Source organism: Carcharodon carcharias, chromosome 3 (genome assembly GCF_017639515.1).
Source record: "Carcharodon carcharias isolate sCarCar2 chromosome 3, sCarCar2.pri, whole genome shotgun sequence".
In the NCBI taxonomy this organism is placed as follows: Eukaryota; Metazoa; Chordata; class Chondrichthyes; order Lamniformes; family Lamnidae; genus Carcharodon; species Carcharodon carcharias.
The window spans coordinates 43358044-43430132 of record NC_054469.1 but is presented as its reverse complement, the minus strand read 5'-3'; the positions used below and the strand labels follow the sequence as shown (position 1 = coordinate 43430132).

Genomic DNA, 72089 nt, shown 5'->3' with positions numbered 1-72089 from the left:
CCGGCCATGTGGAAAATTACCCAGGTATGTCCTGTACGCGAAAAGCAGGACAAATCCAGTCCGGCCAATTCCCACTCCACCAGTCTACGCTCCTTCATCAGTAAAGTAATGGAAGGGCTCATCAATTGTGTTACCAAGTGGCAGCTGCTTAGCAACAAACTGCTCACTGATGCTCAATTCGAGTTCCACCATGGTCACTCAGCTCCTGACCACATTACAATCTTGTTTCAAACATGGACAAAAGAGCTGAAGTTGAGAGATGTGGTGAGATTGACTGCCCTAAATATAAAAGCAGCATTTGACCAAGTATCGGATCAAGGGGCCCTAGCAAAACTGGAGTCAATGAAAATCAGGGGAAAATTCTCTGCTGGTGGAGTCATAACTAGCAGAAAGGAAGATGGTTGTGGTTGTTGGAGGTCAAATATCTCAGTTCCACAACATCATTGCAGGAGTTCCTCAGGGTAGTGTCCTAGGGCCAACCATCTTCAACTGCTTAAACAATGACCTTTCTTCTATCATAAAGTCATTAGTGACGATGTTCACTGATGAAAGCACAAAGTTCATCACCATTCACAACTCCTCAGATACTGAAGCAGTCCATGTCCAAATGCAGCAAGACCTGGGCAGTATCCAGGCTTGGGCTGACAAGTGGCAAGTAACATTCGTGCCACAAAAGTGCCAGGCAATGACCATCTCCAGCTAGAGAGAGTCTAACCATCGCCCCTTGACTTTCAATTGTATTACCATCACTGAATCCCCCACTATCAACATCCTGGGGTTACCATTGTCCAGAAACTGAACTGGACTAGCCATATAAATACTGTGGCTACAAGAGCAGGTCAGAGGATGGGAATCCTGCGATGATTAACTCAGATCAGGGCTCCCCAAAGCCTGCCCATCATTTGCAAATCAGAATCAGGAGTGTGATGGAATACTCTCCACTTTACTGGATGAGTGCAGCTCCAACAACATTCAAGAAGCTTGACACCATCCAGGACAAAGCAGTCTGCTTGATTGGTAGCCAAATCCACAAACACTCACTGCCTGTACCATCATAATGGCAGCAGGGTATACTATCTACAAGTTGCATTGCAGGAACCTGCCTCCTTAAACAGCACCTTCCGAACCCACAAACACTATAATCTAGAAGGACGAGAGCAGCAGAAACATGGGGATACCACCACCACCTGGAAGTTCCTTTCCAAGTCACTCACCATCCTGACTTGGAAATATATCACCATTCCTACACTGTTGCTGAGTCAAAATTAGGAACTCCCTCCATTACAACACTGTGGGTGTACCTACACCACATGGACTGCAGCAGTTCAAGAAGGCAGCTCGCCACCACCTTCTCAAGGGCAATTAGGGGTTGGCAATAAATGCTGGCCCAGCCAGAGACCCCGCATCCCAAGAACGAATAAATAAAAAAATCAAGGTTCAAGTAGGGATCCTCTTTTGCTTTAGCAGCACATATACTGAAATGGAAACAGCACAGAGATGATGATGTGGCCCCAGGCATATGAATGACATACAAATCCCTAAGGCATTCCACATTTTTCAAATGTGGTAGGATCCTGTTTTAAATGGATTAGTAGAGGGTTGTTGCAGATGAGTGGCATTAGCACCTTTCTGGATGGATGGAGATAGGTTAAACTTTGTGAGTTGATAAAGATGTTTTTTGAAACATTTGGACCTAGGAGGATTAGAAAATTGAGGAGGCAGGCAATTAGGCATTTTTGTGCTCTTGAATTGTAGCTCTCCATCTGGTGACACAGAGACCTATCTTCACCCAGGTTTTTAAGTATTGCATAAATCCAATTAAATGTCATTACTGTCAAGGTCAATCTCAAAACATAGGGCGGCATTTTCCCTGCCCGCTGGCATTGGGCATGCTTGGCAGCATGAGCAGACAATGTGGTGAGAAGGCCATAAATTACGACGTCATAAAACCTGTTTGCGATCGTCTGCTCAACCCGTCGACGACAGGCTGCACTCTCTGCCATCGGACGTCAGGAACCTTATTGTAATACATCTCCATAAGGCTAGCCCTCTGGAATCATCCCCCCACCCCTGCTGGATCATCTTCCCAGGCCGGCGTGATTGCACATCGACGTGTTTCACAACAGCATATGTAAGGCATGCACTTGGCGGGCTTCACCTTGAAGAGAACTCGGAGGTGAGTGCACAGTAACATTGCGCATCGCTCGCCCAGGTCACCTTTTGGACTTCAAGGTTGAGGGGCGCTGGGACGGGGCAAGGATTGCCCTGCGGCTGAGGTGACTTGGAGAGTGGGGGCCAGGGCTGCCCTGCAGTTGAAGGAACAGCACAAGCACTTGTGGGGTTGCGGGTGGGGGGAGGGAAGCAGCCATGCATTAGGGAAACCTTTTATAAAGTGACCATTCCTCCTCAGCTGAGGCAGTTCAGGCGCAGCCAAGTTGACATGCGTGGAGTCGGGCCTCGAGTTTATCTGTCCACTCAAGCAACACAGAGGCATGAAAGTGCCACCAAGTGCTCCAGAGCTTTTCACCCCTCGAGACAGACTGCAAACTAATGAGCATTTTAGTGGACTGCAGAACAGTTGGACAACTGTTACAATCTCCTTGCTAAAGCTGGCCATGGAGCAGTCACTGGTGGAGATGCTCACAGACCCTTGCAATGTCAGCATCCCGGTTTGGACCAGTCCCTCCCATGGTTCAAGGTAACAGTGCAGCCTTGCAGTCCAGGTTAGAGCAGAGTTGAGAGCAGAGCATGCAGTCCGATGGGCAAGGCTGCCACTAATCTGTCAGGTGGAGTGGGGCGGAGGTGGATGAGGTTTTGGGCAGCCATGCAGCGCACTAAACTCTGACCATTCAACTAGTAGCCAGCACTCCCTGGGATGCTTTAAGGAGCTTCAGACCTAACCAAGAGAGGTTCTTGGTATACCCAAGCTAACCCATGCACTTCTCTCTTTCATCCTGCAGGAGGAGTACATCAGGAGCATAGAATCTGGTCAACTAGCTGTGTGGCTCGTGGTGCATAGAGAGCAGAGACGATGGAAAAGAGAGCGATGGAGGTGCTTGGCTGCTCAGAAGGAGGAGCAGCACCCTCAGGAAAAAGGGGCAGCTGGAGAGCCACAGTGAGCTGTCACTGGTCGGAGCCTAGCTAGACCCAGGATCTAGCGTCATGCTTTTCATTCCTGCAGATGGCCAACAACCAGTGTTGCTAAGGATTGTGCATGTCAGTCACACCTGCCAGCTACTGCTGGATTTGGCACCATGGAGGCATTGGAGGGCATCCGTTCCCAGTGGTCTTAAAAGTGACCACGGTGCTCAATTTTTATGCCAGTGGCTCCTTTCAGGGATCCACAGGTGATCTCTGTGGGATATCACAAGCTTTCACACACAGATGCATCCATGACATCACAGATGCCATCTCTGCGAGGGCACACAACTTTGTGCATTTCGCCCGGGACCAAGAGAGCCAGAAGGCAAGAGCGATTGGATTTTCCCAGATCTCAGGTTTCCCACAGATGCAGGGTGCGATCGACTACACTCACGTGGCACCCAGATCTCCGCCACAGCCAGGGGTGAACTATGTCAACCGCAAGGACTTCCATTCGCTGAATTTGCAACTGGTGTGCGACCACCATAAACATGTCTTGCAGGTCTGCACACAATTTCCAGAGAGTGTCCACAACTCCTACATTCTCAGCCGGTCTCAGATCTGTGAAGTTATCCAGGGTCCACAGAGGCTGCAGGGATGTCTCCTCAGGGACAAGGGCTACCCGCAGAGGCCATGACTGATGACACCCGTGAGACGGCCTCAGACTACAGCAGAGCGATGGTATAATGAGGCTTATGCTGCAACTCGCAACTTGGTAGAGCATACAATCAGGATGCTGAAAATGATCATGAGATATATGAAAAGATATTAGCGGAATCATCTCAGATTTGCACGAAGTGTTGTAGTGGGTGGGTAAAACGTCTTATTGCCTCAAACCTGCTGCATTAGTTATGTATTCCAGGGAAACACGTCATTTCCACAGCAGGCAGACTCTCATTCATCCACCAAGCCATCACCTCACCGCTTCACCACATCGGATGCCATATTTAAAGTACAGCCGCACTCAGTGCTTCTAGCCCAGGGCTGCTGCACAAAAGACATGGCCCTGAAGGCAATAAAAGCCTGCAGCCCCCAGGTTCAATGATGTGTCCCTAGACCGTCTTTTGAATGCAGTGGAGGCCCACCCTGATGTCCACTATCCCCACTCAGACAGCAGCAGGATGGGCAGCAACATCACCAATTGGGCTTGAGAGGCGGTGGCACCGGTGGTCTGCAGCAACACCCTGCAAAAGAGGACAGCCACCAGTACCACAAGAGGATGAATCACCTCCTCTGTTCTGCCAGGGTAAGTCACTCTTCTCATCACTCTCAACTCACAATCACAAACACCCACAGAGAACTCACCCATTGCCAGTTCAAGGGCCATCAGCAGTCACTCTCTCACATGCACCTTCATTGTCCCCATCCTGTCCATGGGACCACTCACCACCCACACATGCTTCCAGGGAGTGTGAGGCTGGACCATCACCTTGGTCTGAAGGCTGCACAAAGCACAGGGAAGAGATCGTGGACTGAGTCACCTGCCTTTATCTTGTGTAGAAAGGTGATTAACACCCATGCCCAGGCTGTGCAACTACTTCTTAACTTTCACCCGGTGTGAAAGGGGGTCGGGAAGGAGGAGGACCTCCGCGTGAACCTGCTCCTGGGCCTGGCCAAGTTGGCTATTAACAGGTCCAGGCAGCGGTCGATCGACGGGGGAGTCCCTCCCGATTGTTTCTCCCTCTTCCGCGGCTACGTTCGCGGCTGGGTGTCTTTGGAGAAGGAGCACGTGGTGTCTGCCAGCACTCTCGAGGTCTTCCATGCCCGGTGGGCACCGCAGGGACTGGGGTGTTTTGTTGACCCCTTTAATCACATTTTGATTTAAAGTTTGTAAGTTTCCTTTAAACTTTGTTCTTGGTTTTACAGCTGACCTGAATTAGGGGCTGTGCCTGATTTATCCCAATTTTGTTAATTTGGTTTTATTGGTTTTAACTCGAAAGAGTTACATCTTCTTAACTTATGCTTGGCCTGAATAGCCAAGTGGTTATGGTACTGGGTTTGTAACCCCAAGATCAAGAGTTCAAATCTCACAATGGCAAACTATGAAACAATGTAACTTCATCTGAAACAGATGGAAACGGGTTTGTACTCGAAAGCGTTACATCTTCTGGGAGTCCCACCCAATTGTTTGTCCCTCTTCCGTGGCTACGTTCGCTGCCGGATGTCCCTGGAGAAGGAGCACGCGGTGTCTGCTGGCACTCTCGAGGCCTTCCGTGCTCAGTGGGCACCGCGGGGACTGGGGTGTTTTGCCAGCAAACTGGCAGGAACTGGAGACGAAAGTCACCGCTCGCCTGCGGCGCTGGACAGGACTGCTCCGAGTGCTATCTTACCGAGGTCGAGTTCTGGTCATAAACCAGCTGATCGCCGCCATGTTGTGGTATCGGCTGGTCACTTTGAACCCTCCCCCGGACTTTGTCACAAGAATCCAGAGATTGTTAGTCGACTTCTTCTGGGACAAAAGATTGCTCTGGGTCGCTGCCGAGGTTCTGAGTCTCCCGCTTAGGGAGGGTGGTCAGGCGCTAGTGTGCCTACGCACACAGGTGGCGACTTTCCGCCTTCAGACCCTGCAGCGATACCTCTACGTCGAGCCTCCTCCTAGATGGTGTGCCCTGACGACGTATTTCTTCCGTCAGGTGCACGGCCTGAATTATGACGTGCAGCTCCTGTTTATAGAACAGCTGGGCCTCGGTGGCTCCTTGCAGGCGTTGCCCGTCTTTTACCAGGACCTGATCAAAGTCTGGAAAGTGGTCGCTTCGCGACGCAGCTCTCCCCCGTCAGGAGTAGCGGCTATCGTCAGAGAGCCGCTGCTCAGGAATCCGCCCCTCCGTCCTTTTCAGTGGTTGACGGAGAGGAGGGCTGTGGCCGCAGGAGTGACCAAGATCGGGGACGTGCTGGGTGGCGGAGGACTGGGCTGGATGCTCCCGCAGGAGTTGGCGCGACGCGCGTCTGTGAGTGTCCAGGTCGCAGCCGATGCCATCCAAGACCTGAGAATGGTCGTGCTCGGACCCGACGTTATTTTGGGTCTTGAGGTGGTCCAGGTGCGCGGTGGTCTTCCGTCTGAGCGTTCCCCTGTTCGGACGGAATTCCACATTGGCCCCAAGCCCCGAACCCTCCCTCGGGTGCTGGTGCCCCGCAATATGAGCCGCCTCGGGGACATGCCCTCTGTGCCTTTTGGCACGGCAAAGAGGGGCTTTTTGTATGGACTGCTGCTGCACACCTTCCATTTTCTCGCCCTTGTCCGTCGACCGGACACGCCCTGGCGTGCCTTGTTGCCGTCCGGCGGCGGAGGCCCCCGATGGGAGGCCCTCTACGGAGGTGTCCTCCCCCTTTCTATCGGGGACCTGGGTTGGAGGGTGTTGCATGCAGCAGTCCCCTATAATAAGAGGATGCATAGGTTCACGGACTCTCAGGACACATTCCCTTTTTGCGGTCTTGTGGAGTCAGTGGACCATGTGTACATAGGGTGTTGTAGGCTGCACTCCCTTTTTAGTTATTTGAAAAACCTTTTATTGATGTTTTGTTTGCACTTCTGCCCCACGCTCCTGATCTATGGGCACCCGGTGCGGAAGGGGGTCGGGAAGGAGGAGGACCTCCTCGTGAACCTGCTCCTGGGCCTGGCCAAGTTGGCAATTAACAGGTCCAGACAGCGGGCGATCGACGGGGGAGTCCCGCCCGATTGTTTGTCCCTCTTCCGTGGCTACGTTCGCTGCCGGGTGTCCCTGGAGAAGGAGCACGCGGTGTCTGCTGGCACTCTCGAGGCTTTCCGTGCTCGGTGGGCACCGCGGGGACTGGGGTGTTTTGTTGACCCCTTTAATCACATTTTGATTTAAAGTTTGTAAGTTTCCTTTAAACTTTGCTCTTGGTTTTACAGCTGACCTGAATTAGGGGCTGTGCCTGATTTATCCCAATTTTGTTGATTTGGTTTTCATTTAAAAGATTATCAAGAGTTCAAATCTCACAATGGCAAACTATGAAACTATGTAACTTCATCTGAATAGGAACAGATGGAAACGTGTTTGTACTCGAAAGAGTTACAACTACACAAACCCCAGACCTGGAGTACTGTGTTCAGTTTTGGGCACAACACCTGAGGCAGGATATATAGGCTTTGGAGGGAGTGCAGGATAGATTTAATAGAATGATACCTGAACTCCAAGGCTTAAATTGCAAAGGAAGTGTCTAAATTATGGCACGGCAAAGAGGGGCTTTTTGTACGGACTGCTGCTGCACACCTTCCATTTTCTCACCCTTGTCCGTCGACCGGACATGCCCTGGCGTGCCTTGTTGCCGTCCGGTGGCGGAGGCCCCCGATGGGAGGCCGTCAACGGAGGTGTCCTCCCCCTTTCTATTGGGGACCTGGGTTGGAGGGTGTTGCATGCAGCAGTCCCCTATAATAAGAGGATGCATAGGTTCACGGACTCTCAGGACACGTGCCCTTTTTGCGGTCTTGTGGAGTCCGTTGACCATGTATACATAGGGTGTTGTAGGCTGCACTCCCTTTTTAGTTATTTGAAAAACCTTTTATTAATGTTTTGTTTGCACTTCAGCCCCACGCTCCTGATCTATGGGCACCCGGTGCGGAAGGGGGTCGGGAAGGAGGAGGACCTCCTCGTGAACCTGCTCCTGGGCCTGGCCAAGTTGGCCATTAACAGGTCCAGGCAGCGGGTGATCGACGGGGGAGTCCCGCCTGATTGTTTGTCCCTCTTCCATGGCTACGTTCGCTGCCAGATGTCCCTGGAGAAGGAGCACGCGGTGTCTGCTGGCACTCCCGAGGCCTTCCGTGCTCGGTGGGCACCGCGGGGACTGGGGTGTTTTGTTGACGCCTTTAATCACATTTTGATTTAAAGTTTGTAAGTTTCCTTTAAACTTTGCTCTTGGTTTTACAGCTGACCTGAATTAGGGGCTGTGCCTGATTTATCCCAATTTTGTTGATTTGGTTTTCATTTAAAAGATTATCAAGAGTTCAAATCTCACAATGGCAAACTATGAAACAATGTAACTTCATCTGAAACAGATGGAAATGGGTTTGTACTCGAAAGAGTTACTTTAACATCCATCTGGTCCAGGACATCATCCACCATTCCCAGAGGGCTGGTCTGTCGAGCGCCTTCCTGTCTCTTCATCAGGAGAAGGCGTTCGACAGGGTGGATCACGATACTTACTCGGAACTCTGCGAGCGTTCAGGTTCGGGACGCATTTTGTCGCCCGGATCCGACTTCGGTACACCGCCGCAGAGTGTCTAGTGAAGGTTAACGGGTCCCTGATGGCGCCCCTTTGCTTTGGGAGAGGGGTACGTCAGGGCTGCCCCCTGTCTGGCCAGTTGTATTCTATTTGTGTGGAGCCTTCCCTGCGGCTCTTGCGGAGGAGGTTGTCGGGATTGGTTCTGCGCGGGCCGGGCATCGGGGTGGTCCTATCGGCTTACGCTGATGACGTGCTCCTTATGTTTAGTGACCCGGCTGACCTGCGGAGGATGCGCGAGTGCCAGGAGGGCTACTCTGCCGCTTCTTCTGCCAGGATCAACTGGGGTAAATGTTCTGGACTCCTGGTCGGTCGGTGGCAGATGGATCCCCTACCCGAGGAGCTCAGGCCTTTCACCTGGAGCAGGACCAGCCTCCTCTACCTGGGGGTCCATCTCTGCCCTGCTGAGGAATCTTGGCCGGCAAACTGGCAGGAACTGGAGACGAAAGTCACCGCTCACCTGCGGCGCTGGACAGGACTGGTCCGAGTGCTATCTTACCGGGGTCGAGTTCTGGTCATAAACCAGCTGATCGCCACCATGTTGTGGTATCGGCTGGTCACTTTGACCCCTCCCCCGGACTTTGTCACAAGAATCCAGAAATTGTTAGTCGACTTCTTCTGGGACAAAAGATTGCACTGGGTCGCTGCTGAGGTTCTGAGTCTCCCGCTTAGGGAGGGTGGTCAGGCGCTAGTGTGCCTACGCACACAGGTGGCGACTTTCCGCCTTCAGACCCTGCAGCGATACCTCTACGTCGAGCCTCCTCCTAGATGGTGTGCCCTGACGACATATTTTTTCCGTCAGGTGCACGGCCTGAATTATGACGTGCAGCTCCTGTTTATAGAACAGCTGGGCCTCGGTGGCTCCTTGCAGGCGTTGCCCGTCTTTTACCAGGACCTGATCAAAGTCTGGAATATGGTCACCTCGCGACGCAGCTCTCCCCCGTCAGGAGTAGCGGCTATCGTCAGAGAGCCGCTGCTCAGGAATCCGCCCCTCCGTCCTTTTCAGTGGTTGGCGGAGAGGAGGGCTGTGGCCGCAGAGGTGACTAGGATCGGGGACGTGCTGGGTGGCGGAGGACTGGGCTGGATGCTCCCGCAGGAGTTGGCGCGACACGCGTCTGTGAGTGTCCAGGTTGCAGCCGATGCCATCCAAGACCTGAGAACGGTCATGCTCGGACCCGACGTTATTTTGGGTCTTGAGGTGGCCCAGGTGCGCGGTGGTCTTCCGTCTGAGCGTTCCCCTGTTCGGACGGAATTCCACATTGGCCCCAAGCACCGAACCCTCCCTCGGGTGCTGGCGCCCCGCAATATGAGCCGCCTCGGAGACATGACCTCTGTGCCTTTTGGCACGGCAAAGAGGAGCTTTTTGTACGGACTGCTGCTGCACACCTTCCACTTTCTCGCCCTTGTCCGCCGCCCAGACACGCCCTGGCGTGCCTTGTTGCCGTCCGGTGGTGGAGGCCCCCGATGGGAGGCCCTCTATGGAGGTATCCTCCCCTTTTCTATCGGGGACCTGGGTTGGAGGGTGTTGCATGCAGCAGTCCCCTATAATAGGAGAATGCATAGGTTCATGGACTCTCAGGACACATGCCCTTTTTGCGGTCTTGTGGAGTCCGTGGACCATGCATATATAAGGTGTGGTAGGCTGCACTCCCTTTTTAGTTATTTGAAAAATCTTTTATTGATGTTTTGTTTGCACTTCAGCCCCACACTCCTGATCTATGGACACCCGGTGCGGAAGGGGGTCAGGAAGGAGGAGGACCTCCTCATGAACCTGCTCCTGGGCCTGGCCAAGTTGGCCATTAACAGGTCCAGGCAGCGGGCGATCGACTGGGGAGTCCCGCCCGATTGTTTGTCCCTCTTCCGCGGCTATGTTCGCGGGCGGATGTCCCTGGAGAGGGAGCACGCGGTGTCTGCTGGCACTCTCGAGGCCTTCTGTGCCCGGTGGGCACCGCAGGGACTGGGGTGTTTTGTTGACCCCTTTAATCACATTTTGATTTAAAGTTTGTAAGTTTCCTTTAAACTTTGTTCTTGGTTTTACAGCTGACCTGAATTAGGGGCTGTGCCTGATTTATCCCAATTTTGTTAATTTGGTTTTATTGGTTTTAACTCAAAAGAGTTACTTCTTAACTTTCACCCGGTGTGAAAGGGGGTCGGGAAGGAGGAGGACCTCCTCGTGAACCTGCTCCTGGGCCTGGCCAAGTTGGCCATTAACAGGTCCAGGCAGCGGGCAATCGACGGGGGAGTCCTGCCCGATTGTTTGTCCCTCTTCCGCGGCTACGTTCGCGGCTGGGTGTCTTTGGAGAAGGAGCACGCGGTGTCTGCCAGCACTTTCGAGGTCTTCCATGCCCGGTGGGCACCGCGGGGACTGGGGTGTTTTGTTGACCCCTTTAATCACATTTTGATTTAAAGTTTGTAAGTTTCCTTTAAACTTTGTTCTTGGTTTTACAGCTGACCTGAATTAGGGGCTGTGCCTGATTTATCCCAATTTTGTTAATTTGGTTTTATTGGTTTTAACTTAAAAGAGTTACATCTTCTTAACTTATGCTTGGCCTGAATAGCCAAGTGGTTATGGTACTGGGTTTGTAACTCCAAGATCAAGAGTTCAAATCTCACATTAGCAAACTATGAAACAATGTAACTTCATCTGAAACAGATGGAAACGGGTTTGTACTTGAAAGTGTTACATCTTCTTAACTTACACTTGGCCTAAATAGCCAAGTGGTTATGGTACTGGGTTTGTAATCCCAAGATCAAGAGTTCAAATCTCACAATGGCAAACTATGAAACAATTTTATGCTTGGCCTAAATAGCCAAGTGGTTATGGTACTGGGTTTGTAACCCCAAGATCAAGAGTTCAAATCTCACAATGGCAAACTATGAAACAGTGTAACTTCATCTGAAACAGATGGAAATGTGTTTGTACTCGAAAGAGTTACCACCAAATGTATGCTTGGCCTAAATAGCCAAGTGGTTATGGTACTGGGTTTTGTAATCCCAAGATCAAGAGTTCAAATCTCACAATGACAAACTATGAAACAATTTACTTCATCTGAACAAAAAACAGATCGAAATGTGTTTGTACTCAAAAGAGTTACTACCAAATGTATCGCTTTCTATTTATCCCAATTTTGTTGATTTGGTTTTCATTTAAAAGATTATCAAGAGTTCAAATCTCACAATGGCAAATTATGAAACAATGTAACTTCATCTGAAACAGATGGAAACGGGTTTGTACTCGAAAGCGTTACATCTTCTGAGAGTCCCGCCCGATTGTTTATCCCTCTTCCGTGGCTACGTTCGCTGCCAGATGTCCCTGGAGAAGGAGCACGCAGTGTCTGCTGGCAGTCTCAAGGCCTTCCGTGCTCGGTGGACACCGCGGAGACTGGGGTGTTTTGTTGACCCCTTTAATCACATTTTGATTTAAAGTTTGTAAGTTTCCTTTAAACTTTGTTCTTGGTTTTACAGCTGACCTGAATTAGGGGCTGTGCCTGATTTATCCCAATTTTGTTGATTTGGTTTTCATTTAAAAGATTATCAAGAGTTCAAATCTCACAATGGCAAACTATGAAACTATGTATCTTCATCTGAAACAGATGGAAACGGGTTTGTACTCGAAAGAGTTACTTCTTAACTTTCACCCAGTGTGAAAGGGGGTCGGGAAGGAGGAGGACCTCCTCATGAACCTGCTCCTGGGCCTGGCCAAGTTGGCTATTAACAGGTCCAGGCAGCGGACGTTCGACGGGGGAGTCCCTCCCGATTGTTTGTCCCTCTTCCGCGGCTACGTTCGCTGCCGGATGTCCCTGGAGAGGGAGCACGCAGTGTCTGTTGACACGCTCGAGGCCTTCCGTGCTTGGTGGGCACCGCGGGGACTGGGGTATTTTGTTGACCCCTTTAATCACATTTTGATTTAAAGTTAGTAAGCTTCCTTTAAATTTTGTCCTTGGTTTTACAGCTGACCTGAATTAGGGGCTGTGCCTGATTTATCCCAATTTTGTCGATTTGGTTTAATTGGTTTCAATTAAAAGATTATCAAGAGTTCAAATCTCACAATGGCAAACTATGAAACTATGTAACTTCATCTGAAACAGATGGAAACGGGTTTGTTCTCGAAAGGGTTACTTCTTAACTTTCACCCGGTGTGAAAGGTGGTCAGGAATGAGGAGGACCTCCTTGCGAACCTGCTCCTGGGCCTGGCCAAGTTGGCTTTTAACAGGTCCAGACAGCGGGCGATCGACGGGGGAGTCCCGCCCGATTGTTTCTCCCTCTTCTGCGGCTACGTTCGTGGCTGGGTGTCTTTGGAGAGGGAGCACGCGGTGTCTGCCAGCACTCTCGAGGTCTTCCATGCTCGATGGGTACCGCGGGGTCTGGGGTGTTTTGTTGACCCCTTTAATCACATTTTGGTTTAAAGTTTGTAAGTTTCCTTTAAACTTTGTTCTTGGTTTTACAGCTGACCTGAATTAGGGGCTGTGCCTGATTTATCCCAATTTTGTTAATTTAGTTTAATTGTTTTAACTCAAAAGAGTTACTTCTTAACTTACCTAACCTGCCGGGAGGTCTTGGTGCTCCCCAGGCATCCACAGCAGAGTTGAAGGGAGCCTGCTCACGTACTTTGAAAATACAGCCATCCATCTGGCCGATGAGGATCTGGACCGTTCCCTTGCTGGTGAGGTCAGTGGTGACCTTGACGGGTGTCCTCTGGAGGACTGAGACCTGGAGCTTTCAGGATCCTGCTGTGTGAAGAGAGGGTTCAGATGGGCCGGACACTCTCAGGGTCACCTGGGTCGATGGGCCGAGGTGTGCACATGCTGATCCTACTCCCTATGGAAGCCTGAGGGTCCCTGGCTGATTCCTTGAGGAGAAGGGGTAGCTGGAGTGAGATCAGGTTGCCCCACACTTTGCTCGCGTATACACTGTTGGAGGCAAGCTATGGCGTCTGCAATGGATTTTAGCCCACACAGCAGTGCAAGAGTGACATCCTGGACCAGGGTATCCATGGCAGCTGCCATCCTACCTGTGTTGACCTCAGTGCATTGGCATGTTGGCACTATCACCTCAGCCTGAAGGTGGATGGACTCCTCCATTGTGCCTTGCAATCTGAGGAGTGCAGTGGACATCCCTTCCTGATGTTCCCGAGCTTGCCTTTGCAGCTCCAGCAACTGTGACATGACCTAGTCCAGGAGCCCATTGTCTGACTCAGACTCAGCAAATTTCTGGCTTCTAGCAGTCCTCTGAGTGCTGGGGTCCTCCTATGAAGTCCCTGCTGCATCCTGCTATGGATCAAACAGTGCAATGTGTTCAGCAGATTGTGATTCCGAAGCTACTCTAAAGCTAAATCCCACCGAGGTGTATGTCTCTGCGTTGGTGGAGGGTGAGGGTGAACGCTGTGATGGGACTTCAGGGAGGGTTTCAGCAGATTTCTCACCTTAACTTCCCTCAGGGCTTAATTGGAGGCCCTGGGTTGTGGACTTTCTTGGCAGTTTCCCAAATGTGCCTGTGAAAGCAAGGAGAGATAATTAGTGCATGGCAGTGGCCTGTGAAACAGGGCACATCACTCACAGCATGGTTGTCTGATGGATGTTGCACTGCTGGATCCTCACTTGGTAGAGCACCACTGACCTCACCAGCAGGGGGACAGTCCAGATCCTTACTGGCCGGATGGATGGCTGTATTTTCAAAGTACGTGAGGAGATGGATTTCAGGTATTCTTCCAATGGTCTGTGACCTCTCCCTCTTGTTGCATGTCCTGTATGAATAGAGATGGAGAAAGTGTAAGCAGAATACCTGACGGGCCAGATGATAAGTATGCCTGGCATGTGTGGGTGGTGAATGGTCCCGTGGGCAGGATGGGGACAATGAAGGTGCGTGTGAGCCAATGAATGGTAATGTCCCTTGAACTGGTAATGGGTGAGATCTCTGTGGATATTTATGAGTGTAAGTTGGGTGTGATGAAAAGAGTGACTTACCCTGGTGGAACAGAGGAGGTGATTCATCCTCTTGTGGCACTGGTTAGCTGTCCTCCTTTGCAGGGTGTCACTGCTGACCACCGATGCCACCGCCTCTCAAGCCCAATTGGTGATGTTGCTGCCCATCCTGCTGCTGCCTGAGTGGGGATAGTGAACATCAGGGTGGGCCTCCACTGCATTCAAAAGGCACTCTAGGGACACATCATTGAACCTGGGGTTCTGCAGGCTTTATTTGCCTTTTGGGGCCATGTCTTTTGTGCAGCAGCCCTGGGCACAAAGCACTGAGTGCGGCTGTACTTTAAATATGGTGTCCGATGTGGTGAATTGGTGAGGTGATGGCTTGGTGGACGAATGAGAGCCTGCCTGCTATGGAAATGGTGTGTTTTCCAGGAATGCATAATTAAAGCGGTGGGTTTGGGACGATAAAGTGTTTTACCCACCCACTACCGCACTTAGTGCAAATCCAGGACGATTCCGCTAATAGTTTTTCATATACCGCAAGTAAAAGTTGACCCTAGTTTTTCAAGGGTCAAAGTCCAAAAATATCTGAACCAAAGTATAATCTCTACAATCACTTGAAAAGCCTCAATTCATTATTCATTAAAAATAGTTACACTTATTGTATTTCCTCTGGTTCCTCGTTGTCAATTAAGGCAGGAAGAATGTCAATTGATGTTGATTTTTTAAGGAGGAGAAACAGGCAGTTTGGAGAAGAGTAATAATAGGAATAAGAGTCCAACTTCCAGTGGAAACTTTAAGGGTGGAATCGTCCCAGATTTGCACTAAGTGCAAAAATATGTTTTACTTGCTGGCAGCAATGGCAGGTTTTCGCATGAGGATCCACTCAGCATGTGAAGCACGTGTTCCTTCAGGGCCTGGTGGCTGTAGGGCTTCAGCACCTTCTGCTCCTCGGATGTCTGCGATATCTTAAAGGTGAGTCCCGACTTCTGCACATCAAACCTGTCCAGCCGTGCTCTGGGCCGGCGTGTTTTCCCACTGGCGTAAAGGTAAATTGGCCGAGGAGGGTCGAATCCGGTCAGGACTTACTTTGCATCCCATTAGCAGGTTCACGCCAGCGTCCAAAAGAATTTGCAATCCACGGATACCATTGGATGATCCAAGGCTTGCTTGGGGAATGGGGAGAAGTGGACTCAGACAAGGGAAGACGCTGTGGGGCGAGGGCTGTACTGGGGAAGGGGGTACAGTTAGTGGGGACACATGCTGATTTGTGCAAGTGGCCCCAAGATGGTGAGGGCTGAGGCGGCAGTCTCCTGAGGAGATGAGGCCAGTTTGAGATTTGAGGGTTTGTGTGAGATAGTGAGTGCTGATGTCCCTTGACCTGGCAGTGAGTGAGATGCCAGTGAATGTGTGATGGCGTTGTGAGTGTGTGAGTTTAGAGTGATGAGATGCTTGCCTTACCCTGGCGGAACGGATGAGATCATTCACCCATTTTCTACACTGGGCAGCCGACTTCTTGTGTGCAGCATTGGCACTGACCACCTCTGCCACCGCATCCCAAGCTGGAGTGGTGAGACTGATGGGCCTCCTGCGGGGGTTGAGGACATTGCAGTGGGCCTCCACGGTGCCCAGAAGGCATCCCAGGGATGTGTCACTGAATCGGGGAGCTGCGTTCTTTTTGGCTTTTTGGGCCATGTCTTCACTGGAGCAGTCCTGGGCTGCAAGCATTGAGAAATGTGCTTGCAGCTGCAGCTTAAGTGGGGCAACCTGTGTGAGGAAGCGCTGTAGTAACAGTGTGTTGGGTAAATCGGACATTGCCTGCCAGTGAGATAGCATGTTTCCTGTGGCTGCATAATTAACAAGGTGTGAATGGGACAATACGGCGCAAAAATCTGCCATTGCGGCCAGCGGATAAAACAACGTTTTCCCAGCCCGCTACCGCACTTGGTGCAAATCTGGGACAATTCTGCCCATTGGGTTGGGTTGGGTTTGCTTTGGTTTTAACCCAATCTGCTTGGGTTTTAACAACATAGGCAATTAGTTTTTAGTACATATTTAGTGTTATTTCTCACAGTTCATTAGGCTGCTATTGTAAATAAGTGATAATAAAATTAATGCACATCCAGTATTTGTGTTGCTAGAAAAATTATGTTTGCACCATGCTCCATCATGCAGCTATATTTTTATCATAACACCAAAGTAGAAGGACCTGATAAGCAAGGAGGAGAAATTCCTTAATAGTTTTATACAGGTCACAGTCACACCCTAGAGGAAAGCACAAGTTTTTTTATACTTATTCACAAAATGTGAGCATCATTGGCAAGGCTGGCATTTAATATCCATCCCCAATTGCCCTTGAGGAGGTAGTGGTAAGCTGCCTGCTTGAACCACTAGATGTACCCTACAGTGCTGTTGGTTAGTGTTCCAGGATTTCGCAGGAACAGTGATATATTTCCAAGTTAGGATGGTGTATGACTTGGAGGGGGACTTGCAGGTAGTAGTGTTCCCATGTGTCTGCTTCTCATCTTCTTCTAGGTGGTAGAGGTCGTGGGTTTGAGTCATGCGGTTGAAGAAGCCTTGCTGAGCTGCTGCAGTGTATCATGCAGATTGTATACACTGCAGCCATGGAGCACCAGAGATGGATGGTTAAGGTGGTGGGTGGGGTGATGATCAATCAGGCTGCTGGATGGTGGCAAGCTCCATGGGTGTTCTTGGAGGGAAAGTCATTGATGAAGCAACTGAAGATGATTGGGTTTGAGGCACTACCCTGAGGAACTCCTGCAGCGATGTCAGAGGGATAACATTGACCAGTAAAGAAGTTATACTAAAGTTGTGTTGCATCTTTTTTACACCACATGTAGGGCTCTGTGTACAGTTAGTTGCCAAAATATGAAAAGGCTATAGACTATATATTATAGACGCATAGGAATCGGAGAGAGTGATTCACTGATGATTCCAGAGCTGCAAAGTTCTTCCTATCAGGAATATCTCTATTTTAAAATTTTTAAATTATGAAAGGATAGAGTTGTAAATGACATCCTATGTGACTGTGACAAAGGTAAACTTTCCGCCCTTATTCTTCCTGACCTGCTTGCCCATAGGTCCTCCTTCAATACTTCTTCACTGTCATCCAGCTGGGTGGAATTGCACTCATGTGGTTCCATTCTTATCAATCTAATCATAGTCAGAGAATCACTTGCATTGTCTTCCTGCTCCTCCAACATTACCTCTGGTGTCACCCAAGTATCAATCCTTGGTCCCCTCCTACTTCTCACCTACATGCTGTCCCTTGGGGACATCATCCAAAAGCAAGGATTAATTTTCCCATGTACGCTGGTGACATCCAGCTGTACCTCACCACCATCTCTCTACTCCTCCACTGTTGTGAAATTATCAGACTGTTTATCTGACACCCAGAACTGAATGAGCAGAAATTTCCTCCAATTAAATATTGGGAAGACTGAAGCCGTTGTTTCCGGCTCCCACGCCAAACTCCATTCCCTACTATCAATTCCATCCCTCTCCCCGGCAACAGTCGGAGATTAAACCAGTCTGTTTGCAACCTCGGGGTCACATTTGATCCTGAAATGAGTTTCCGACATCAAATTCATGCCATCTCTAAGACCATTGCCAGTTTTGCACCTGTCTCAGTTCATCAGCTGCTGGAACCCTCAACCATGCCTTCGTTACCTCTAGACTTGGCTATTCTAATGCACTCCTGGGTGGCTTCGCACACCCAAAACTCAATTGACCGGGACTTAACTCACAGAAAATCCAGTTTTCCGATCACTCCTGCATTGGCTGACTTATGCTGGCTCCTGTTCAAGCAACTTTTTGATTTTAAAAATTTCACCCCTGTTTTCAAATCCCTCCTTGGCCTCACCCCTCCCTATCTCTGCAATCTCCTCCAACCCACAACCCTCCGAGATATCTTCACTCCTCCAATTCTGACTTCTTGTGCATTTCCAATCTAATTGCTCCACCATTGGTGGCCATGCCTTCAGTTGCCTCGACCCCCAAGCTCTGGAATTCCCTCCCTGCACCTCTCCTCCTCTTTACCTCGCTTGCCTCCTTTTGGGCACTTCTGAAAACCTACCTCTTTCAGCAAGCTTTTGGTCGTCTGACCCAATGGGCAGAATTTTATGGCTGATGTGCGGGTGGCGGAGCCCACACATCAGAGCGTAAAATATCGGGTGCTGATGTCGGGCGAGCGTCTTGATGTCAGTGTGCGGCATCGCCATATTTAGCTGGGCGGGCGCGCACAGCAGCTGGACGCGTGCCCGCCATTAATTAAAGGCCTTGTTAAGGCCCTTAACTCGGCAATCGATGCTGATTTTGAGGAGCCCGTGTGATCTTCAGCTCGGTGCATGGGCACAACGGGCAGGCGGGTAACTGATTTTTTTAACAAACCTCATCCACGGGCGGGATATGTGGGCTCAGAGGAGATGTTCATGTTTTATCTGAAGTATTTAATGCAGAAATTGTTTTAAACTTGCCTGTGTGATTGTTAGCAGTTCACATCGATTTCCAATAGCTTTCTCTGTACTTTGAAGCTTCAGCTCAGCAGTCTGCAGACAGTAATCTTTATCGGGCCTGCAGCTTTCCGGAGGCCTCCATTCGGCCTGATCTTTGCGGTGTCTCCTAATCTTAAGTGTCCACACTTGTGTCAAGCAGGTTACAGACGCTCTGTTCAAACGGGTATTGACCTTCATCCACTTCCGCTGCGACCAGGCAAGTCAGACACAGTGAGCTAGAGGCTTCGTGGCCATTGCTGGCTTCCCCCGTGTCGAGGATGCAATAGACTGTACACATGTGGCCATCAAGGCGCCAGCAGGTGAGCCCGGTGCCATCGTCAACAGGAAGGGCTTCCACTCCATTAACGTACAGATAGTGTGTGACCACAGGATGCAGGTTCTGCAAGTCTGTGCAAGGTACCCAGGCAGCTCCCATAATGCCTACATCCTCAGACATTCCCAGGTGCCGGGGCTCTTCAGTGCTCTGGCTTGGCTGGATGGTTGGCTGCTGGGTGATAAGGGCTATCCCCTCAGAAGGTGGCTCATGACGCCTCTCCGCCATCCAAGAACAGCAGCTGAGGAGCGCTACAATGGGAGCCACGGTACCACAAGGGCGGGGGTGGAGACAGCCATTGGTCTTCTCAAGATGCACTTCCGTTGCCTGGACTGCTCAGGGGGCACACTCCAGTACCCCCCAGATCATGACTCTGTGATAGTGGGAGCATGCTGCGCTCTGCACAATCTTGCGCTGGAAAGGGGGGATGCAGTTGATGATGAAGACCTTGACGTGGCGGATGAGGCTGCAAATGATGAATCCAGCAGTGGCTCAGAGGATGAGGAAGCACAGGGCGATGATGAGGGGCAGCATGCCGACCCACTATTACACCAAGGAGGCAGGGACACCCGGGACACTTTAATCCAAAGAACCTTCAGCTAGCTCCAAACACATGGATCAGCAGGACCAGCATTGCCTGGCGCTTCCACACGTGGCACTTAGGTACTACATCTTCCACTTCAACAGCTGCAACTAAGGGCTTAGTACAGAAACATCAATGTCCACTCAAAACTCATGAAATGTCTGTGAAACATACAAATGCAGCACAAAAGGAACACCCTCAACCATAGTCAGAAAAGTGGACTTTATTGCCACCAAAATAAAGCACTGATGTACATAATGAAATATTCCCTAATCTAGGGCCAACACAAAATCACCAGTGACAAACCCGTGGAGTACCTAACATGTCTTATGCTTACATTTGCGGGTGCTAAGTCTGGGTTCTGCCCCATCGCTCAGAGTTGCTTGTGAGACAGCCTGCTGACTCTGCTGTCCTGTTGGCCTTGATGACCTTGGCGGGCGTCCTCTGGCCCGTGGAGTCTGTGATGGCCCCGCCTGAGAGGGAGTGGCCAGTTCCAGATCTGGCACCTCCCCAGTTGTCACAGCCTCAACGCATGCAACAGTCACTGGCAGAGGGGCGGAGGAGCTGCTGCCCTCAACCGGTGCGCCCTGAGAGGAGCTCGCAGCGATGACAGGCAGCTGCTGCGCCGACATGAGGTCACATTGGACCTCCCTGCTCACCGCAGATGGATGGGCACCGAGCTGGGACACTTGGTGATCAGAACATCTCCCACATTGTGAATGACCACTTGTGGCCATTAGTGCTGTGAGGGTTTGCAGATCAGAGCGTAACCCAATCAGAAGTGTCTCAATCCGCTGGAAGCCCCTCTCCATGAGAGTCGCCAATCTCTCAATGCAGGAAGCCTGAAGCTCTGTCCTGAGGTTCATGCCATCACTGACACTCTACCTGGATTCCTCCACTACAGAGACAAAGTGAAGCACACCCTCATGCAACTCTGCCAGATGCTCTCACGCATCCTGCCGCTTGTCCTGAAGCTGCTGCATGGCTGACATCTCCAGAGGCACATCATCACAGCCTGACTCAGCATGTGCCTGGACCTGCAGTCCTCTGGCTGCTGGTGCCATTGGCACTCTCTGTCCGTGCCATCGCCTCCAGCAATTGTGAACAGCCCTCTCCACTGTGCCCTGGGACACTAGCCGACATCATAATCCCCACCGAAGTGTTTGTCGCTGTGCTGGTGCCTAGCTGGCTGAAAGGATATGATGCAAGTTGCAAGTGTTGGCCCTCAGGTGTGGAGGGGGGGGTTCCAGACTTGTTGGGGGCGGCCATGTGGTGGTGATGTTGAAAATAACAGCAAGGACAGTGCATCAGTTCACGTTCAGTCAGTAACACATTTCATCCCTTTCTCCCCCAGCCTCATAAGTCGCATACCCTTCATGAACCTAAGGAGACGAACATTGGTGGGGTGGTAAATAGTCAAGAGGAGGCTCAAATATTACACATGCATACAGACAGTCTGGTCAGATGGCCTAAGGAATGCCACATGGAATGTTATGTGGATAAGTGTTCGGTTAAGCACTTGGGCAAGACAAGTAAGGTACGGGAATACATGGACCGTGGGAAGTCACAATGATTACAGGGACCTTGCTGGGCAGACCTATTAAGGGAGCCAAACAGGAACATAAGACGTTTAATAAGGTCGAAGCCAGACTTGCCTTTATTAGCCGAGGAATAGAATGTAGGAAAAGGGAGGTCATGTTGCAAGTGCAGAAAACGCTGTCGAGGCCACATCTACACTTCTGCATTCAGTTGTGGACTGCACTTCATGGGAGGGATGGAATAGGAGTGGTGAGAGTGCAGAGGTTCCTGACCTGGATGCATGCTGGCCTGGAGAGTTGGAGTGATGAGGAAACATTGCAAACACTTGCAACATTTGCGTGGACCACAGGAGATTGACAGGTCACATTATTGACCTTCAGACCATTATGAGGGGCATAGAATGGGTGGACAGAAGGCAACATTTCCCCTTGGCGCAGGGATGACTAACGTGTTGGCATTTATTTAAGTTGAGTGCCATGAGGTTGGCAGGTGAGTTGCTGAGGACCTTTTGGACAGAGTAATGTGGGACGCACTGCCTGAAAGGGTGGTGGAGATACAAACCCTCCTAAGACGCAATAAGTCTTTGGCTGTGCAGCAGCGATGCCATGGCATGTTAGGTCATGGGAATAGTGGTCACAAATGGGATAAGGCGACTTTGGAAGATGCTAGAGATGCTCATCCTCAAGGGGCTGAGGAACTTTTGTGTATGACCCACATGTCTGACTGTATCAGTCTGTGAATGAGCAGTGTTGCTGCATTAACAATTGCAGCAACCAGTAGTGCTTTGGATGGTGGGAAGACAGAGTGGATGGGACTGTGAGCCTCAAATACCTGGCCGCTGCACCCCAGCCTCACCGATACCTGCCGACCTGGCCGCCTGTCTCCTCCCCAGCTCCATGGCCTGCTCCTCATAGGTGGTGAGGTGCTGCAGTACGGCATGCCCACCATCAGTCCACAAACACTCCCGGATATTGTGCTCTGTTTTTGCCTGCAGAACAGAGAAGAGGATTTATTGGAGCTGATTGCTCATATACTCTGCACACGCACGCCACACCCCAACCACAGTGGCCCATCCGGCGGTTCCTGTCCACACTACTGGTGATCAGTCCCCAGAAGATAGTATGGCTGGTCCCAATCCCCTCCCCCAACAGTCACCTCAGCATCCATCACTTTGAATAACACACGGGTCTTAGCGCCCATGGCAAGGAGGCGCAACTAGGTGTGGCGCCGATGCCAGCAGATGGTTCTTGGCCACAACAGCTTGAGGTTCCCCTTTCACAATCTCATCAGCATCAATAAGACATCTGTTGGAGTTCTGAGTATATGTCTAGCTGCCTCCCCTGCAGGTTGGCCCCAGACTACTCAAATGCAACAAGTACCAACATATACTGCGGGGAGAACCCATCTTCTTAGAAGGCTGATGTAAGCATTGTCACTATCTGTTTGCCCACCCAGCGTGTGCTAAATGCCCAATGCAGTAATGACACTAATATGTGGGGGTTTGGCGGGGGAGCTCAAATGCTAAGGCTACCTGCTGGGTCAAGTGGCCAAGGCTGACATGGTACTCACCATTCCATAAGACCATAAGACCATAAGACATAGGAGCAGAAATTAGGCCATTCGGCCCATCGAGTCTGCTCCGCTATTCAATTAAGACTGATAAGTTTCTCAACCCCATTCTCCCGCCTTCTCCCCGTAACCTTTGATCCCTTTACCAATCAAGAATCTATCTATCTCAGTCTTAAATACACTCAATGACCTGGCTTCCACTGCCTTCTGTGGCAATGAATTCCATAGATTCACCACTCTCTGGCTAAAGAAGTTTCTCCTCATCTCTGTTCTAAAAGGTCTTCCCTTTACTCTGAGGCTGTGCCCTCGGGTCCTAGTCTCTCCTACTAATGGAAACATCTTCCCCATGTCCACTCTATCCAGGCCTTTCAGTATTCTGGAAGTTTCAATCAGATCACTCCTCATCCTTCTAAGCTCCATCGAGTATAGACCCAGAGTCCTCAAACGTTCCTCATATGTTAAGCCTTTCATTCCTGGGATCGTTCTCGTGAGCCTCCTCTGGACCCTCTCCAAGGCCAGAACATTCTTCCTGAGATACGGGGCCCAAAATTGCTCACAATATTCTAAATGTGGTCTGACCAGAGCCTTATAAAGCCTCAGCAGCAGATCCCTGCTTTTATATTCTAGTCCTCTCGAAATAAATGCCAACATTGCATTTGTCTTCCTAACTACCGACTCAACCTGCAAGTTAACCTTAAGAGAATCCTGGACTAGGACTCCCAAGTCCCTTTGCATTCCAGATTTCTGAATTCTCTCCCCATTTAGAAAATAGTCTATGCCTCTATTCTTCCTACCAAGGTGCATGACCTCACACTTCCCCATGTTGTATTCCATCTGCCACTTCTTTGCCCTTTCTCCTAACCTGTCCAAATCCTTCTGCAGCCTCCCTGCCTCCTCAATACTACCTGTTCCTCCACCTATCTTTGCATCATCTGCAAACTTAGCCAGGATGCCCTCAGTTCCTTCATCTAGATCATTAATGTATAAAGTGAAAAGTTGTGATCCCAACACTGACCCCTGCAGAACTCCACTAGTTACCGGCCGCCATCCTGAGAAGGACCCCCTTATCCCCACTCTCTGCCTCCTGCCAGACAGCCAATCTTCTATCCATGCTAGCACCTTGCCTCTAACACAATGGGCTCTTATCTTACTGAGCTGTCTCCTGTGTGGCACTTTGTCAAAGGCCTTCTGGAAGTCCAAGCAGATAACATCCATTGTCTCTCCTTTGTCTAACCTACTAGTTACCTCCTGAAAGAATTCTAACAGATTTGTCAGGCATGACCTCCCCTTAATGAAATCATGCTGACTTTGCCCTATTTTACCATGTACTTCCAAGTATTCTGAAATCTCATCCTTAATAATGGACTCTAAAATCTTACTAACGACTGAGGTCAGGCTAATTGGCCTGTAATTTCCCGTTGTTTGCCTCACTCCCTTCTTAAACAGGGGGGATCCATTAGCCCTCTGGGACCCTCCCTGACTGCAGTGATTCCTGAAAGATCACCACTAACGCCTCCACTATCTCTTCAGCTATCTCCTTCAGAACTCTGGGGTGTAATCCATCTGGTCCAGGTGATTTATCCACCTTCAGACCTTTCAGTTTTCCTAGCACCTTCTCCTTGGTAATGGCCACCATACTCACCTCTGCCCCCCCCAACTCTCCTGAACTTTGGGGATGTTACTCGTGTCTTCCACTGTGAAGACTGACGCAAAGTACCTATTCAGTTCCTCTGCCATTTCTTTGTTCCCCACTGCTACTTCTCCAGCGTCATGTTCTAGTGGCCCAATGTCCAATTTTGCCTCTCTCTTACCCTTTATATATCTAAAAAAACTCTTGCAATCTTCTTTTATATTACCGGCTAGTTTACCCTCATATTTAATCTTCTCCCTCCTTATTTCTTTTTTAGTTGTCCTCTGTTGATCTTTGTAGGCTTCCCAATCCCCTGGTTTCCCACTGCTCTTTGCCGCATTGTATGCTTTCTCTTTAGCTTTTATGCTGTCCCTGACTTCCCTTGTCAGCCATGGTTGCCTATTCCTCTCTTTAGTATGCTTCTCCTTCCTAGGGATGAATTTTTGCTGTGTCTCCCAGATTACTCCCAGAAACTCCTGCCATTGCTGTTCCACCGTTTTTCCTGCTAGGTTCATCTCCCAGTCAATTCTGGCCAGCTCCTCCCTCATGCCTCTATAGTTGCCTTTATTCAACTGCAATACCGTTACATCTGATTCCAGCTTTTCCTCTCAAATTTCAGGCTAAATTCTATCATATTATGGTCACTTCCTCCTAAGGGTTCCTTCACCTTAAGCTCCCTTATCATTACACATCATTAAATCTAGAATTGCCTGTTCCCTAGTGGGCTCCATCACAAGCTGCTCCCAAAAACTATCTCATAGACATTCCACGATATCCTTTTCTTGGGATCCACTACCAACCTGATTTTACCTGCATATTGAAATCCCCCATGATCACTATAACCTTGCCTTTCTTACATGCCTTTTCTCTCTCCTGATGTAACTTGTGCCCCACATCCTGACTACTGTTCGGAGGCCTGTGCATAACTCCCATTATGGTTTTTTTACCTTTGCGGTTCCTCAACTCTACCCACACAGATTCTACATCATCTGACCCTATGTCATTTCTTGCTATCAATTTAATTTCATTTCTTACTAACAAAGCAACCCCACCCCCTCTGCCAACCTGCCTATCTTTTTGATAGGATGTATATCCTTGGATATTTAGCTCCCAGTCCTGATCCCCTTGCAGCCATGTCTCCATGATGCCACCAAATCATACCTGCCAATTTAAATCTGCGCCACATGCTCATTTATCTTATTTCGTATACAGCGTGCATTCAGATACAATACCTTCAGTCCTGTATTTCCCGTCCCCTTTCTCATTGTCGTCCCTTTATCTGATGTGCTTGAAGTTAGATTTCTAGCCCTTTCCAAACACTCTGTCCTATTCTGTGTTCTGGGGACTTTAATAGCCTCTCCTGGGCTCTCCTTTCTTTTCAGTTTTTTCATAATTTTCCATGAAGTTGAATCCACCCCTCCCCCCAACGCTAACCTGCGGCTTGTTTCCCATTAGTCATACTTCTTGGAGTTTTACCCTTCCCTCCCCCCCCCCCCCCCCCCCCCCCCCCCCCCCCACCAACTTTCTAGTTTAAAGTCCTGTTGATCACCCTATTGACCCATTTCGCTAGAACATTGGTCCCAGATCGGTTCAGGTGGAGACCGTCCCAATGGTACAGATCCCCCCCTGTTCCAATACTGATGCCAGTGCCCCACGAAATGTAACCCCTCTTTCCCGCACCACTCCTTTAGCCACATGTTTACTTCCCCTTTTCTCGCGTCCCAATGCCAATTTGCACATGCACGTCCAGAGCGCAGTAAATCATTGAAGCGCTTGCGGCACTGTGTTCCAGTGTACCGCACAGTATCTTGAGAGCTAACAACCTTTGCCACCTCCTGCCTGGTCAATTGGGGGGCCCTCCTCCTCCCATCCTCCGGAAACAAGTTTTGACACCTCTTCCAGGAGGACAGCAAGGCAGGCATCAGAGAACCGAGGGGCACAGTGGCCTCCCCCCGCTGGATTACCCTGCAGCCTGCTCCCCTCCTCCGCCTCTGCCCTCACCTCCTCTGAAGCCCGGTGACTGTCCATGGTCAACAGCCTAAAGGAGGCTGCCTAGCCATTCCTTATTCAGACTGCTGGTTCCCCTTTGCAACCGGTGGTCTGAACACACCCGCCGCTGATTTAATTTTCCCGCTGAACATGGGAGTCTGAAATGCGCTGAGCGGGCCTTAATTGGCCCGCCCGCGCAAAATGGCGGTGCAGCCCATTTCAGCGGCAGGGATCGGCTCCCTGCCCGCCGTTGATTCGGTCAGGCCCACCCGCCCGACAACACAAAGTTCAGCCCAATATCTCCTTATGTGGCTTGCTGTCAAACTTTGTTTTATAATACTTCTGTGACGTTCTTTGGGACTTTTCATTATGTTAAAAATGCTATATAAGCATAGGTTGCTGTTGTACAGTAGACAAAACAGCACTGTTTCCATTTGTGGTGAAGACCAAAACTTGAGGTCATCCACCTAAGATAGCGACCTAGAAATCAAATAGGGATTTCTTTACCCAAACAATGGTGAAAATGTGGAACTCGCTATCACAGGGAATGGTTAATGTTTGGATGAATTTAAGAGGGAGCTAGACAAATATATTAGAGAGATGGGAATAGAGGGTTATGAGGAATGAGTTAAATGAGGAAAGATGAAAGGAGGTTCTTGTGGAGATTAAACACTGCCATGGACTAGTTGGGCGGAATGATCTGTTATCGTGTTGTTTATTCTGTGTAATTCTATATATTTAATCTGTTTCATTTGTCTTTTTACGGAGTGAATCAAAAAAAGACGATGGAATCTGAAGCAAGGTCATTGTCAATGGTACAGGCAAAGTCATTTTATTCTTCTTAAGAAAATGCATCTCTCCGCACGTGTCTACTGCACTGCACAATATTTCATGGAGTACAGTTTCAGGTTCATTTTTGTACTCCATTAGCAAGAGCCTTTGTTTATCGTCTCTGATTTGGTAAATAGCCTATTATAATTATCCCAGTAATCATGCATTATTCACCTTTATTGAGAAATAATTGTGTTGTAAATGCCACTTCCTTCCCACAAAAACCCACAGCATAATGCCAATTGCAATATTAATATATATTGACAAATAGAATATACCCATTTATCAACATCCATTCCAACTGGCTCTTACCCTTTCCGCTTGCTACCACTTGTGTGTATTGCCTCCACTATATGCCACACTGCAATTATTGAAAGACTTTGTACGACTAGCTCACCTCATAACACAGAGAATAGATAGGCACACTAACATCACAAAGAAAAAAGGAGCAGGATACATCTGAAGACACGTTACCATGGGAACTACAAAAATTGAAGACGAAGGAACTTGCATCTAATATAGCACCTTATCACATCTCTCTGAAATATCACAAAGACCTTTACATGAAAGGAACTACTTTGAAATTCAGTTACTGCTGTTATTTAAGCAAAAGACATAGCTAATTTGCACACAAGTAAAATGTCCTTTTAATCTGTTTTTATTGGAGGTGGAGGGAATAACATTGCTATAGGACAGGAAACTCAAAACTGTTCTTTGACACGGGGTCTTTACTATATAAAGGAAAATTCATTTTTATTTTCACACATAATTCATGAATGGCAGGAGCAAGTAGCCAGGACCTCAGGTTAACATCCAGTCCAACAACTCAGCATTCCCTCAGTACTGCGCAGAAATATCAGCCTAGAACTCGCAATCTCCTGACCATGTGATCCAAACTTGAGAGTTGGACAGTATGAGACAAAACAACTTTTTAAACCATTTTGAAGCACATCAAAAAGGTGTGTGCAATTTTAGAACTTTAGTGTATACAATAATTTCTAAGCACCCCCTTTTCAAATTATTGCACTAACACATGTATAATGATGTAAGGTTTCATTTTATTTCACTCATGAGAACATTCATAAAAGAAGATGAGAAATAAATCAAAACCAGAGCAACTGCTTCCAAATATTAAAATAACGAGATTTCAAATGGAGCTGGCAATCTGGGTTACAATTCTAATCCAGCTGCTGCCTCGTGTCTCCTTGGATTGCTTTGTTCCACCTTCCCACTCACTCATTCATACTGAATCTAGGTTGACAGATGCGTGTAGTTCCTGATCTGTTTCTTCTCTGGCTGGCTGCCTCTGTCTGTCTCTCCCTGTCCCTTTATGTCTGCTGTCTCTGCACTTATCTCTGTTTGCGCTTGGCACAGATCCCTGTGCACACGCCACATTCCTTAATTGCTGAATTCCTCCTTGTTTCTGTCATTGAAGTGAAGAGAGGAATAATCTAGTCACCTCTCTAGGTGCTATCTTAGGTGTAGATGTAAGCATGAGAAACTGAACAGCATGCAAAGAATGGTTCTGGATTTTTCCCCCTGTCAAATCACACTATAAAAATTGCAGACATTGACTATTGTGTCACTAGGGTCCCAGCATAGCAACCAATCAGAGAGTAAAACCATCTCAAGCAGCAACACTTCCTAAAAATAATGCAGCACATCAGCAGGCTAAATTGACTGAGATTTACATAACTCTAAATCAGATACATGCATTTTGCACTTTTTGGGCCTTTCTTGTTACCTGTAACAGGTTGGGTTTTAGTAACAAAAAAGCATATTTCCTCAACCTTCATTTCCTGCTTGTATAAAATCTGTTATACTATATTGCATCTAAATATCTTTTTGGAAGAAAATGCACACTGACTGAAATTATAGATGATATGAGTAAGCTACTGACACCACAGTTTCAGAACTGACTGTGCTGCAATGCAAGACAATGTTACAAAATCCCCATTGTTTCTATGATATGAAGCGGAGTGGTTGAGTTGACAACTCAAAAACTGAAACCAATATATCTATTCCATTACACTCTTGGAGGTTGCAATCATTTTCAAACGCAGCATAGAATAATAAATAGCAAGAACCCAGGGTACAAGTATGTCATATTCCGTCTCTTCCGAGTCAGCAGAAATCAAAGGCAGTGATGTGCATTTGAACTGAAAGCATGAACATTTTTGCAGCATGCCAGAGAAGTGTCATATTAAAATACCTTGCAGAAGCATTCCCTGGGTTACAGTCTGATTTTCAACATTAGTGTCTGTTGTGCTGTAGCTCAGTTGGTAGGAGTCTCACCCAAAGGTTGTAAATTTAAGTTTATTCCACAGACCTGAGGTCAAAATTTAAGCTCACACTCCAATGCGGTGCTGAGTGGCTACACTGTCGGAGAGCCTGTCCACTGGATGAGATGTTAAACCAAGGCCTCATTTGCCCTCTCAATCAGACATAAAAGATCCTTTGGCACTTCTTTTGTAGAAGAACAGGGGAGTTCTCCTCCTGGCCCTGGGCAATATATGTGGATTATCTTATCACCACAGGTACAGTGTCTCAAAATCAGCAACCTCGAACCCAAGTATGTGCCAGATTTTGGACCTTGCGGTCGAGCTGGGTCAGGCTGGGTCAAGGGTCGCTCGGACCACATGGGGTGCAGGACAAAATAGGCAGCACCTAGCCCAAAAGCCAATGAGTTATCTTACTCATCCAATAATAATAAAAATTCACGCATGGCAGCTTTAAAAACTGTCCGGTTTGATAGACGCATAGGCGTCTACAGCACAGGAGGAGGCTATTTGGCCCATCGTGTCTGTGCTGGTCAACGAAGAGCTGTCTACACTAATCCCATTTTCCAGCGCTTGGTCCATAGCCATTGACGCTATGGTGACACAAGTGAATATCTCAATACTTCTTAAATGTTATGAGAGTTTCTGACTCAACCACTCTTTCAGGCAGTGAGTTCCCACCACACTCTGGGTGAAAACATTTCTCCTCAACTCCCCTCTTAGCCTGCTACCTCTCACCTTAAATCTATGCCCCATGGTTATTGTCCCCTCTACTAATGGAAAAAGTGCCTTCCTGTTCACCTTATTTATGCCCCTCATAATCTTATAAGCCTCCATCAGGTCCCCTCTCAACCTTCGCTGCTCCAAGGAAAACAACCCCAGCCTATGCAAAACAAAAACAGAATTACCTGGAAAAACTCAGCAGGTCTGGCAGCATCGGCAGAGAAGAAAAGAGTTGATGTTTCGAATCCTCATGACCCTTCAACAGGACTAGAGAGAAATGGAAAGCAATGAAGGTGAACAAGGCAAAAGAGAAATATGGAAATCTTGTCCCAGAGACGAACAGAACTTCTTCCAGGTAGGCATTTCTTGAAGAGCAGTGGCAGTCAATTAAACACAGAGATAAAAACAAAAAACTGCGGATGCTGGAAATCCAAAACAAAAACAGAATTACTCTGTTGAAGGGTCATGGGGACTTGAAACGTCAACTCTTTTCTTCTCTGCCGATGCTGCCAGACCTGCTGAGCTTTTCCAGGTAATTCTATTTTCGTTTTGGATTTCCAGCATCCGCAGTTTTTTGTTTTTATCCCAGCCTATGCAATCTTTCCTCATAGCTCATACCCTCCAGCCCAGGCAGCGTTCTGGTAAATCTCCTCAGCACCCTCTCCAATGCAATCACATCCTCCAGAACTGCACGCAGTACTCCAGTTGGGACATTTCCAGTTTAGGATTTGAGACACTGTACCTGTATTACATTGCTGTTTGTGAGGCTTTGCTGTGTGTAAATTGGTTGCCACGTTTCCATGGCAGGACCCGTTGCGGGCGGGGATGGAAAATTTAGAGAGCCAGCCAAAAGTCCATTGACTTTCGAAGGCACCGGAAAACCCTAGCCATGGTCAGGGCTGCAAAATCCCGACCTACATTTTAAAAATATTTCATTGGCTGAAAGCACTTTGGGACACCCTGAGGCAATGAAAGGCTCTATTTTTTATTTTCCTTTTTTTTTAGCTTGCTGATCCATTTATTGAAGATTATTTTCTATCAAGGTACATTCACAGGAAAGAGTGAAACCTATTTTCTCACAAAGCTTATCAGGCAACACTGGATAATTTGTAATAGTATAAATATATTTATTAATTCACTGGGCATTCCCTCTACTCTCCTCTGCTTTGTTAAAGCTTCTGACTCATGGTGGGATATGATTCCATTGCACAAGATGTCTAGCTGGCTTTAATCTTCTCTAACACAGGATATCTCAGCTGAGACCGTTTCATTCAGTACACACGTAAGCTCAAACCTGGAGCATTTCTGGTCTGTATTGGCACACTGAGATATTGGGAGAACTAATTTTTTTTTTTAAAAAGTGACACAATAATTTCAAGCATAATGTGAATTGATGTCCTGTGAGTTTTTGAGAATAGGATTAGTTTTTTTTTTCTTCTTGTGAATGTTGAGCTGTTATGTGAACATGATTTCTCTCTCAATAATTCATGACGTACATGAATGTCTGAAATTTCCTTCCAAGTCAGGTCCCAAAATTTGGCAAAAACAGTAAATGTTGGAAAAACTCAGCCGGCCTGACAGAATCTGTGGAGAGAAAGTCAGAGCTAACGTTTCGAGCCCGTATGACTCTTCTTCAGAGCTAAAGAGAAGTAAAAATGTGATGAAATTTATACTGTTTAAGGGGGGTGGAGCAGGTGAAGCTGGATAGAAGGCCAGCGGTAGGTGGGGGCAAAGGAGAGATTGACAAAGATGTCATGGACAAAAGGACAAAGGGATGTTAATGGTCGTGGAAAGGGAGACCATTTGGCCCATCAAGCAGGACATAGGCTGCACACATTCATACCTTAATATTGAAAATAGTGTCTGTTTTATACCACGTCATTGATGTTAATAGTAAAGGAAATGGAGCCCCGCTGGAAAACAGGCTGTTGATATAAGCTTATATTTCACCCCTTTCCTATTTTTACTTAGTTCTGTTGAAGGATCATGAGGACTCGAAACGTCAACTTTGCTCTTCTCCGCTGTTGCTGCCAGACTTGCTGAGTTTTTCCAGGTATTTCTGTTTTCGTTTTGGATTTCCAGTATCCGCAGTTTTTTGTTTTTATGACCTTAATCACACTTTGAGTTCCCAACATTGAGACTGTTACCTAGGTTTGCATTGTCAGCTACCCAGTGTGGTGGTGGAAATTAGGCAGCTGATAATAGACAATGGGCAGGAGCTCCATCCTACAGAACTCCACCTTTAATTTCCAACATGGTGGATGTTCTAAGAATGCCGAGCAGCAGCGTTTGCTCTCAAGTAGGCAGGTGCTTAATTTAAATATTTATTTTTAGGTCAGAAACAACTGCGTGCCAAGTGCCAATGATTAAGCAGGCAGGCTGTCAGTTCTAAAAGAAAATAAGACTTGCATTTATATACCACATTTCATGACCACCGGACATCTCAAAGTGCTTTACAGCTTAAAAAGCTACTTTTGAAGTGTAGTCATGGTTGTAATGTAGAAAATATGGCAGTCAATTTATATTCAGCTTCCACAAACAGCAATGTGATTATTGTTTTTGAGGTTGATTGCAGCGTAACCATTGGCCAGGACACCAAGGATAACTCCCCTGCTCTTCTTTTGCCCAAGCAGGCAGTGGGGTGTCAGTTTAACATCTCATCTAAAAGATGGCACTTCTGATAGTGCAGTGCTCCTTAAGCGCTGCACTGGAGCATCAGCCTTGATTTTGGTGCTCAAGCCCTGGAGTGGGACTTGAACCAGGGAACTTGTGATTTAGAGGTGAGTGTGTTGCCAACTGAGCCATTGCTGCCACTAAAGGTTATGTATTGTAAGGGAATAATTTGCAGCAATAGTTGTCGTTTGGCAGCAAGTAGGTAACATGCATGTTTATTATTTAATTCTTATTTAACCATTATTGGCAATTTCTATGTTCTTTTCCTGGTTGTCACAGGTTTGAAAAGCCTTCTTGCCTATTCAATTTTTTTTTGCCTCCAACATCATTGCTGCCATCGCTGGGATCTCCCCTATATAAATTGTTTGGAAGAAGAGGAAGCAAATACAAGTAACTTCTTGTTATATTATTTTCCACATTATTATACGGTTGGGTTCTCAATATTGTTTATTTCAGTCAGGTGAACATCAGAATTGTCACTCAGTAGTCTGGATGCCATTCCCAGCAGTATTCACTCAGGCTTTCATCTGTCCGTTGATGACTAAAATGGGAAGTATCTCTAAAGATCGAGGGAAAAGGCAGACCTATGTATGGCCAAAATTTTATGTCTGTGAGCGGGTATCTACCTGACCTGCCCGGCTGCGAAATAGTGCAAGATGACATCGGGCGAGTGTCCCGACGCCATTGCGCACTCGCGCAATATCTCACTCGGTTGGCGTGCACAGCGGTCGGAAGTACATCCACCGACAATTAAGCGGGCAATTAAGCCCATTAAGGAGGCAACTGAAAGCGATTTTTCATGGCCTGTCCACTATTACGGTTGGCGGATAGGCCAATCGGCCAGGCCTTTACATTTTTGCTCAAACCTCGATCCAGGGCGGGATGAAATCTCCATGGAGAAATAAAATAAAAAGAGATATCCGAAGACTGTTTTTTTTGTTGAGGTACTTGATTGTGCTGCAAGGACATATTTTTTCAGCATGTTTGTTTTTTCGTTTATCCTGTGGAGGGCTGCAGTTCCCTGAGACAGCTGTCTGCCTTCAGGGAGCTCACTGGAAGCGCTCACCAGCACCCGCAGTGATGTCAGCACCCGCCCTCTCCCCACCCCCACCAGCAGTTAATTGGCCAGCCAGCACAAAATCGTGGTTGGAGGCCGATCGCAGCTGAGGGCCCATTTCCCATCTACTCCCGGGCCCACCAATCACATGCGCCCGATGAGTGAAAAATTCAGGCCATGGAACTAGATTGAAGATCAGTCATGATCTCACTGTGTGTTGGAAATGCTTGAGGGGCTAAATGGCCAAATCCTGTCCCTATGTCAAGATGCAGGCTGTAGATAGGAGACAGGAAATGAAAAGTAATGCAATATTTCCTGTTTACTAAAGAATGGAAAAGGTAATCATCCCAAAAGGCATTTCAGGGCTACTGTATGCCAAACTCAGTGAGTAATCCTCTCTTTCTTTTGAGCCTACTAGAGATGTTCAATCTGGATCTAAAGGTAAAGAAGATGTAGAATTAAAGCATATGTGGCATCTTTTAACACACTGACAGACTTTTTACTGTGCATATAATATTGCAGAAAGTTAACTGTTATGTTAATGGACATGAATAAAACCACAGGGAGCCAACTGCAACTTGCATTGCATCAATTCCAGATTTGCTTTAAAATATTCTTGTTAAAACAGGTGAAATGAAATAATAGAATGAAAAGTTTTAGATTTAGAAAGAACATTGGAAATGAAAGCAAGAAGACAGGAGTCATGAAACAGTACCCAAGCTGGTTTACAAGTGCATGCATGGATCATAACAAGAGACCTGACAAATCCAATTCCTTTTGTAAGTCCACTGCACTTCTATTCAAGCCCTCATTCTATGCCTCAATTTAATATACCTGAAGATAAGAAGATAATGCCAGTAGCTTGATGTTGATCCATCCCTGAAGTTTAGAACATATAATTGTTCATTTATATGTTGATGCATATTTTATGGTCTTTTATCAATAAAAGCTAATAGGTTAACAGCAATTAAAAATAAATGCACTGAGGCTAGATTCTTATCTGCATTATACATAGCAGTGTTTAATCAATTGTCAATGGCAAAGCAACAGTGAAACAAAACTCTGCCCTTCATGCAATGGCTTTTAGCATGCTGAAGGATCTCTAAATGCTTCCCGCAATGGATTATCTTTGAAGCCCAGAGATAGTTGTTATGAAGTAGCAGAACACAGGTTCCAAATACAAGTAATCTTTTGCACCACTGCTGGCATTCTGAAATGCGAAGGAGATAATAACCACTCACAATTAACAGTTTACTTCAGGTAACTGCACAATAATAGAAATAGACTTAAGTGGTTCCATTACTCCAAGCTGGTGGGCAGGGGGGAGAAGGGACCAACAGGCTGGCTGTGCTCAGTAAACCATATAAGCTTTCAAAAAAAGATTGCATTTTCCACAAAGGGGATCTTATATTTGGAATGCTACTAAAATCACATGATGGAACCATAGAATGATACAGTACAGAAGAAAGCCATTTGACTGATCATGTCTGTGTTGGTCCTTTGAAAAAGCTATCCAATCATCTTATTCCATTGCTCTTTCCCCATAATCCTGTAATTCTTGCCCCTTCAAGGATTTAACCAATACCTTTTTCAAAGCTTTTCCACAAATTTGCTTCAAATGTCCTTTCAGGCAGGGCATTCGAGATTGTAAAAAACTGATTGTATAATTTGTTACCTCATGCTGCCTCTGGTTCTTCTGGCAAGAAGATTTTCCAATATCCAGTCACTACAGGGCAGCATGATGCAAAGCTGCTGACTGCTCAACAGTACTGCTACATGATGATAATGATAATGTCATGCAGTTGGAATTGCGTGTCTCCTACTGTCACCTTATTGATTTATTTTCCCTCCTGTCTTTGATTATCATTTTCCTGGGCCAGTAACTCATGTTAATCAACATGTCTTTTGCAGCAATGTATTTGTTTTATTCATTCATTGCAACCCTCAGCGATCTTGAAGAAAAGATTCACAATGAGATCAATCTCCACCCTGTCTCGGGCAAGTGATGTGGCAGATAGGTTCTGATCAGCTCAGACACTCTCCTGCCAGTTTAATCAGAGCAAAGTGTTACCAGAATTCCGGCCTTTTGCTTGGCAAATAATGAACCAAAGAATTCAGACGAATCTCCAATCTTCATGTTACAATGGAACTTCAGCTTTAATCTAATAACAGAAATACACTGTATAAATTGCAGGCGGTAAGCCAATAGCATTGCCTAGAAATCTGCAATTAAGTATAACAGAGGAGTTAGTACTTGATTCAACAATCTGTCTATACATCCATAAGAGAAGCGCTAAGTACATTAGAATGAAATCTCCAAAGTGAGTCAGCAAAGTTATCTAGAGAGTGGCTGAATCATATATAGTAGGTAGGCCTGAGGATTCATGCCTGGGCTACAATGAGCCAGCAGATTGCAGGTGAGACAATAGCAGATGTTCTATATCTAGACTTGGCGTCCAGAGAGTCAAATGCAGACCGGGTTCCTGCATCAGTTGCGCAGCCAACAACCCTTGCTGGAAAACAATAACAACAGCTTATATCTATATAGCACCTTTAACAGAAAGAAAAATCCCAACGTGCTGCACAGGAGCAGTATAAAATGAAATATAACACCGAGCCACATAAGGAGATATTGGGTCAGGTGACCAAAAATCTTGGTCAAAGAGGCAGGTTTTCAATACGTGTCTTAAAGAAATAAATCAGTAAAGCAATTGGTGAATAAGTGAAAGAGTGAGTGAATGTCATCGAAGATAGGATTGGACTGGTTGTGATTCCTCCACATTACCCCCATTTTCCTTCCTGCACCAATCACGTATAGTTCAATGGTCTGTGGTCAGTTTCTGTCATGGATTACAGGATATATCATATCAAAGAACCTGTGGAAAATACCTAGCAAGGAGTTAACTCCTTCAGACAATTAGAGAGGAGAAACAATTGTAAAGGTAAAATGCAATCCTCAAGGATTGCATACCCTAAGTATATGCATATGTATGTGTGTGTATCCATCTGTGTGTGTGTGTGTGTGTGTGTGTATGTGTGTGCTCACTTCTTTTTTGATCATAATCAATGAATACTTTATGATTTGAAGTGTAAAACTTGGAGGACAGCAGGCCATGCCTTTGTCCAAATGATGTACAGTTGAAGCTACGGACAAAGAAGAGTTCTGAAAAAAAGTCATATTCACCTTGAAGCATTGGGCTGAATTTTTCCCTCGACAGGTGGGTGGGCCCAACCGACTCGGCAGCGGGCGGGCAGCCGTTCACTGCCACCGAATTGGGCCGCGCTGCCATTTTGCGCAGCCGGGCGCCCAGTGGGTTTGTGACTCCCATGTACATCGGGAAAATCCAATCGGCGGCGGGAGTGTTCAGACCGCCGGTTCCAATGGGGAACCAGCAGACTGTATAAAGAGTGGCCAGGCAGCCTCCTTCAGGCAGTTCACCAAGGCCACTCATAGGGAAGGACATGATTTGAGTGCAGAGGAGGAGGAGGAGGGGGGCAGGCTGCAGGATAGACCAGCAGGGGGGGTCACTGTGCCCCTTGGTTCTCAGATGCCTGCCTTGCTGTCCTCCTCCAACAGGCGTCCGACCATTGGGATGTCTTGTTTCCAGAGGATGGGAGGAGGAGGGCCTCCACGTGACCAGGCAGGCGTGGCAGGAGGTGGCGAAGGCTGTAAGCTCCCATGATGCTGTGCGGCGCACCGGGACACAGTGCCACAAGTGCTTCAAGGATTTCCAGCGCTCTGGAAGGGTGAGTACCATGTCAGCCTTGGCCATTTTACTCAGCAGGTAGCCTTAGCCTTTGAGGCCCCACCCCTGCCCCCCCCACCCCATGTCTTAGTGTCATTACTGCATTGGGCATTTGGCACACGCTGGGTGAGCAAACAGATAGTGACCATGCTTACATCAGCCATAGTGGTTGAGGAGAAGATGGGTTCTCCCCGCAGCATATGTTGGTGTTTGTCGCATTTGAGTAATCTGGGGGCAACCTGCAGGGGAGGCAGCTAGACACATACTCAGAACTCCAACAGATGTCTTATTGATGGTGATGAGATGATGGAAGGGAAGCCTCAAGATATCGTGGCCAAGAACCATCTGCTGGCATCAGCGCCACACCTAGTTGTGCCTCCTTGGCATGGGCGCTAAGACCCATGTGTTATTCCAGGTGATGGACGCCGAATGTGTCCAAGGTGTCCATTGGGGGAGGGGGTTGGGACCAGCCGTACTATCTTCTGGGGACTGATCACCAGTAGTTTGGACAGGAGCCGCTGGAGGCCTCAGATGGGCAAAAACAGAGAACAATATGAGGGAGCGTCAGCGGACTGAAGGTGGGCACACTGTGCTGCAGCACCTCACACCTATGAGGAGCAGGCCATGGAGGTGGGAGGGGAGGCAGGCGGCCAGGTCGGCAGGTGTCGGTGAGGCTGGGGTGCAGCGGCCAGGTATTTGAGGCCCACAGTCCCATCCACTCTGTCTCCCCACCATCCAAAGCACTGATGGTTGTTTCAATCGTTAATGCTGCATCACTGCTCATTCACAGACTGATACAGTCAGACGTGTGGGTCATACACAAAGGTTACTCGGCCCCTTGTGGATGTGCATCTCTCGCACATTCCAAAGTCGCCTTATCCCATTTATGACCACTATCTCCATGGCCTAACATGCCATGGCATCGCTGCTGCACATCCAAAGACTTATTGCATCTTAGGAGGGTTTGTACCTCCACCACCCTTTCAGCCAGTGCATCCCACGTTACTCTGTCCAAAAGGTCCTCAGCAACTCACCTGTCAACCTCATGGCACTCAACTTAAATAAATGCCAACACGTTAGTCATCCCTGCACTAAGGGGAAATGTTGCCTTGCATCCACCCGTTCTACGCCCATCATAATGAAGGTTAATAATATGACCTGTCAATCTCCTGTATTCCACGGCAAATGTCTGCAATGTTTCCTCATCACTCCAACTTTCCAGGCCAGCATGCATCCAGGTCAGGAATCTCTGTACTCTCCCCACTCCAATTCCATCCCTCCCATGAAGCACAGGTCACAACTGAATGCAGAAGTGTAGATGTGGTCTCGACAGCGTTTTCTGCAACATGACCTCCCTTTTCCTACATTCTATTCCTCGGCTAATAAAGGCAAGTCTGGCTTCGACTTTGTTAACGCCTTATGTTCTTGTTCTGCTATCTTAACGGGTCTGCCCAGCAAGGTCCCTGTAATCATCATGACTTCCCACGGTCCTACCATTACTCATGTATTCCCATACCTTGCTTGTCTTGCCCAAGTGCTTAACTGCTTATCCACATAACATTCCATGTGGCATTCCTTAGGCCATCTGTCCAGACTGTCTGTATGTGTGTGTAATGTTTGGGCCTCCTCTTCCCTATTTACCACCCCATCAATGTTTGTCTTCTTAGGTTCTTGAAGGGTGATCGACTTATGAGTCTGGGGTGGGGGGGAAGGAGATGACTGAATGCTAACTAATGCACTGTCTTTATTGTAAATTTCATCATCACCACCGCATGGCTGCCCCCAACACGTCCAGAGCCCACCCTCCACACCTAAGGGCCAAGACTTGCAACTTGCTTCATATCATTTCAGCCAGCCAGGCACCAGCGAAATGACAAACACTTCGGTGGGGAATATAATGTCGGCTAGTGTCCTGGGGCACAGTGGAGAGGGCACTTCACAATCGCTGGGGGAGATGGCACGGACAGAGAGTGCTGATGGCATCAGCAGCTGGAGGACTGCAGGGGACCAGGCACATGCTGAGTCGGGCAGTGATGATGTGCCTCTGGAGATGTCAGCCATGCAGCAGCTGTAGGACAAGTGGCAGGATGCGCGGGAGCATCTGGCAGGGTTGCATGAGGGTGTGCTTCACTTGGTTTCTGTGGTGGAGGAATCCAGGCAGAGTGTCAGTGAACCTCAGGACAGAGCTTCAGACTTCCTCCATTGAGAGATTGGCGACTCTTATGGAGAGGGGCTTCAATCGGATTGAGAATCTTCTGATTGGGTTACGCTCTGACCTGTGAGCCCTCACGGTGGTAATGGCCACAGGTGGTCATTCACAATGTGGGGGACGTTCTGGGCACCGCTCGGTGCCCATCCATCTGCGGTGAGCAGTGAGGTCCAACGTGACCTCATGTCGGCACAGCAGCTGCCTGTCATTGCTGCAAGCTCCTCTCAGGGCTCTCTGGATGAAGGCAGCAGCTCCTCTGCCTCTCTGCCAGTGACCGTTGCATCTGTTGAGGCTGCGACAACTGGGGAGGTGCCAGATCTGGAACTGGCCACTCCCTCCCAGGCGGGGCCAGCACAGGCTCCACGGGCCAGAGGATGCTTGCCAAGGTCATCGAGGCCAACAGGACAGCAGAGTCAGCAGGCTGTTTCACAAGCCACTCCGAGCGATGGGGCGGCACCTAGACGTAGCACCCGCAAACGTAAACATAAGGCACATTAGGCACTCCACAGGTTTGTCATTGGTGATTTTGTGTTGGCCCGAGATTAGGGAAAATATCATTATGTACATCAGAGCGACGCTTGTGTTTTATTTTGGATGGAATAAAGTCCACATTTCTCACCATGGCTGAGGGTGTTCCCTTTGTGCTGCATTTGTCTGTTTGACAAACATCTCATGAGTGTTCGAGTGGACATTGATGTTTCTGTACTAAGCCCTTAGTTGCAGCTGATGAGGTGGAAGCTGTAGTACCTAAGTGCCACGTGTGGAAGCGCCAGGCAATGCTGGTCCTGCTGATTAATGTGTTTGGAGCTAGCTGAAAGCTCGTTGGATTAAAGTGTCCCGGGTGTCCCTGCCTCCTTGGTGTAATAGCGGGTCGGCATGCTGCCCCTCATCATCGCCCTGTGCTTCCTCATCCTCTGAGCCACTGCTGGATTCATCATGTGCAGCCTCATCCACTGCGTCAATGTCTTCATCGTCAACTGCATCCCCCCTTTCCTGTGCAAGATTGTGCAGAGTGCAGCATGCTACCGCTATCACAGAGCCGCAATCTGGGGGATACTGGAGTGTGCCCCCTGAGTGGTCCACGCAATGGAAGCACATCTTAAGAAGACTGATGACTCCACCACAGCCCTTGTGCAGCCGTGGATCCTATTGTAGCGCTCCTCAGCTTCTGTTGTTGGATGGCGGAGAGGCGTCATGAGCCACCTTCTGAGGGGATAGCTCTTATCACCCAGCAGCCATCCACCCAGCCGTGTTGGAGCACTGAAGAGCGCCGGCACCTGTTAGTGTCTGAGGATGGAGGCGTCGTGGGATCTGCCTGGGTACCTTGCACCGACTTGCAGAATCAGCATCCTGTGGTCACACACTATCTGCACGTTCATGGAGTGGAAGCCCTTCCTGCTGATGAAGGCACTGGGCTCAACCGCTGGTGAGTTGATGGCTACATGTGTACAGTCCATAGCACCCTGGACATGGGGGAAGCCAGCAATGGCCACAAAGTCCTTGGTTCGCTGTGCCTGACTTGCCTGGTCGCAGTGGAAGTGGATGAAGGTCAATGCCCATCTGAACAGAGCGTCTGTAATCTGCTTGACACGTGTGGACAGCTGATTGGGAGACATCGCAAAGATCACCCACCGAGCCCTGGAATTAGCCAGATGCATAGAAGTGGAGGGCAACTGTTTGACCTTGAGAGCCGCTGGCCTGGGGTGTCCACCCCCGCAGCTAGGGGAGATCTCAGGGCCAATCATCAGACAGATATAATTGAATGCCCCCCTTGACAGTCACAACTTCCTTTGGCACTGCACCTCAGTCATATTGAGGTAGTTGCTTTGCCGCCTGTATACCCTGGCAACAGGATAGTGGCATCTTCTGTGGCCCCTTCCACCTTGGACAACCTCTTGGCCCTGTGCCCCTTGTGCCTGCACCTGGCCTCCCAAAGGTGGCTCCCCTGGAGGCAGATTGTCCACTCCTGGCCTCCTCCTTATTCTATCCCTCCCTTCCCCCTCAGAGGAGCTGCCTCCAGTGGAGATGTCAGAACCCATACCCAGGCCAAATGGAGGCCTCCGGAAAGCTGCAGGCCTGATAAAGATTACTGTCTGCAGACTGGTGAGCTGAAGCTTCAAAGTACAGAGAAAGCTATTGGAAATCAATGTGAACTGCAAACAATCACACAGGCAAGTTTAAAACACTTTGTGTATTAAACACTTCAGATAAAACATGAACAACCCCTCTGAGCCCACATCTCCCGCCCGTGGATGAGGTTTGTTAAAAAATCAGTTACCCGCCTGCCCATTGGGCCCGTGAGCTGAGGCAAGGATTGCAAGGGCTCCTCAAAATTGGCTTCAATTGCTGAGTTAAGGGCCTTAACAAGACCTTTAATTAATGACGGGCATGCATTGCGCTCCATAGCGCGCCCACCTAAATATGGCGATGCCACGCGCCAACATCGGGACGCTCGCGCGACATCAATGCACGACATTTTAAGAGCAGACGTGTGGGCTCCGCCACCCGCGCGTCAGCCATAACATTCAGCCCATTAACTCTGTTTCTGTCTCCACAGCTGCTGCCAGACTTACATACAAACATACAAATTAGGAGCAGGAGCAGGAAAAGACCATTCGGTCTTTTCAGTCTGTTCTGGCATTCAATAAAATCATAGCTGATCTGATTATGGCCTCAAATTCACATTCCCAACCACCCCCGATAACCTTGGACTTCCTTGTTAGTCAAGAATCTATCTACCACGGTCCTAAAAATATTCAATGACTCCCTCTGGAGAAGAGAGTTCCAAATACTCATGGTCCTCTGAGAGAAAAAAATTCTCCTTGTACCCGTCTTAAATGGGAGACCTCATATTTTTAAGCTGCGTCCCCTAGTTCTAGACTGTCCCACAAGGGGAAACATCTTTCAATTTCAACCCTATCAGGTGCCCTCAGGATCTTATGGGAAGAATCTTTCATTTGGCATGCGGATGTACGCCTGACTTGCTCGAGTGCGAAATAGCATGTGATGACATTGGGCGAGCATCCTGACGTCATAGCACACTCACGCGATATTTTGGTCGGTGGGCCTACGCGAGAGTCAGAAGTGTGGCAGCGACAATTAAGAGGCCTATTAAGCCCATTGACGTTGTAATTAATGGAGATTTTTTTGTTGCCCATCTAACGTCATGGTTGACGGGCGGGCGAATCAGCCCGGTGGCCTTTGCATTTTTCAGGAAACCTCATCCACGGGCGGGGTGAGGCTTTCATCGTTAAATAATCAAAAAAAAAAATGTGTGGACAGAACTTTCACATCGTATATGTTTCAGGTGAGTGATTCTGGTGCGTGCGCATTTCTTCCGGATTTTAAAATCGGTTTTTGTTGCATTTACGTTCTTCAGCTCCCTGAGGCAACTCTCTGCCTTCAAGGAGCTTTCATTCCACGCTCCTCCGTGCTCATGCTAACTTCAGCGGTCACCCTCCTTCCGCCCCCACCCTGGCAGCGCTGAGCATTTCAGCATGTGCTTCACACTGGCTGGCCGTTAACTGGCCAGCCAGCGTGAAATCGCGGTCAGGTGCCTACCATGGGTGGTGGTCCGTTCCCCGGCCTCTCCTGGGCCATCGATCGCACCTGCAAGCCAACCTAAAAATCCTGCCCCATATGTTTCTGTAAGATTACATTTTATTCTTCTAAACTTAGACGGCTGCAGGCCCAACCTGTTCAGCCTTTCCTCATGAGATAACCTCCCCATCTCAGGTATCAATGGAGTGACCTCTCTCTAAACTGCTTCTAATGCATTTATATCCTTTCTTAATTAATAAGGAGACCAAAACTGTACACAGTACTCCAAATGTGGTCTTACTAACCCCCTATATAATTGTACAACTATACAACACATCCCTACTTTTGTATTCCATTCCCCTTGCAATAAATGACAACATTTCATCTGCCTTCCTAATAATTTGCTGTACCTTCATAGTAACTTCTTATGATTCATGTACCAGGACACCCAGATCCCTCTGTACCTCAGAGTCCTGTAATTTCTCTCCATTTAAATAACATGCTGCTTTCCTATTCTTCCTGCCAAAGTGGGCAATTTCACATTTTCCCACATTATTCTACATCTGCTACATTTTTGCAAATTCACTAACCTATATCTCTTTACAGATTCTCTATGTCCTCTTCACAACTTACTTTCCTGCCTATCTTTGTATCATCAGCAAATTTAGCAACCACCCCATCCAGCCCTTCATCTAAGTCAATGATAAAAATTGTTAAAAATTTGAGGCCCTAACACTGATCTCTGTGGCACTCCACTCATCACAGCTTGCCAACTCCAAAATGATCCATTTATTTCTACTTAATGTTTCCTATCAGCTAACCAATCCTCTACCCTGCTAATATGTCACTCTGACACCATGAGCTTTTATTTAGTGTAGTAACCTTTGATGTGACACCTTGTTAAATGCCTTCTGGAAATCTAAGTACAGCACATCTACATGTTTCTCTTTAGCCACACTGCTTGTTACCTCCTCAAAGAACTCCAAAAAACTCATCAAACATGATGTCTCTTGCACAAGTCCATCGTGACTCTGTCTGACTGCATTGAGATTTTCTAAGTATCCTGCTATAACCTCCTTGATAGATTCCAGCACTTTCCCTAAGACAGATGTTAAGCTAACTGACCTGTAGTTTCCTGTCTTCTTTCTCCCTCTTTTCCTGAATAGACAAGTTCACATTTGCTATTTTCCAATCTGATGAGACCTTTCCAGAATCTAGGGAATTTTGGAAAATTGAAACTATTGTATCTATTATCCCAGGCTGCCACTACATCTCTACTGACCTATCGCTTAACCCAATTTTCCAGATCACTTTAGCCAGCTTTTTCTTCATGCCCTTATAATTGCTCTTATTTAAGTTTAAAAAACTAGTCTTAGATCTACTCTTCTCTCCCTCAAACTGAATGTGAAATTCAATCAAGTTATGATCACCAGTACCTAGGAGTACATTCACTTTGAGGTCATTAATTAATCCTGTCACATTGCACATTACCAGATTCAGTATAGCCTGCTCTCTGGCTCCAGACAATGCTGTGCTAAGAAACTGTCCCGAAAATACTATATAAACTTTGCCAATCTGATTTGTCCAATCTATATGTAGATTAAAATCACCCATGATTATCGTTATATCTTTTTCACAATCACCCATTATTTCTTGCTGTGTACCCTGTCCTGCCTTGTGGTTACTGTTAGGAGGTGTATAAACCATTCCCACAAGTGCCTTCTTACCGTTACTATTTCTCATCTCTACCCAAACTAACTCTATATCCTGATTTCCAAACTGAGGGCATCTCTCTCTCTCTCTCTCTCTCTCTATTGTACCAATGTCATTCTTAATTAACATATCTATCCATCCACTTTTTTCTAGCATCCTGTCCTTACTAAATGTCATATCCCTTGAGCAGTTAAGTCCCAGTCTTTGTCGTCTTGCAGCCATGTCTCGGGGATCGGTTCATGCATATTCATCTGTTTTTTTTATTGAACTGGGTGAAAAGCAGACTACAATTCCTAGAGGACACTGCGGGTGGTGGGGGCAGTGATGTTACTGGCCAGAAGTTAAGGTTAGAGGGTGAGAGTAGCTGCTGGATATGGCTGTGACAGAAGGTAAGTAGCAGCTCAGACAACTGCAGAGTATTTCTGCCCTCTTTGGGCCTTATACGGACTGTAGCTACAGGCAGTTAGTAAAAGATGCTATCTCAGACCTTGCTGGAAAATAACGGTGAGTTCAAGCTGCATGCCATTACTAATGCACAAATTGGCCAGCAAGTTCAGCCAAAAAAGAGTTATGTCATGAGTTGCTAATCATCAGGACTTGCTGGGCAATTTGCTTCATTCTGCTGTTTGCCTTGCACAAACAGCACCTCACTTTCAACCTCCCTGTTAATTTTAAGAACATTCTGGATTTACACATTAACAGCTCATTAAACTCACAGCAGAAAGTTACAGCTCATACTGAAAGCATGATTGCAAATGCAAACTCTCCAACAGAAGGAGAACAATTTAAGCTGTTTGATTTTCATTCCTACATGCAGTAAATTATTGGTAGAGATCTGAAAATTTTCAAATTTAAAATTTTTAAAGGTGTGAATTTCATCAGAGACAGCAGCGGCAGCCTGGGCCAGAACAGAATGTTGAATGGTTACACGGCATTCTGATAAGGGCGGGAAACTCCTGCCCAGCAGCCATTTTGAGATGCTTGCGTAGTGGCGTTAAAACACCAAGACAAACACCGAGACTGCTCAGCAGGGGATGTGGAATGCTACCCACATGGCAAAACTGGACATTGACTGTTTCTGCAAACCCAACAATGTTAACTGAAGCCACAGACCAGCAAGTATTTATGGAATGCATTCCTTCCAAGAAATGGAGAGTCCAGAAAAAGACAAACTACAGAATTCCTAGGGGGAGTAGATAGCCTTAACCGAGGCTACTGGTCAGCTGCAGTCCAAGTTCAAAGCTTCGATACTTCATTTAAAATTGATACTGGAGCGGCAGTTACCATATTAGCAGAGAACCTCGACTGGCTTTAGCTGATAACCCTTCATCCATCGGGCATCCAGTCAAAAGGTCCAGGCGGCATTGACCTTCCGAGCAAAGGCAGGATTATTGTTCCTCTTAGTCACAAGGAATCTCTCTACATTCTTCACAATCAACGTACATCCCTATTGAGTGGCAATGTTGGCATACTTCTAGGAATCCTAGAAAAACCAGATGATATCCATAATTTGAATGACTCATTGTCTTTCATGCAACAATCTTCAACCTTTTATTTAGAAGCGATGGAAATTCAGCCTTCAGAGGCTGAGGAAGTTATAAAATTCAGCAGTAATTTCCTTTCTTTCACAGAGACACCATCCACTAGGCCCCAGGCAGACAAGGAAGTTATGAATCCCTCAGCTCTTCATGAAGTGAGGCCGGAGGTGGTGGGTACAGAATGCACTGCAGCAGACAGTGACCACCCCCACGAAGGCCTACTGGACCTGAGTTGGCTGTTCCTAGAAAGTGATGAGGAAGAATCTCCTGCAGTACTGAGTGACCTCTTGGTGGTTGAGGTTCTAGACAATAATTCATCATTCCCATTGTTGGATGCATCTTATGGAGCCTCTGTTGTCTTTTTTAAAGAATCAGCTGTGCTTTTAGTGGCTGAGCAGCATTCAGATCTTAGTTCGACTGAATCCACCAATGCATTGCCTACTTTTTCTCTTGTTGTTCGTGAAGTACCTGCCACAGAGAATACTTTGCCTGAATCCAGGTCAGAGTTCATAAAGGATCACACAATTAGAGAGCTGGTATCATCCAAGGGTGAAAGTCAATTAGCACCCATACTTCAGTCCCAGCTGAAGGTCTACTTTTCTTCAGAGCTGGGGGTCAACACAGAAGCTGTGGTAGAGTCTTTAGCACTTCTGAAGCTTCAGAATTCTGTATAGCAATCGTGCCCCGAGTTAATTGTCTATAAGAAATTTGTCTCATTACAGAAGATAGTGCTGTCTTTTCTTCGTGTTCTCAGCAATTTTTTCCATTGGCCATAGTGGAGCAACCTCACACAGAGAGAAGTGTGGCTTTCTTACCACAGCCTATAGGGAGTAGTTGGTCCTCCAAAAATATCATTGGGAAATCGTCTCTTCTTTTCCTGACAGCCATACAGGAAGTTGTTTCTTCCTTTATCATTTAAGTTTATTGAAATTTCAGATCTCCAATGTCTTTTCAGTCATCAATACAGCAGTGGATGATGTGACAGTCTACCTTGGAGTTGAAGATCATTCCTTTTCTGAAGTTCTTTCCTAGAGTCCTTTGAGAAAGCAACAAGTTCCTCAGAGTGTCCTGAGTTCTTCTCTTGTAATCCCAGAGGGCCCAAAGGTCAATTCTCTTCAGCCTTCTCTTTTGGATCAGTCTTTCATTGCAAAGTCTTCATTGTCTTTGCAGTTCATTGTCTTTGCAACCTGCACTCTGCTCCCCAGCAATGCTGACAGCAACACTGCTAAAGTATTGTCCTATTTTGCAGATGACAATCTCCTACCAGGTGCAGAAGAAAGATCTCATGTCTCCAAGACATGTTCCCTAAGGGCTGAGGGAGACTGAATCCCCCAGCACTACGGCTTGGCAAGGGGAAGAGTAGGTGTTGGAGTTGGCTAGAATCAGTAGTTGTGAAAAGGGAGTTACAGAAACGTAATGTAAATAGTTAAAGACATAGGCCAGAAATTTTCCCTCCCATTGGTGGTGGCCGTGTTTGTGGCATGAGCAGACAAATGGCGAGGAGGCCAAAAATCAGTTTTACACCATCATGAAACCAATCTGCGATCGTCTGCTCTATCCATCAATGGCAGGCTACATTTCCCACCACCACACATTAGGAACCTAATTTCAATACTTGAGCATCTTATTATAAGCCCTGCTTGCCGGAAGTATCCCCCAAGTTGGATCATCTGGGTCACACCGACATGTTTCACAACTGTACATAAGAGATGTGCACCTGGGGAGTTGCACTTCGCCCGGGACTTTGTGGTTTGTTTGCCTACCTTGCTTTGGGCATCACTCATGGTCATCAGAGCCAGGAGTCACCGGCAGCACCACGTCACTTCTAGGGGGCTCACAGGCAGGTCGCTACCTACCAGACCTGCTGTAAGGTGGGGGTGGCTTTTCAACAGCTGCAGGGCTAGGGCTTGCTTGGGAAGGAGGTGAAGTGACCTCAGGCAAGGGAAGAAGCTGCAGGGCGATGGCTGTACTGGGGAAGGGGAGTATCCCAGGGTGTGTGTGCATGCACATGTTGATCTGTGCAAGTGGCCTCAAGATGGTGAGGGCTGAGGAGGCAGTTTCCAAAGAAGATGAGGCCAGATGGAGATGTGAGGGTGTGTGTGAGAGAGTGAGTGGTGATGTCTGTTGAGCTGGCAGTGAGTGAGATACCATATGTGATGGCCTTGTCAGTGTGTGAGTTTACAATGATGAGATGGTTGCCTTACCCTTGTGGCACAGATGAGACTATTCATTGTCTTTCTGCGCTGGATGGTGAATATCTTCTGTGCTGCGTTGGCACTGACCACCACTGCCACTGCCTCCCAAGCTGGAGTGGTGAAATTGCTGGACATCCTGCGGCCAGAGCAGGAGGGGAGGACATCATGGTGGGCCTCCAGAAGGCATTCCAGTAACGGGTCACTGAACTCTTCGTGGCTTTCAGGGTCATGTCTTCACTGTAGCAGTCCTGGGCTACAAGCGTTGAGAACTGTGTGCATGGCTGCAGTTTAGGTATGGCACCGTGAGGAAACAGTGAGGAAATGGCATGGTGGGTGATTCAGAGGCTGCCCGCCAGAGTGACAGTGAGTTTCCTGTGGCTGCATCATTAATGAAGCAGGAAACAGGTGATACAGTGCAAATATCCACCATTGCAGCCTGTAGGTAAAAATCATTTTTCATGCCCGCTACCACACTTAGTGCAATTCTGGGATGATTCTACTCATAGTTTCATGTGGTTGTTATAAAGTAGGATAGCATATTGGGGCAGGGTGTAGCATAAATGGGTAACAGATGGGATATGCTAATGCATGATGTAGATGATGATGTACCACTGACATCAGTCATTCGTGTGTTAGACAAGAGAGAGAGAGAGGCTGGAATCATGCCTAGGAGCAACATACCTACTCGGAAACCCGTTTAGAAGTAATACTAATATAAAAGTGTTGAGCAGAGACCAGAGTATGTCAAGACCCTGTCAAAGAACCAAGTCCCATACCTAACATCCAAGACAGAAGGACCAATTTCAGAACAGTGGAGGACCGAAGTGGCTAGATTTGTACACAAAAGCATCAAGCGAGAAGGGAAGTGGAAATCATAGACTACCCCAAAAAGAGAACTTGGTCCATCCAGCATGTTCCTCATCTTCACCGTACGGATGGAAATCAACAAAATGAAGATCGGACGGGTTCTATAAGGGGCAAAATTTCTGACCCACCCACCCGCCCCCCCCAAAAATTAGCACTCTTCTGGTCAAAATGAAAATTAATTTACCCTAAGTATCGCTTAGTAAAAACTGTCCAAAAATGTGCTGGGGCCCACAATTCAACAACTGTTCTTTTCCAGTCATTGTAAAATGAGGATTGTTAATGAATCATAATTTTGTAGAAATAAGTATATTTTGCTAACAGAGTAAAGTACCACCTGAACTGTAAAATAAATTGTCACTTTATGTGCAACTAAACTTTGAAGGGATGTCAGAGATTAATTTGTGTTAAGATTAAATTATGAAAAAGTGTCAGATAATGAGGCACCAAAATCTGCAATAAAAGCAGCATCAAGCAATTCACATGCCAATAATTATTTAATTTGACCTTTAGCCTGATGAAAATTCATTTTAATATACAGTAGAAAGCTGTACATAGTAAGCCAAGGGCTAATTACACACATATATTGCATTTAGATTTCTCTTTATAATCTCACATTAAACATTTCATCATGCATTTTCTAATCATGGTACTCTGCAGCTATCAATCAAAGCTGGGATGGAAACATTTACGGTTGGCCAGATGACTGTGAATTCTCGTTAGCCCCTCCAAATTGTCTCCTTTCACCTTCCAAAGATGCGGACTTGTGCTAGCACTCAGTTCAGTGGGCACCAGCTGCTCTGCTAGCCTGCCTAATATATGTGAGATGATGTGTCGTTCTGCTGTGAATAACGTGGTCCCAGCACAGCACTGGTGGGACCACTACTTATCAGGTGAGCTGACCTCACATTTGCATAAAAGGTCAACTCATTTAGATATTTTTTTTGTGGAGCTCTCGCTGCAAACTGCATAGCATGCTGCAAATGCCACAGCGGCAGAGGGGGGCGGATGTATGTAGGGGTGTGGGGGTCTTGGGGGGGGGAAATGGTGGAATGGTGGGGGGGTGGTGGGGGTGGGGGTGGGGGGGGGGGCAGAGGGTCAGGAGGAGGGAGTTGGGGAAATGCCAACTGCCACAGAACAACTGGAGATTTCTCTTACAATGCTAATTCAGTAGCATTTTTATTACATATAGAACCTCATGTTAATGGAAAACAAAGGGGCTAGTTTTAGGCAGTCTGTTCTAATTGTTGCCTACAGGGTTTCAATGGCAATTAGATATTTTCTTCAGCCTTGTTATTGTTGTGGAAAATGATTAATGTTGGAACTGAGGTAGATTTTCAATTTGACATACAGGTGTTTCCTCTGCATGTGCTTGTCATACATATAAGAAACAGTGAACAAAGGATATCTTTATGAAATGCATCTTCAAGTTATAACGAGAGGAATTCTTACCCACAGGGTGCTAGAAAAAAAGCAGTAAACATTTGCAGGTTGAACAGCAAGAGATGTCCTCAAGTAACAAAATTACACTGAATCATAAAATGATACAGCACAGAAGGAGGCCTGCCATGCCTGTGTCAGCCCTGTGGTAGTGCTAACCATTTTTCTTCACTTCCCTATTTATTTCTCCATGGGTTATAATATAGCCATATGTATCTTATTGGCAGCCAGATTTGTAAAATCCTGTTTCCACCTTATAATGTCTGAGCTCTTAAATATATGATGTATTTTCTTCACTCTTTTCCCTCCTCTCCTGAACTTTCTGGCTTATCCTGAGGTGGAGTTCAATCGGTGTCAAACTCCATTTGATTTCCCGCCCGATATTCACTGCAAAGGGCGGAATCATCCCAGAATTGAACGCAGTCCGGCAGCGGGCGTGTAAAACAACTTTTTACTTGTCGGCCACAATGGTGGGTTCTCGCACCGTATCGTCCCCTTCCGCCTCATTATTTATGCAGTCACGGGAAAATGCGCCATTTCGCTGGCGGGCTTCCTTCAATTTTCCCGCCACGCCATCACTTCACCACTTCCTCATGCCCGGAGTGCCATATTGGAACTGCAGCCACGCACACAGCTCTCAATGCTTGCAGCCCAGGACTGCTGCGCAGAAGACATGGCCCCGAAGGGCAAGAAGACTGCAGCCCGCCATTTTTATTATGCGTACCTGAAACTCCTTCTGGACACTGTGGAGGGCCGTTGCGATGTCCTCTATCCCTGCTCTGGCCACAGGAGGCCCATCAGGGACACCACTCCACCTTTGGAGGTGGTGGCAGTGGTGGTCAGTGCCAACGCTGCAGAGTAGAAGTTTGCCACCCAGCGAAAAGAAAGGATGAATGATCTAATTTCTGCTGCCAGGGTAAGGCAACCATCTCATCACTCTAAACTCACACACTTACAAGCCCATCACACATTCACTGGCATCTCACTCACTGCCAGCTCAAGGGATATCACCACCCATTCTCACACACACACACACCCTCACATGTCCATCTGGTCTCATTTCCTCTGGAGACTGTCTCCTCAGCCCTCAGCCACTTGCACAAATCAACATGTGCCTCCACGCGCACTCTGAGATCCTCCTTCCCCAGTACAGCGCCAGCCCTGCAGCCTCTTCCCTTACCTGAGGCCATCTCTGCTCTTCCCCAAGAAAGCCCTCGCCCTGCAGCCATTGAAAACCATCCCCGCCGTACGGCTGGTCTGGTAAGTAGGGATCTGCCCGTGAGCCCCCCTAAAAGTGATGTGGTGCTGCCAGCAAACCTGGCGCTGATGATAGTGAGTGCTGCCCGAGGCATGATAGGCAAACAAACCTCAAAGTCCCGAGCGAAGTGCAGCTCGCCGGATGCATGTCACTTACGTTCAGTTGTGAAACACGTCGGCGTGCACTCACATAGACACGCCCGGATAATTCAGCGCGGGGTGATGAATCCGGCGGGCAAGCAAGCCGATGAGATGCAAATGCATTGAAGTTAGGTTCCCGGCATTGGATGGCGAGAAAGGTGGGCCGCCATTGACGAACTGAGCGGACGATCACAAACTAGTTTCGCGACAGCCCAAAAACGATTTTTGGCCTTCCCGCCATATTGTCCACTCGCACCCGACGCCAACGGGGGCAGAAAATTCTGGCCAAAGTGCTGCAAGCTAGTCACCTGCAGCAAGTATGACAGCAGAGCTTGATGCTTCCTATACCTGACATCCATTCATGCATGCCCGGCAGCAGGCTGAATTGTGCTTGCATTGGAGACTCAGGTTGTTTGCTCATTTCAGGAGCTAAAAAGCATTGAGGCCAACTATGGCAGCAATTCCAAGCATAGGCTGAGACTGGATGATTCAGCGCAAGCTAGGGACCTTCTTTCTGGATGGTTTTCTTTAGTTCTGCAATCTGGTGAAGTCATCAGTCATGGGTACATCATAACTCATTTAATCAGGTATTGATTGGCCGCATACTGCAGCCTTTTAATAACAGTCTGGGTACCAAAATGACAAGATATTTAGTATGCTTGATATGCCTCTAAATTCTAAATGTAATACAAAATACCTACCAAAAATACAAGAACAAAATACCAAGTAGCACCTTTGCATGCAGTGGTGTTATTAAGTTATTCTTTAAGGTTAATTTTGACTGTGAGATAGAGAAAAATGGGTGAGAATGAACTGGCCCAATGTCAAAATGTCTCCATTTATACTTCATTACAAACTAGAAACTGATGGTTAGAGACTTGCAGGGAACAGATATTTTGGCATGGATTTTCACTCCCGAGATGCGTACTCAGATTTGGAAAATCTCCAAACTGGCCATACCTACCTTGGGAGAAAGGGCTTTGAATGGTGGGATCTTCATTCTGGGGCGGGGTGGTGGGGAGAGGGGGTTGGTGGAAGGGGTCCGGGATGAAGTCAGTCTTGCTGGTCCCAGAGTCTGATTGGAGGTGGCCATAAAAACTGCTGAGTGCCCAGGTGAGCTGTTTAAAAGTTTAAAAGGCCCACCTCAGTTCTCTAGGATATTGTCCCAGTTGTTTGCTCACATTTTAGGCCTTCTAGCCCTCATCCCACAAACTCCCTGAACCCCCAAGCCACCCACCCCCCCATATCTATACATGCAAACTCATGCTCCCACCCAACCCAAGGACCCTTATAGCTCCACTTCAGCTTAGTAACAACCGATGCCACCTCATGCCCTCATTCACCACACTTTGCCCTTACACCTTTCATGCCAACTCACCCAGTATCCACCATGGGCTAACCTCAGGAGCTATGCTGAAATTAAATAAAATAAAGTTCTAAATATCTACTGCAGATGTCAGTAAATAAAAAAAAACACCCTCATCCATGAAAGTCTATTCAACACATTTAAACCCCTTCAAGTACTGAATCCCATATAAAAACAAACATTTGTATTCATAACCCCACATCAAAACAGTTAGTCCTTTAATAACTTTTTGACCTGTCAATCAAACTGTGAACTTACAGCTGCCCAATATGATGATAGTTTGTTGTGGAAAGAAGTCAAGCATTAATAATGCTTTTATTAGCACTTAAGGTTATGTCGACAAACAGCTCTTGAAATTGCTAGAACAAATTTTTGTCAACTCTCACACACTGGCAGGAAATTTAAAAAAAAATTTAAAGGGAAAGTGGCTGAAATAACTTGACAGATGACAATTCTACATACCTTATCTGCCCTTCAAGAACACTTACATCTGCTCTAAGAATTTGTAATTCACATTGTGGGAATAGTTGTCCTCTTCCTGAATGCAGGTTGCCCCATTATCCACGTTCATCATATTGCAACAAAGGACTTCAGGTGAAAATGTCTATCCTCGATTGTCCATATCCAATTAATTTGAAGCTTCTAACAAATAGCTGCTGAGAGAGGTTTAGCTGATACATGTACACATATCCCCTCTTGTGCCACCCAGCACCCAGGAAAGAGCAGTATTTTAAAAGTTATGATGGAATGCTTTTAGGTAAGATTAATAAAATGGCCCAAATTTTCCAGACCCCCGCGGCCTGTTACCCCACAGCAGGGCCTGTGAACCATTGAAATCACCATTCACATTGGCAAGACCAGAAGATCCAGCCAGTGTGAGGGGTTGGAAAATTCTGGCCTGTATAGTACATTAGAATACTTAAACACAAAGTCATGTTCCTCATTTTAACCCTGTCTAGTCTAGAAGTTCTTAATGAAACAATGGCATGCCAGTCAACAAAAGCCATGTGACTTAGGCTTATTGTTCTTGCCATGGCAACAAGTGCTGTACTTCCTGCTTTAATAACTTGGGCAAGGATTTTTCCCTTGTCAGGCAGGCACGGTGGAAAGCTGACTGCTGCCCGCGATCAGGCCGGATCATGGTTTCACGCTGGCGGGCCAGTTAAGACTTGCCCAGCGTGAAACGCACACTACAGCGCTGCCTGTGTGGAGGGGGGAGGAGGGTGAGTGCGCAAGTTCATGCATGTGCGTGGGTGCATGCAGGAAAAGCTCCCTGAGGCACAGAGCTGCCTCAAGAAGTTGAAGAGTGTAAGGAATAAAAATAAAGAATTTTACGTTGTTAAAAAACATGTCCCCTCATGTGACCCTCATGAGGAGGGACATGTCATTAATGAAATGTTTAAATCTTTATTTAATTTTTAATAGCTGTTGAAAACCTCATCCTTCCCATGGATGAGGTTTCCTAAAAAATGCAAAGGCTGCTTGGCCTTTTCGCCTGCATGCTAACCGTAAGGTTGGATGGGCAGCGATAACTTTCATTTAGTTGGTAATTTAATGGCCTCAATAGGCCTGTTAATTGTTGGTGGGTGTGTTGGCAACTCCCGTGCCTGCCCGCCAACCGAAATATCTCATGAGTGCACAATGACGTCGGGATGCGTGCCTGACATCATCGCCCATCATTTTATACTCGTTCGGGTTGGACGCACACCCTCCCAATGAGCGTAATATTCTGTACCAGGAGAAGGACTAGAGGCAGGGGTGTTAGAGGTAGGACTTGATAGGGGCAAGACTTGCTAGAGGCAGCATTTGAAAGGGCCGATCTTAACTCTTCTGTCTAGCAGAAATGGTAAGATGGGTGGGGAGGGGCTGCATCACAACACATTCCCAACATGTTCCTGGCCCCCAACATTTTCACTTACCTGAATTCAGGAATGAGAAAGCTACCTACCCCAGAAGAGCAGGGTCATAATTTAAATGATGACATTGGAATACACATTCCATTTTAATCATGGGCCCAGCTACGATCCACATGATATCCAATATATCAGAAAAGGCAGTGACAGCAAAGTCCATATATTTCCAATGTGGTGTGAGTTATAGAAATAAAAAGAAAACAAATCACAAATACTAGGAAATTGAAATGATATAAAGTTGAATAACATTGAAAATGTACAACAGATCTGTCAGCAATTGAAAATGGAAGGGATCAAGCGGTATTTCAGGTACACAAGCTGAATAACATGAAAGAGGGCATAGAACAAGAAGTACAAGTTAAGGAACTGATATACTACCTATTAAGTTAATGAACTAAGAAGCATGTGTTCTGCTTTAATTTGGAGAGAAGTGCAATCATGATCAATGACGTATGAGCATCACATCAATGTTGAAAAGATAAATGAAAGCAACTCAAGGCATAAATTAGGAAAGCAAGAACATGTATGATGACTGAATGGCCTTAGCTTGGATCAGGTGTAAAAAGGAGCTTTAGGGCTCAATAAATGGGCAGTGTGAGTGCAGTCATTCCAGGTGTGCATCCCTTCATATTGGTAAAAGCTCCTCCATAAGAGTTTTGGGCGTGCACCTGAAACAGGTGTTAGGGATGTTGCACAAGCAAAATGAGGGTCAAATCTTCCTTTGAACCCACTTGGTGAAACCTGTTTGTGCATAGACGCAGCATAAGTCATTAGTTCTTTCCTCCCATTCCCGCCTTGCCTTTGCACTTTCTTAAAGCCTGCTACCGCTAACATTTTTCCAATTCTGATGAAAGGTCATCAAAGTTAATTCTGTTTCTCCCTTCACAGGTGCTGCCTGACCCGCTGAAAGATTTAATAATACTGAAAATGCACAACAGGTCCGAGTAGTCCAACCTTTATTTCAGATTTCCAGTTTCCACAATATTTTGCTTTTATATGCCGATGTTATCTAAAGGGAAATAGTGGGGATAGAGATTAAGCCTTTCATTCATCTGCTGTAATTAGGTAGCCTATTTAAAAATCACTTCAATGCCTAGTGTACATTTCACCCTGCTCTATGTCAGTACTTCATTCTAATTTACTATATGGATTGGAAATTTCTAGATTAATGGCTCCTTCCATTCTAATATGAAAGTATCAAGATTTCCAGAATGTTCTTTATGTTTCATTTCTTAAATATAATCATGTGGTTCAGATTTTACATGTTAACAAGAGAACAACAATCATTTGTTCCACCATGTTTCAAATGGAATTTATCCCTGGAGGTTCATTGGGTACTTGCAGGAATGTAATATAATGCAAATAGTTAGGACCATTACACAAACCAGTAACGCTGCCATTGGTCTTATTTTGGTGATGTATCATCAAGCACCAGTACAATACATTGTAGTGCATTGTAAAATGGAAAATCAACCTACCACACAAAAATCCAGTATAATGTATATTGCCTTGAGCCTATTAGAGGTACTATAATCCTGCAAGCAAACAAGTCAGTGCATATGTCAAAAACACCCATTAACATCGGTATTAGCAGGATTACTCACTTTGATCGAATCCACCTTATAGTAATTGGTATATGGAATACCTTTAATCCATCAACCAAAATCATCTCACAGTAATTTAACCCAACATTGTAAACTATGAACTTGGTGCTAATATCATCTGGAGGAATATTAACACCAAGTCACTTTTCAATTAGCACTATAAAGTTAGAGTAAACATCATTGACACTGAAAAATAACAGCCATAGTGACTAAGCAATATCTCAGTTTGGTAAGTTTCTTCCGTCATTGATTTTCTTCAGTTGTTGTTGATAAATGGTTACTGTTACACCAGTAATAAAAGTGCTACTTGAAACTTGACAACAGGCAGCAGACGACGCAGACTCTCTGAGTAGAAAATTGAAAAATATTTTTTTTTTAAGTTGAACTGTGAGGAGAAAAATGAATGCAAGACTGATGTACTGAGAAGATGTGATACAGAGTGACCAGAGACTGACCTTGACCTATGCAGGGAGATGGAAAGAGCAAACAGGAGCAGCAGGAAACATTAGTGGTCCCTGCTTCAGAGGTGTGGTTGGGACTAGCCTGACAATACAAGGCAAACTGAGATTGAGAAACTGCTAATGAAACACGCACAGACAGATAGGCTAAAGACTTCATTATCACCTACTTCGATGCTGCTGAGGATATTTCCAAGGGGATCTTTGAGATACTGTGATGTGTAGTATAGTGATATGCCGATGGATGCATGGTGATAATTATGTAAATATGTGACTGCATAGCTGATTATTAATATTCAAGGGTGACATAGTGAAAATTATAGACTTGAGTATTTTATTTACATAATAATGTGTATGTATTATTCAGTGAGATTGAATGGAAGACTTGGTGGTGGGTTTTCTAAAATTCAGCTAGCAGTCTGCTAGAATATGATCATTGCAGATTAATACTGAGCAAGATTATATACATTTAATGTAGATTATTTTCCTATTTAATGATGAAGGGAGCCTTGAAAGTTTCGAAGCCCCTGAATTTTAGAATGTGTAAAACAAAGGTTAATCTTAGCTACCAATTTATTGTGACAAAATTAAAGTGTTTTCTCCAAGTTAATTAAATCCCAGCCAATGCCAAATCAGGATACATGCAAGTGAGAGTAAAATCATTATTGGCAGATATTAATTTCTTACTTATTATTTAAAATAATCACATAAAGCCCCTGTAATTAAATTTGTACCCTATAGTACTCCGGTGAGGCGGGAGCAAGGCAAATTCCTTTATTTTATTTCCCACTACAAGACATAGCAAATTGCATTGCAGAGTTTCAGTTAACCAGACTAAATCCCCCTTTGAAACCCTTTATTTGTGACAGTTTCTAAGTAATCCTATCATTCTCATTCTGAGCCCAATCCCCTGCAGTATAATGCTTAATTGCCTTACAAGCTAAATTGCCCCTACTATTTCTGTGCTTGCACCACAAAGGCAGATACCTTGTCAAAAAAACTAGGTCAGTTCAGGGGAATAGATACTGCACATTGTTTTCTTGCAAATCCATCAAAATAGCTATTGTGAAAAGATATCATTACTTTATCAAGGTTGAGCCTGCCATTAGACAAATAGCCAAAAGCTCAGTAGCTTTTTTATTTGCTCAGCTAACACTTTCATTCATCTTTGTCGTATTGTTATAAATTGATTGATCCATGGACTATTAATCAGTACAGTTTTTTGTCAAATTATTATTTCACCTAGTTTTTTTTGTCTGCATTCCAGCAAAACTCTTATTAATTCTGTGTCGCTTTATTCTTAAACCCAGCTATGCAATAGCCTTCACAGAGTATGTGTCGAGCAAATCATAGATTTTTTTTTATTTTTACGGCAGCTTTTATACAGCCCCTCCATCAAAATGGCTATCTTTCCATAACTGAAACCATATTGTCAGATTTTTATATCCAAAAGGAGTATTTACAGCTGTTAGGTCCTTTCAGTGGTTTATTTTGTCATTGTCACTTTTTATATTTCTGCTAGTTAAATAAAAGTACATCATTCTGATACATTTAGCTTTTAATGAACTAAACACTGCAAACACAATATTCAGTACAAGATCCACTGTAAGCAGACCAAATCTTATTTCACTTTATAATGGACTCTACACCCATTTCATCATTGTCACATCTCTAGTGCTCATTCTTGTGTGATCAAGTCAAATCATACTCAGAGCTCAGCACTAAAATGAAATATGTGCATAAAATCAGCCAACATATTTAATCAACCCCATTCCCAAAATTCTATTTGATATATTTGCATTTCAAAAGAGATCTCAGAGCTTGTTGTAGAGTTAAAGGAAGAGCTTGCTTGATCAAACGCTCACAATGTCCTAAAGTGTATACAATTAATTGATTTTGAAACAGTCATTGTTGTTTTGCAGGCAAATGCGACATTCAATTTGCGCACAGCAAGGTCCCAAAATGTGCATTGACATTAATAACTAGGTAATTTGTTTTTGGTAGTGTCAGTCAATGGAGGAATGTTGCCAAGATGATCACTCTGGTCTGCTTTTTGAGTCATTTAAATTGTTCCTATCCACCTAAACCGACAGAACACACAAACAGGATTTCAATGTAATGTCTCATCCAAGAGATGGAATGCTCAACAAATGCAGTGTTCCCTCAGTCCTATGCTGGTGCATCAGCCTACATAATGTGCTTGAGTTCTGCAGTGAGTTTGAAACTGTGTTGAGTGGAGGAGCCATTAACGGAGACAAAGCGACACATTCTGGAGTCCATGAAATTTCACCGTCTATTTTTCACATCAACTCTCCAACGTCGTCTTTGGCCTCAAGGACAATTTTTGACATAATCAGAAGCACTATCCTAGAATGGAATAACCTTTAAGTTATTTTCTCTTACAGGTAATCAGACAACAAAAACAATAAAAATTGGGTGGGGGTTGGGGAAGTACTCAGCTTTGCCATCAAATCCATTGATTCTGGCTAGGTTATGTCTAAGAGCTGGATAGCTTTCTATCAAGTATTATGGATAGTATTCTAAAAAGCCAGTTCTTGAGTTATCAAACATGATAATGATAACAGAAAATAGCCATACTTCTCTCTGTCTCATCCCTTTCCAAACTGAGTAATGTAGGCAAATCACTCCCTGAAGTCAGAGAGTTATGTGGCAACTATGTTAACAAGAATAAGGGAGGAATTAAGCTGTACATGTTTGGGTCTAATATGATATAGCTGGAGCCCCAGGAGAAAATGTGAACTGATGGTTATCTCAGATGTTGACTGCCAGTATCAAGGTCCAATCAGTTTGTCTGAGGAGCAAGGTTGAAACATATGGAAATGTGCCCAGACTTTTCCAGATTTCCCCAGTGTCTATAAGGTACCATTTGACTCCAGACTACATGCTTACTGATGATTGTTAATAGGTGTAGATTAAACTTCTGAGCTAATCTTGCTCATAAATCTCACCTGATACCAGGAATCTCTTACCTCTTAACACGTGCAGGTGCTCGCTGTACATATAAAAAAACATATTCACGGGAAAGCAACTTCACTCCTGAAAGAAAAAAAGGAAGACATGCATTTAAATAGTGCCTTTCATGACCACAGGATATTGCAAAGCACTTTACAGCCAATGTAGTATGTCTGAATTGTAGTCACTGCTGTAATGCAGCAACCAACTTGCACTCACCAATGCCCCTCAATCAGCAATGCAATAATGGCCAGATAATCTGTTTTACTGATGTTGATTGAGGGATACATATTGGCCAGCACCCCAGGGATAAACCTGCATACTGCACCAACCCCCCACTCAACCGCACTTCTTCTAAAAGGTGCCACGGGATCTTGTACATCCAGCTGAGAGAGCAGGCAGCTCCTTAGTACTGCAATGGAATGTTATGCTCCCTGGAGTGGGACTTGAACTCACAGCCATCTTGATACCTGAAAATCAGAGAGAACAAAACCAAAAGAAACCATTACTTCCCTGGCATTGTCTAATAGAAAGTGATACATTTGGTAGTAACTCTTTCGAGTACAAACACATTTCTATCTGTTTTTTGTTCAGATGAAGTAAATTATTTCATAGTTTGCCATTGTGAGATTTGAACTCTTGATCTTGGGATTACAAAACCCAGTACCATAACCACTTGGCTATTTAGGCCAAGCATACATTTGGTGGTAACTCTTTCAAGTACAAACACATTTCCATCTGTTTCAGATGAAATTACACTGTTTCATAGTTTGCCATTGTGAGATTTGAACTCTTGATCTTGGGGTTACAAACCCAGTACCATAACCACTTGGCTATTTATGCCAAGCATACAGTTGGTGGTAGTGGGACAAATCAACAGCATCAATTATCCATTAATGAGCAATAGTACATTGTGTGTCTGCAGTATATGCTGTCTACAAATAGACTGCAGCAACTCACTAAGGTTTCTTTGGCAGCACTTAAACCCACAACCTCCATCAGTTAGAAGGACAAGGGCAGCAGATGCACGGGAACACTAACACATTGTTCCCTTCCAAATCACACATCATCCTGATTTGGATATTTATTGCCCTCCCTTCATCACTGCTAGGTCTTAATCATTGAACTTAGGTTATTCTGGGCTTGTTTCAGGATTCCTTGATTTCTTACTCTAGAAGAGATCTTGCTGGAGGCAACGGTCTTTAGTTCAAAATACTATTATTGATGTCACTAACTATTTGCAAGGTTATCAAACATCAGGACATAGCTACAGCTACTTCTAAGTTGCTTCTCACTCATCTACTCAGTGACTGACATTGCTTGACATAGCTCCTTACACACATGTTCAGTAGCTATTTTTGGAGTTAACCATTTACATCTCCCTCTCCGAGTCTTTATCCTCAGATTATGATATACATTTCCTTTCACACCTCCCTCCAAAGTCTCTGCTTTTAAAGGAATAGTCTCCTTGGTGGTTTCATCAGTCTTCCTGAATGAGTGCAGGATTCCTTCTGAGGTAGTTGGAAACCCATTCTCTTCAAAGTCAGCTCTCGGGTTTTGTTGCTCCTTGTTTCTCTCGTTTGTGGTTCTTTAGGTGTGATGCTCACCTGACGATTAGATTATGTAGCCCATCCTGCTAATGGTTTTCTGTCCATTGAAATCAGGGCAGTTCTATTCCTTCGAATGATGCCTGATTGTGTCTGGACCAGATATGATCTTGGTTGCCATAGCTTCTCTATTACAGTACCCTCTCACTGCTGGTCTCTAATCAATACGAGCTCACCTCTTTCGAGAGTGGGAAAACCACGAGCACTCTGTCTGGTTAAAATACGGGCTTGACTTGCTCTATAAGTTTCTTCCCTTTTTCTAGCCCGACCATGGTCTTCCACGGTGACATTTGGTATCAATATGTGGGGAAGGAAGGGATGTTAAGTTCTTAGGCAGCAGTCCATCAGAAGCTCCCATTAGGAAAAAACTATTCTGCAATGGCGTAGAATGATAACTGAGTAATGCGAGCTTAAGGTCATCATTCTTCCTTAGTCGGACTTTTACAACACATGCTCCTTGCTCAGCTTCTCCGTTAGACTGAGGCTAATTCAGCTAACCTGTGACATACACAAATCTTTATGATGCTGTGAAGGATTGGAAACATTCATTGGTGAATTGTGGTCCATTATCAGAGGTGACAATGTGCAGAATGCCATGTGTAGATGATATCCTCTTCAAGGAGGTGATAATGGCTTCAGAAGCAAGGCCATGTAGCTTTTGCACCTCTAGACAGTGGCAATAATAGTCTACTATTATGAGCAAAACTTCCCTTTGAATTCAAATAAGTCTCTGCCAAGGCGTTCCCAAGGCATAGATGGGAAGGAGGAAGGCAGAAGTGGCTCTTTCTGCCCCTGCCTGTGAATAGCGCAGGTGATGCCGTTAAAGACCATGTCTTTGAGAGCACATGAAATACCTGACCACCATTTGGACTGTTGTGCCCTGGCTCAACACTTGGGAATACCAAGATATCCTTAGTGAATCTGCTGGAGGTCTTCCAGGTGGACAGCTTGTGGTACGACCAGTCACTCATCATTTACCAACAGGTCATCTACGGCACTAATGTGATGATGTTATTCAAAGTATTGCCTCAAGACAGGGTTGATTGGAATGTACTACAGCTATCTGTCAAGTCAATATGTGATAATCTGGATGCACTCTTCATCTTGCTTTTGAGCTTCATGAAATTCTTGCAACTTCTGCTATGTTGCTGGCAAGTATTGCAGAGTCAAAGTCATGAAAGTTTCAACTTCCTCAATGAAACTGTTTTCTTCTCCTACTGTGTAACTGGTGGGTATCTATGACAGAGTGTCAGCCATAGTCTGGTATTTACCCTGTATGTACTCCATGATAGCATCATATTGCATGATTCTCAATCTGGGTGGCATCTTTATGATTTCTTTAGTGTTCAATAAGATTACCAATGGCGTATGGTTTGTTTCAATATCAAACTGTAGTCCCAAGATGTAAACAGAGATTTCTCACACATCCAAGTCCCTGCGAGGGCTTCCTTTTGTAAGACAGTATAGCACTATTCAGTCTCAGTTAAGGGCCTTGAGGCATAATAAACAGGTCTCCTTGTTCCATCACTTTGGACCTGGAATGGCGGTGCTCCCAGTCTTGTTGCTGATGCATCTGCTGTTACAATCATTGGCAGTTCAGGATCATGGTGGGCTAGGACCCCTGAAGATGTTAACTTTGCTTTGATTTGTTTGACTGTTGCAGATGTTCAGTACAGCATCACACCTGGTTTGTCGCAAAAGGAACACGAGAGGTTCATTGACCTAGGCTACGCGTGGTAAGGAATTACCTAGCTGGTTGACCATAAAACCTTTGTAGTTTGGTGATATCCTTGGGTGGTGGGAATTCTTTTATGCTTTTGTTTTGTGTGGGGTTGCAATGATTCATTCGGGTTGCCTGTATAATGTGGCCCAGGAATTTTAATATGGGCCTGTGAAACTCACATGTCTCATTGGGTGTCAAGCCAGCATCTTATAGCATTCATAAGACTTGACTGACTCATTTGTCATGTTCCTCCTTCATTAAGCCATGGACCAAAACATGGTCCATGTGGCATGTGATGCCTTCCATGTCCTTCAGTATGTTGGACATCATCCTTTGGAAAATTTTGGGGATGGACATGATGCCAAACGGCAGACGGTTGAAACAGTACAGTCCAAAGGGTGTTATGAAAGTGGTTAAGAGTTTTGGCTGTTGATCCTATGGTTAACTGCCAGGATCCAATGTTGGTGTTGAGTTTGGTGAAAATTGTACTCCTCAGAAGTTTGGCAAAGTTCCCATTTGTTGATGCCATAGGATGTATTTTGTGTTCCAACACCTTGTTCAGACGCATCAGATCACACAGATTTGGATGGAACCATTTGGCTTTGGGACTGGTACCATACCAGAGCCCCACCTGGTTGGCTTAGTGACTGGTAAAATTAACCCTTGTTAAATCACTGCCTTCATCTCACTCCTAACTCTCATGAGAAGTGGGTGTTGGACCTTCCTGGGTGTAAATAAGCGAATGGATTTTGCAACAAAAACAAAAATTGCTGGAAAAGCTCAGCAGGTCTGACATCATCTGCAGAAAGGAAGACAGAGTTAACGTTTCGAGTCCGTATGACTCTTCATCAGAACTAAAGAGAAATAGAAATGTAGTGAAATATAAGCTGTTTAAGGAAGGTGGGACAGGTGAAGCTAGATAGAGGGCCAGAGCTAGGTGGAGGCAAAGGAGAGATTGGTAGAGATGGATAGAGGGCCGAAATGGATTTTGCATCTGTCTTGAGTGTGATATGGTACACAGTCTTCAAATTACCCAAGCTTCTGAAAATTGTGGGGAATTTCTTTCTAAATTCATTAGTTTGTGCATGTTTGTTGACTTCAGAGACTTTCAGTATCAGAATCAAAGCCATGCAGCCTTTTCTGCTCAACAAAGAGCATTCTTGATTCTGAATAACGTTTAATGTTTCCAAGATTTCCCGATCTGTGTATTTTAGTGTTGTCTCAAGCTGTTCTTTAAAATTTAGCTTGATCAGTCCTGGACCCTGGAGTTGAATAGAGGAAGGCTACAGAATTATTTTCTTCAGCCGTGAAACTCTGACAGATAAAACTGAGACTCTGGCTCCTGTATCCAATTTGAATTCAGTAGGGTGTCCATTGACTGCAATGTTAACATGCTAATATTGGGTTTTATTTTCCTTTATTTCTCCTAAGAAGTTGATTTCCAGGTTGTCAGGGACTTGAATTTCTTGAATGGACGTTCCTTTAACAGATTTCACCTTCTGCCTCATAAGCACAGATTTCTTTAAACAGCAGACCACTTTCAAATGGCCTACCTTGCCATACACATAGCACTGCGCACGCAGTTTGGGCAGGACATTCTTCACACCTGTGGCCCTGCTTCCTGACACAGCAGGGATTTTGGAAAAAGGTTGTTGATGCATTTCCAGGACGCTTCCCTGGTTGCTGCCTTGCGCACTTTCAGTTTTACCACCCACAAATTGAACAACTGCATCAGGCTGTTGCCGCAGGATTTCCTGTGCACACTACCTAAGATGTAGGAGCAGAACTAGACCATTCGGCCCAATGAGTTCGCTCTGCCATTCAATGAGATCATGGCTCATCTGATAATTCTCAACTCCACTTTCCTGCCCTTTCCCCATAACCCTTGATTCCCTTACTGATTAAAAATCTGCCTACTTCAGCCTTGAATATACTTAGGAGCCCAGCCTCTACAGCCCTCTGCGGGAAGGAATTCCACAGATTCACTACCTTCTGAGAAAAGAAATTCCTCCTCATCCCTGTTTTAAATGGGTTCCCCCTTACTCTGAGATTATGCCCTCTGGTCCTAGATTCTCCAGCAAAGGGAAACAACTCCTCAGCATCTAGCCTGTCAAGCCCCCTAAGAATCTTATATGTTTCAGTAAGGTCGCATCTCATTCTTCTAAACTCCAGTGAGTACAGGCCCAACCGACTTAACCACTCCTCATAAGAAAATCTTTCCATACCCAGGATCAACCTAGTGAACATTCTCTGGACTGCCTCCAATGCCAGTATATATTTCCTTAGATAAGGGCACCAAAGCTGTTCATAGTATTCTAGGTGTGATCCAACTCGTGCCTTGTATAGTTTTAGCAAGACTTCCCTATTTTTATACTCCATTCCCTTTGAAATAAAGGCCAACATTCCATCTGCTTTACCTATTACCTGCTGAACTTGTATGTTAGCTTTTTGGGATTCATGCGTGAGGACCCCCAAATCCCTCTGTGCTGCAGCTTTCTGCAGTCTTTCTCCATTTAAATAATATTCAGCTCCTTTATTCTTCCTACCAAAGTACATAAACTCATATTTTTCCACATTATATTCCAGCTGCCAAATTTTTGCCCACTCACTTAACCTGTCTATATCCCGCTATAGACTTTTTGTGTCTTCCTCACCACTTGCCTTCCCACTTATTTTTGTGTCATGCGCATACTTGGTGATAGTACATTCACTTCCTTCATCTAAGTCATTTATATTTATAGTAAATAATTGAGGCCACAACACTGATCCCTGTGGCACTCCACTAGTTACAAGTTGCCATCCCGAAAATGCCCCCTTTATCCCAACTCTCTGTCTTCTATTGGTTAGCCAATCCTCTATCCATGCTAATATACTACCTCCAACACCATGGGCTCTTATTAAGTGGCCTTATGTGGGATACCTTATTGAACGTCTTTTGGAAATCCAAATATATTACACCGACTGGTTCCCCTTTATCTATCATGCTTGTTGCCTCCTCAAAGAATTCTAATAAATTTGTTAGGCATGATTTCCCCTTCATGGAGCCATACTGACTCTGCTTGATTACATTATGTATTTCTAAATGCTCTGCTATTACATCCTTTATAATAGACTACCACATTTTCCCAATGACAGATGTTAAGCTAATTGGCCTATAGTTAACTGCTTTTTGTCTCCCTCCCTTTTTTGAATAAGGGTGTTATGTTGGGCATTCTCCAATCCTCTGGGACTTTTCCAGAATCTAAGGATTTTTGGAAGGTTACTGCAAAGACTGTATTCTGCCTCTGCTCTTTGGCTTGCACAGCACAGCTTTTCTTAAAAATTAAATCTTCCTGTGTTTGTAAGAAGTCAGAGAGATTTTCAACTAAAATACTTATAACTATGTTATCTCTGATTAGTTATCTTTTAATATTCCATTATCACAATTGTCAGCTAGAAGATATAATTCATTGATGAATGAGTCGACTCTTTCACCCTGTTTTTAACTGCCTCAATTAAATTTTGCCCGCTCTATCGCAATATTTCTACAGAGACTGAAGTATGAGTCAAAGGCTCCAATGGTATCCTTGTAGGAGGCTGTCTCTTCGGTCAGCTCCTGTCTGGCCAGCTCATTGCCCACAAAAATGGGAACTTGGTCTTTGTTATTTTTACTCACAAAGGCTGAAACGTTGCAGTAGCAGGTGAAATGCTTTCACCAATTTTACCGTCACTGAACTTGTCTAGGGCTATGTTTTGGGATGATTCTGGGAGAGGTGCGGTATTAGCCACCTGGGTCGAGGTTTGTTTTTCCCATACTGCTTAACACACTAGTCGCTGGGCTGTCCTCATGTTTTTCCTGTCCAGTGTGGTTGCTGAGTTGGCCTCGAAGTTCTTCACCCACTGCTCCCTACTTCTGCTGGATTTCTCTTCAGGCTTTTCATGCTGTTTCCTTGTGGGTGTAGTCACTGCTGCTACCTTTTGCTATTGTGGGTTTGTCTCGAGCTTTCTTGATTTCATACTATAGAAGAAATCTTGTTGGAGGCAATGGTCTTTCATTCAAAATATCTTTATTTACACACTAACTGCTAACAAGGTTATAGAACATCAGGACATAGCTATAACTCTTCCCTATGGTGCTCCTCACTCATCTCTCAGAGCATGACATCACTATGACATCGCTCCTTACGCACATGCTCAGTAGCTATTATTAGAGTTAACCCTTTACTCTATAGGACTCACTATCTAACAACAGCAGGGATGTGCTGCTGAGGCTTTATGAGGCTCTGGTCAGACCACATTTAGAATATTGTGAGCAATTTTGGGCCCCGTATCTCAGGAAGGATGTGCTGGCCCTGGAGACGGTCCAGAGGAACTTCACAAGAATGATCCCAGGAATGAAAGGTTTAACATATGAGGAACATTTGAGGACTCTGGGTCTATACTCGATGGAATTTAGAAGGATGAGGGGGGATCTGATTGAAACTTACAGAATACTGAAAGGCCTGGATAGACTGGATGTGGGGAAGATGTTTTCATTAATAGGAGAGACTAGGACCCGAGGGCACAGCCTAAGAGTAAAGGGAAGACCTTTTAGAACAGAGATGAGGAGAAACTTCTTTAGCCAGAGAGTGGGGATTCTATGGAATTCATTGCCACAGAAGGCTGTGGAGGCCAGGTCATTGAGTGTATTTAAGACCAAGATAGATAGGTTCTTGATTGGTAAGGGGATCAAAGGTTACAGGGAGAAGGCGGGAGAATGGGGCTGAGAAACTTATCAGCCATGATTGAATGGCGGAGCAGACTCAATGGGCCGAATGGCCTAATTTCTGCTCCTATGTCTTATGTCTTAACATTACAGCAGCAGCTTCGCCACACGGACTGCAGCAATTCAAGATGGCCCTCCCCCGCCTTTTCAAGAAAAACTAGGCCTGGGCAGTAAACATCAGGTTTGCCAGTGATGCCTATAGCCTGGGCTTGAATTTTACCTTGGGCGAGCGTCTGGATCAGCGGGCCCCGGAGCTGCCGGGAAGCAGACCGCTGACCGCGATCGGCATCCGACCGCGATTTCACGCTGGGTGGCCAATTAACGGCCAGCCAGCGTGAAGCACCCGCGGGAAAGGTCAGCGCTGCCGGGGTGGGGTCGGGAAGAGGGCAGACGATGACATCACAGCGGGCGTAGGTGAGCAGGGCGAGAAAGCTCCCTGAAGGCAGAGAGCTGCCTCAGGATGCTGGAGACCTGAAAATCATCAAATGAAGGTTTTAAAAGCTGTCCTTGCATCGTAATCAATCGCCTGACAATATAGCTGATAACAAAGCTGCCCACACTTTATTTCATTTTCATTTTATGATGGAAATTTCATCCCGCCCGTGGATAGACGATGAAAAATGAAAAGTCTGCCTGGCCAATTTGCCCATCCACCAACTGTAAGATTGGGTGAGCTATGAAAAATCGGAGACAAATGCGTCGTTGGGCTTAATTGCCTATTAATTGGCAATGGGCGTGCTTCCAACTTTTGAGTGCGCCGGCCGAGTGAAATATCGCGTGAGCGCGCGAGGAGGTCGGGACGTTCGCCCCGTCGTCTTCTCACCCGATTTTACACCTGAGCGGGTCGGGCGCCTGTCCCCTCCCCACCGAGACCTAAAATTCAGCCCCCAACGTAGGCCCTGAATTCTCAATCATCTGTCCCGGGGTTGGGGCGGGGGAAGGATGCTTCCAACTGAGCTAAGCCAAAACTTAAACGGGTAAACATTGATTTATTTTAAAATCGTCGTGGTAACACCATTTGCTAAGAACAATGGGTGTCCCACAGGTCTGTCAGTTTAAACGTTGGAATAACCCGACCTTATTTGTTTCCTAAATCTTCGGAATGCGTGTAGTGGATGCGAGGACATGGGGCAGGGGTTTCCCCTTCGTCAGGTGGGCGCGGCGGGTGGGCTCGGGAGTGGCCGCCAAATGAACCGCTTCCCACGATCGGGCCCCAAAAGCGACTTCATGCTGGGGGGCCAATTAAGGCCCGCCCAGCGTGAAACGTGGCTCCGCGCTGGCCGGGGAGGGCTGAGCAGGGGCCCCGGGCCTGTCGGCCGCCGGGTTCAATGGCGACCCAGCGGCCGGTTTAAAAGAGACCCAGGCCAGCCCCTGGAAGGCTGCCACGGAGGACGCCCCTGAGCCGGCAACTATGGAACCGAGCGCAGCTGGACAAGGCAGGCGGGAGGGCAGGTTGGGTGGGCACACGGCCCCCCCACCTCTCTGATGAGTGCCTCGCCGTACTCCTGGGGGAGGTGGCTGCCAGGCGGGACACCCTTGCCCCCAGGGACGGGCGGAGGAGGCCGCTGCACCTCACCAAGAGGGCATGAGAGGAGGTGGCAGCGCGTGACATGGTGTGGTGCCCCTGGATGCAGTGCCAGAAGTGCTTCAATGACTTGCTGCTCTCAGAAAGGGTGAATACCGTGTTGGCATGGGTTAGTGTGCAAATATGTTAAGGTCTGGCTGTCCCCCTGTGGGCCTCAGCAGTGCTAGAGTCTGAGTGCCAACTGTCAATCATGCCAGAGCTAGCCAACTGGGTGAGCCCTGGCTGCTTGCACTGAGTGCCCTGCGGCTCGAGGGCCATGACTCGGATGTGCCCTGCGAGGTGTTCATGAGCTGGGATTGGCCAGGCTGCAAAGGCGCTGCAGGTAGAGAGTGGATTAATCAAGCTCCCCTGCTGTTTCAGGACAAGACAAGCCATAACTAAAGTCTGCACAACCTGTTACTGCTCACCAGTTTCACATAAATATAGAAAGGTCGCAGACCTGCGGAGGTCCCGCTAGCCTCCTAATCCTCTTGAGTTATGGGTATGACACCCTGGGGTTCAAGAGCCGGTACGCCCCACATGCAACCAGAGGCAGGGGTATCAGATGAAGCTGCGCACTGAGGTGAGAATTTGTCTTGTGTAACCATTCTAGTGTAGTCTCTACATTGAGCCTTGAAACTGGAGTCCCCATTGATTAATGGAAGACAAGGGCACCGTGATGCAGATCTCTGTTGTCTCACCAGGGTGCTCAGCATGCACAGTGACAGTTTGATGAGTTTAACTAATGACATGTCCTTCTTCTCCTTTTTAGATTTGACAGCAGGTGTTCGCTCTGCAGGCCCTGAAGGGCCACCCCTGACCCCGGAGGACCACCACGACCCCCATGCACATGCGCCACCCCCACTCTCTGAACCAGGCACCAGCACAGAAAGCAGCATCTCGGTGGGCATTAGAGTGGCGGCTAGTATCTCGGTGCATGTTGGTGAGGGCACTTCACACTTGCTTGAGGCGAAGGCGGAGGCAGAGAGTGCCCAGGGTGCCAGCAGACTGCTGGAGACCAGGATGATGCTCAGTTGATGAGCCTCTTCTGCCGTCCATTAGGCAGCAGAGGCTGGATGGCCAGCAAGAGGTGTGGGAGGACCTGGCTGAGATCCATGAGGGTCTCCATGCCATGGTCTCTGTTGTGGAGGAATCCATGCAGAGCATGAGCACTACATTGACCATCATGACTGAGCACGCTCCCTCCTCTATTGAGAGAGTGGCGACTCTCATGGAGAGGCAGCTCCAGGGATAGAATGAAAGGCTCCTGGCATTGCACTCAGACCTGCAAGCCCTCATACAGGCAATGACCTCAGGTGGTCAGTGCCAGTGTGGGAGATGGATGAGGCACCCAGTGTCCCAGCCAGATGCCCGCCCATTAGTGGTGTGCAGGGAGGTCCAGAGCGACCTCACGTTGGCGCACGAGCTGCGGGTCATCTCTGCGGGCTCCTCTCAGGGTGGTCCGGATGATGG

General features: G+C 46.5%; 1 non-coding gene across 1 annotated transcript; it reads left to right on the top strand.

Annotated features, from left to right (window-relative positions):
* The first annotated feature begins 1455 nt into the window (after positions 1-1455).
* LOC121276623 lies at positions 1456-1558 on the top strand. The gene has a single exon (XR_005942705.1). It is a non-coding gene; the product is annotated as a U6 spliceosomal RNA (small nuclear RNA).
* Positions 1559-72089: the final 70531 nt, after the last annotated feature.